The sequence below is a fragment of the Thermobia domestica genome, chromosome 14 (genome assembly GCF_964235325.1).
Source record: "Thermobia domestica chromosome 14, izTheDome1.hap1.1, whole genome shotgun sequence".
NCBI classification, from domain to species: domain Eukaryota; kingdom Metazoa; phylum Arthropoda; class Insecta; order Zygentoma; family Lepismatidae; genus Thermobia; species Thermobia domestica.
In genome coordinates, this window is record NC_137467.1 from 149,957,434 (window position 1) to 150,029,522 (window position 72,089).

Below are 72,089 nucleotides of genomic sequence, written 5' to 3' on the forward strand. Positions count from 1 at the left end.
TCTAATATTATAGCTATTCATGCACAAGTCTGAACTAAAGCATTGCACAGCTTCACTTTTATTTGCTTTCATAGTTTCGGTAACTTGTTTTGGACTGCCACCTATCAACAAGTATATAAAACATTATTCAATACCTCTATGTTCGTGTAAAAGTTGTTTCAAGACCATTCGAGATTCCTGTTCGAGTGTCTTGAACAATACTCCTTTGAACGTGTAAATTTGAGGTGGTGAATGGCCTTGTTCAAGCTTTCTTGGATCGTCTACAAGCAGCATTATAAAACTCTATTAGCGTTGTCTTTCTAATTTCAAACTTCATGATACCTTATCTGCCATCAAGATATTGTCATAAATGTAAAATTTAGCGTAATTTTTACTTCAGTGATGTTTCTTTCCTTGCGTTGGAACTAATGATGGGCAAAATAAATAATTTCCGTAAATCGATTCATTTACCATGATTCACTAGAAAAATTCGATCATTTGATTCGCTTATATAAATCGTTAGAGCTCAGCGTATTCCCTTTACGCAAGTGAGTTAGTTGGGAGTGTCTCGCATATTGAATCAATTAGTTTGCCGCGCATTTATTTTGCACAAATGACTTCCTGGATCACAAGATTGAGTGGGAATTTCGATCATATGAATCGTTATGGATACTGCATTTTTCTGTGCAATTGAATGTATTCTTTGTGACAAAATGCAATCTCATGTATCATCTGTTCCATGTGACACGGACAGCGTTGCATTGGGAAACTGAGTGGCTCAGAAACTCATTGTGAATTTGAAGTTTCAATGCTGTTGCTCTACTCCCAACTTTATTTTTGTATCCTGCTTCGAGCTAGGGCTACAGGCAAATACTAAAACTGTTGCGACCTCCACATTTTATTTCCACCTTTTTTTAAATTTTCTCTCTCTCTTTTTTTTTTTTTTTTTTTTTTGAAGATGATTTTTTTATATACAGGGAGAGAGAGAGAGAGAGAGAGAGAGAGAGAGAGAGAGAGAGAGAGAAATTATTATTATTATTATAAAAAATCTTTCTTTCTTTTTCCTTTTTATTAAAAATAGACAAAATTAAAAAGTATTATTATTATTATTATAAAAATGTTCTTCTTCTTCTTCTTTTCAGTTCTCGAGGAAATACGTTGTTGAAATCTATGCTATCAGGCTTTCATGCAATAAAGTTGTTATAACAACTTATTTCTGATTTCTTTGTCATACATATTAATAGGCTACATTCATGTTCTTTGCTTTAAATAGGGTCTACAAAAAACACTATACAATGAGTCCGTAGTAGTACTATATCCATTTCTGGAGCGTAGGTTCTTACATTTCATTTTCCCAGTTCATACCGACTTTGTAAAGGTCACACCATATTCATGGATTCTTTTTGTTGTAAGTCTTATAGTTATTCCCTGTAGGCTGAAGAAGAGGCTGATGGTTAATAAAAGTGATATTTCTCAGGTTACTTCCGTTCCCTACCACATTCTCATTCCACCAATTTTTCCAACATCATTCACATTTCTCAATGATCCGTTCCCTTTGTCCGACGGCTATAAAAGTGGGGCGTTAAACTGAAAAATTTCTCTTATATACTAAAATATATATTTTATTCTTGACTCAAAAAAATCTTGAATGCCTTTGAGCTACAGAAGAAAGACAGGCAATTGACACGCCGACATGTATTTAATATTCATCTATATTTACTTTTTTTTTTTTAAGGAAGGGAGAGTTTGAATAAACGGGTATTGAAATCTTTCGGTTTCCTGTTCCAGTGTTATGCCGTATAGACTAAAGGAGACGGTAGTCATGAGAATGGATGAAATTGTAAAATAGAAAGAGTAAGATTAAACAAGAGAACGCCGAGATAACCATTTATGCGGTGTTTGTCCGCCACAAAGCGAATTACACGTTCTGGAATCAGACCATGGATCTTACCCACCAAAGGTAAAATTCCACTATAAAACCATCACGGCCCCAATAAGTAGGTAATGAAAGTAGTACTGCGAAAATACTGGTAACTAAAGTTGAACGTGATCAGAGAAATGTCTCAGGGTAACTTTTTAGCTCTGGGATTCCCTCATTGGGCTAAACCTGAAATCATCACTGTTCCCCTATATTCGTAAGAAAAAACTGTTCGTACATTCACGTCTATTTCAAGTACCGAAGAAAAAACTAGGTACTACCAAGCTTTGTTCCACGTGATGAAAAATTAAAATCGAAGTTTTGGCCACTGATATAGTACAATATCACAATTAAATATATAAGTCCTCATCAAGAGTTTGTAGAACCTAAGAATGAAATCCTATTACGCCTAATTGACCAACAAACGAGAGCAACAGAAAAGTTTTCTTTTAAATCCATCTGTTTCTAGCAATACGACTTCTTTTCTTCATTCTCTCTGTATCTTTCTAAGCAGGAAGAAAGGAAGTGTGCCATGTTTTTTTTCTCATTTCCCCACTCCCCGTTAACTTCAAGTGCATCTGCAGAAACAAGACTACTGATTTTCTCACACAAGCTGGCAGTTTGTGATTCACAACTCATTTCGATCATGACAATCAATCCGTGAAAATTAAAAATGATTCATGAGAAGATCCAATTCACTTGTGGAAAGGATCCTAATTCATTAGATTCACACCACGAGTCATTCATGATGATCGAATCGTTCATGATTGACATAACGCAAGATGGTATATACATAGATAGTTCATTTATCCAAAGAGGGCTATGATGGAAACTTCTTAGACTACAGTTCTGAAATGAATTTGAGGAATGTTGCATATTTCTTTATTCTAGCAAGAAGTGTTCCTATCTTAGTATCGTCCGAAGGAAGCTTCTGGTAACTTCGGGGCCTTTGGCCCCATTTTTTTTTAACTGTCTGAACCTTTAAACCTTAGTTTTAGTAAAGAATTATATCATTCATTTATTTTTAATCTGTCTTTTGCAGAGAACTTAAAACATCAATTTACATCTTAAACTCTAATTAACCGTTTTTGATTTTTTGATATGTTTGATATTTCTAAAAGTTCTTCAAACTCCAACTAATGAAGTCATTGTTCTTTGCGTTACATATTCTCCTTAAAAACTCTATGTCACCATTTAATAGTTGAGGTAGTACATTTCAGACCTTGTATTTGTGTAGTGCTGAGAAGATATTTTTGTACTTGTGATTTGAGTATCGAGTTTTCCTTCCGTTTTCGAGTGTTCCTTCTTCTATGCGTAATTCCATTGTATATGTATTGACATTTAATCATAAGATTTAAGACAAAGGGCCTTAAGCAGAGTCTTTCTGACGTATGATTAGAGTCATTCCAAAAGGCTGACTACTGCAGGAAACATATGTTAGTGAAAGTCTTTAGTATGACAGTAATCACGAATCAGAACGACTCTACATAAGGGCCAAAATGTCGCAGATAAACAAAAGACGTGTGAAGGTACTTATTACAACATGAGAAAGTGTAGGTTCAACTTTGAATTGGGAATTTAATGATCAAATATACAAATCGAAGTAGGAATAGTAAAGTGAAGGTGTTACAAAAAAAAAAAAAAATCTACGTCGTCTGTAATGGGATGGATTTCGTCGTATACCAAGAATTGAATCAAAATTTGAATTGTTAGTAAAGGAAAGTTTCTTGGTTGAGTAGAATAAATAAATGTAGTTTATTAAATGGATTTCACTCAGTATTATTATCATTATTTGAAATTATTAAAATCTAGCATAATTTTCTGTTAAGTAGCATAATTCTAAATCACAACTAGCATAATATCCCGTGAATTAGTTGGCAATATTAGTCACAGCGTTGCCATAACTAATATAATGGTGTTGCCATCTAGCATCTTGATATTGACATAATTGAAAAATTTTGCATTTTCTTCCATGATTACTTCCTTTGGAGCGCAGATAGTTGATAAGTCGAGGTGAATTCTTGTCTAAGTTTTCTAGGCGATGACAATTGTCAGTTATCAATTTCTATTCTCATAAAGCAGATGATAATAAATCTATTTATGCGTGGCAGTATTCACAGAAGCACATATTACACTACTAAAGGAATTGTATGTGTTTTTATTCAATAGTTTAACTCTACTTTACCTGTAGGAAAAAGTTTCATCTGTCAATTGGGGTGCGTGCTGTGACAGGAAGACTTTCAAGCTAGAAAAATTATGTTAAAAAAAAACTCTTAAAGGAAAGAACTATTAAACAAACACATTTACGTTATTGTTTATGTGAATAAATGAACTCTTCCGCCATCGGTCGATTCTTTGCTGTCCATTGAAGTTTGAAACAATATATTACACAAGGAAAACTTACTCCGCCTAAGAGGCATCAGATTTGAGGTCAATTTAACAAACGGCAGAAGGAATTCAAATGACATAGCAAGATGTGACGTCATATTATATTCAATGGCACCTGAACAGTAAATCAATTACTAAAAAAATAACCAACTGACCACAAATATTAGCAAATATATACATTTAGAGACATTCAAACATAATAGACTATCAGCTTCAGCATTCATCTTCCCCTTCGACAGAAAGTTTTGGGAAATATTTCCCCCTCTCTCTCCGCCAGAGACGCTCGTGTCACATGCAACTGAAATAAAATAAATTGTGAAACTATGTTTAAATTGCAAAAGCGTCAGATTTCTTTTCTTTTCTCAATGTGTTTATTGTCCAAATGTCTGAGACATTTAATAATAAATAGAGTGACAACTGGAAAGGACTCAATCGTCTTACAATTGACGAAGTCAGTTTATATAAACGCTTTTCACTTTTGTTTTTCTTTCTTTCTTTCTTTCTTTCTCTCTCTTTCTCTTTTTTAAAAAAGAGAAAACCTAACTTAAAGCTTTGTAAAACAACATTTTTCAAAACTACACTTTCCTGTGAATATAGATTATTATTACTGTTATATATCGTGATATCGCTAGCTCCTCAGTCTCATGTATACTGGCAAAGAGGCTAAAACAGATGTTCAAGATTCTATACATATATTTGATATCGAACCTTGGTGTTTATCTTATTTTGATCATGAACCCGGGACTCTGGACTCCAAAGACACGTGCCGTAGCCATAGATCAGCGGGGAGGGCTGCAACTTCATTGTGACGAGCTGTCAGTAGTTCGTTATTGGAGCACAAAAACGAGGATCAACCAACTAAACCTACATCTAACAAATCTCCTGTTCCTGTTTAAAGTAGTTGAGCTTCCCCCTCCATATTTTCTTCGTGTAGGCGCTTATGGGGTAAAGTGTAAAAGTGGAGAGGATAGAGTAACGATAGAGGTGGAGTAGAATATCGAGAAGGAGAGAGATGAAGAACCAAGTAAGTGCCTAGTAGTCAGAAGTAAAAAGTGTTGGGTGTGAAAACTAGAGTGTATGTACGGGAGGCGTATTTTGTTTTTTCACCCGCTACCCTAGCCCACTATTTTAAGTTGGTCACAAGGAAGCGGGTGAGGGTAGATTTACGTCTAAGTTGGACCACCCGAGTGTGACGTAATGCCACGTCGTATTATGGGGGTCAAGGTGACCGTAACCATCGCTTGAAAATGCCCTCGCGTTCCCACTCGTATGCTATTTCTGAGAAAATTATTGATAATTTTAGATTTGAATCATTACCACATTCTATTCTTGCAAAGGGTTTCGCATGCGAAATAGAAGAAACTCTTTTTTTGTGAAATAATGTTTTCCGTGACAGAACAATCCACGATTTGCAGAACAAAATAGGATATTGAAAATCTAATTCGTCGGATATTCATATCGTACAGATTTTTTTTAAAAAAAACTTTTGAATTTGAATATTTTTGGTGAAATCGAGATTGTTTTGTTTCTGGTACAGATTTTGGATAAGAAGATTTTCTAAAGGGGTAAACTCAAGTCGAAAGTCCAAAAAAGATGCTCGAAAGTTTGTTCTTAAAGAAGTCCCTGCTCTTTAACGTGTGCAGACACTTCAAATCTGTGGTTCACGAGGAAGAAAATATTTTTGCATCGTCGACACTGGCGAACTTCAAATACACGTAGCACCAGGTGAAGAGGGCGCCAAATTAGAAAAATTAATTTTGTTTTAAAAGTAAATATTTACTAAAGAAAATGTTATGATGAGAATTTTTTCTAACAGCTTCAAATAAATATTGTTCAGGGGCCGCGGTGGCTCAGTGGTAGAGCGTTCGCCTCTGGTGTTTGGGTTACCGGGTTCAAACCATGCTCAGGCCAAGTGAACTTTGTAGTGGACAAACACCGTGTGCATGGGTTTTCTCGGGGTTCTCCCGTTTCCTCCCACTTTCTTCATTCCACTATTTCATTCATCTCTCATCCTCACCGTCTCCTTTAGCCTAACCTGCATAAACGAGGGACGTAAAACTCAAAAATTTCATTTCATTTTTTAAATATTGTTCAGACTGAGATACAGATAAAATACATCAAAAGGACATATGGTCGAATCTTTGTGTGGTTAGCTGTAAAACACTCCTTTACAATTGAAATGGACTCGTACATCTATTGGTGTTAATGTCACACTCACAAGTGATGCTAGTTTGAGGAAAATTTCCCGCCGCAGGGAGATTTTGGAAATTTTTTTTAGATGAATAAAGGGAGATTTTACACATATGAGATAAAATGTGAAGAAATTTAGCTTTTCAATGTATGTTATATTAACCTCCTGACGCCCAGACGGAATCGCAACATGAAGCTCGGGAAATCTTAACTGCTGTCCAATTGCATAACATAAGGCGCATCTGCTATTGTTCGTCCGACGGAAGCAAAATTTGAACTTTAGAAATTACCCTACAAAAGGTTTCAACTCAGCAAAGCTCGATATTTCCGCAGGAACGAACGGGCAAATGTGGTAATTTTTTGTAGAGCCGGCTCTACGCGGGGTGTTAGGAGGTTAAGCACTACTAAAGACAGAGGCATTCTTTTCACAATCCCACCATATGCACGAAATACAAATATAACAGACTCTTCATTCCTCCCTCAACAATCCTTTCGACACCTTGCTAGAGAATATCATTGCCAAATATGTCCTTAAACTCTGAATGGATCAACAAACAAAAGGAATTCAATTGCTTGTATCGTTTATGGATTGGGTGACATTACCACAGTAGAAGAAAATGTCCCCAAGGGTGCTCCTCCACCCTGTCTTAAACAGTGTCTTTGCATAGTGCTGTTGTTCAATGACCACAGGTAAGGGTTGAGAAAGATCACCGTAAATGAAATGCACATGATCGAGGTTGAAGCAAGCATGGGTTCCCAAAGGGGGGCGACGGGACCGGGTCCCACCTGGCTTACGAAAATGTATAATGTATATGTATAATTGCATAAGATTTTCGTAATACAAATAAAAATACGAAAGGTAATATAGCAACCATTGGGATGACCCCCCTAAAAATTTTCTTCGGGCCCCCATGCAAACAAGTAGAACTTTTTTTGTCAATTCGTCTAAGGAGTGGAGCGAATACTAAGTAAAGACGGGTGGTACAAATGGAATTTTTAAAAATCATTTCTGAGGGAAATTTTAACTTAAGTTCCTAATGGTTCACAATCGCTGTCCACTGTTTAATGCTCACTTTGTTAATATCTATGAGGCCATTTGTCATTCGTCAACATTTTCATTTCTATCCTAAGTCGTATCGTTTTTGTTTTATTTTTTAGTTTATAACGATGACCAACCATATAAAACCAAGTGAGCATTTTATCGGAGAACAAAGCTACAAAACTTGAAAGAAGAGGCAATCGAAGTCCCTAAAAAAAGTTTATTTCGAGTTCTGGACAAAATCATACAAATGTTGAGGTGGGGAGTTGTCAATACCAGTCACTGTTAACGATGTATTTGCAGGTCGACATTCTTTTCAAGCTGTAAGTTTATTTTACCTAATTGCAGTAATTTAACTGTTGAATTAAAATGGTACCAATACGGCCATTTCTGTTACGGGTCTGAATTAGATTTCATGTATTTCGAAATTTGTTTGAATTCAGTAAGTTTTCACGCAGCATATAAGTATATAACTCGAAAGGGTATAATCGAAAGCGACTTTAGGTCATTAGGATGACAAGTATTTTTTTTCAGTAGTCTCACTTTCAATCACAGCAGCGTACACAGATGCTCGTTTTATTATAACAGTATAACAATAATTATTAATCCATCCTCTGGTATTAAATTTAGATGGAGCGATGTTTTAAATTGGTAATAATTCTAATGCAAAGTAGATATTTGATTATTAGTTACTTGTGTTCAGGGATGCACCGACAAACAGTGTTTCTTTCAGAAAAAATCTCCCGGGGGACACACTTAGTATTCAGAGGGCCACTGCTGGTACTGTTTTATTTATTATTATATTATAGACGTATTATTTTGATCTCCTCCCGGAGGAGGGGCAGTAACACGTTAAAAATATGTGTGAAAGAAACACTGCCTAGATAGTCTGAGAGTCTGGATCCCCAATTAGCACAATTTCAGGGGACAAATACACAACATTATTTGCATTTTGTAGGCTATTCCGAAAAATCTTCGGACCCCAAAGGAAAATCTTGGGTGCATAATTGTTTGAGTTTACATTGTGTTACTGCCTGAGTTCGAACGGCTATGTGGGAAAGAGGCATGAAAGAATTGAATTGTTCTATAGGCCTATGGGGCTCTGGAAAGAATTTTTGAGGAGGAACCTGATTTTAAAGTTCTGCCACTGGATCGGAGACAAATTAAAACACACACTTTTTAAAATTTATTGTATATTGAACTAGTTTAACTAAAATTAATAAAGAATTATTTGAAATCAATTATATCTTAAGAACGATTAAATGGACTAGCTTTGATGGCCATTGAAAACGCCATACTGAATGAAATTGATATGGATGCAATAATAAGAGATTTTGCCAAATTGAAAGCAAGAAAAGCGTCTTTAGAACATGAACTTTCTAGTGCAGTAAATGAAGCTCAAATTTTAATGAAGAATGGAACAAATTAGTAACAAGCTAAAATTTGGTACAGATGTTGGGAATGATTGTCTAAACAACATATTAAACGTACCCTGAAATCCCAGGTGACTTTCGCCGCCATTTTGGAAAATGGCGCCGGAAGTGTCAAATGAACAATACCCAGATAAAAATAACAATATATTCGCTATAGTTGAACATAAAGAGATTAACTTAGTGTCGTTTTATAGAACATAGATAACAGAATATTTTAAACAAGGAACAATTTTTCATAAAACGCATACTTTTAAAAATATATAGCTCTAAACTCTAAAATTCCGAAAACTATCGTCAAACTGATTTAAAATTTTATTGAACTTAGGATGCAATTATTAACAAGTTGAAATTTGACATAGATGTTGATGAAGATTATTTAAATGACATACTAAAATCCCACAACTTCTTCGTTCCCCATATTGGAAAATGTACAAATGTCCGAAGTAATTGAAAGATATTTTGTTAAGTGAAAAAGAAAATCTGGACCGGGCTAAATATTTGAGAAACTGTAAATGCAGTCGATCCGAAGGCAATTGGGATCAATGGTAGTGGAAGGGGAAACATTATGATTTGTTTAAGGTTGTCCTCCGCCATTTTGGTGACCGCCATCTTGGAATCAACTTGTTTATTTTAAATGGCAACATGGTGGTGTGACATATTAAACAATATCCACGTTCATAGAGAAAAACAATGGTAAGGTTGTTTTTCCAAATCCTACAACTGTTTCAAAGTTGTGAATAGATTATGATATGTTATATGTGAAATGCTGTGAAATGTGCTGTGCGAAGTTTCGAATTGACGGATAAAGATAAAGTAAAAAGCAAGCTTTGTAACATTTCACATTACGTATTCTTTAATAACCAGGAAAAGAGAGAGCTAACACACATGATACAATTACAATCACATGACATGTTCAGCATGCCCACAGTTCAATTCTATGCATATCCTTAACCTTGAGACACAGTTCTTGTGCACTCTGCGAAGCATAGTTGGTGATATTTGTTCACAGACAGTAACGATTTTCCTCTTTAGGTAGCCAATGTCAATAACCTTACACTGGTAGACAATAACTTTAAAGTGCCCCCAAAGATAGAAATCCAACGGGGGTAGGTCGGGTGACCTTGCTGGCCACTCAACTGGTCCATGCCGACCTATCCAACAACTGGCAAAGTGTTCATTGAACCATCGATTACATTAAGACCATAATGCCGCGATGCCCCATCTTGTTGCCAATATTGATGAAATCACCCTTCCTCGTCCAATAAAAGTTTTTTTATTAAATAAAGATAGGAAACTACTAAGATATATATATCTAAGATGAATATTGACAAATACAGCTGAAACGTAAAAGTCGAAATAGAATAAAACTCATGAGCTTCTAGTCTAACATTAACACACCTTTGATTTTGACAAAGAAATACGCTCTTATGCTTAATAAAAAGCATATTTAAATAGTGTTTTCTAATGATACGATTATGGTAATTAGCTTAATCTCTCGTTTTCTTTGTTACTGAAATAGTGCAGTCAAATTAGCAAAAATGCTTCCAGTAAAAGTTACGTATTTTTGCATGTAGCATCTGAATCTGCATTAAAAACTGGGGAGTCCCATTTAAACTTTACAAATTGCCCCCTTAGGGGCATCCGGGTGAATTCATTGTTCCACCCTGAAATAGAATTAGAAAATATATTTGTCACGTGTTTCTGTATTTCAAGATACGACGTGAATTTCTCGAGATATTCCACCGTCCCGATCTTTCTATGACACCCTCTATACATATCTATATCTATATAATATATATAGATATAATTTGTAGATTATATATATATAGTAAAGGCTTTTCTTGCAACGTCAGTAATTAACATGGCCACAAAAAATGACAATCGACGCGACCTGGACTCAAACCCGGATTTTCTAGCTAGTTCATTACAGCACCACAGCACAGCAGATAATTACCGTGACGTGGTGGTGTAATAGACAGGATATCCAGCCGCCAACTGGCTAGGAGATCCAGGTTCGAGTCCCAAGCACATTTCAATATCTTCCTAACAAGGGCGTTCTGAAAAAGCGACGTAAATCTAAAATTCGTAATTGTTTCTTGTATAAGAACATTTGAAATATAATTGATATTTGAAATAGTGTAGACACAGCGGGTTTAACTAATAAATATGAACAGTGATCATTAAACTTCAGAATTGAAAATTTTAATGTCTTTGATGTTATTAACTTATTGCCACAAATAAAACGTTATTGCACTTCCATTATTGTTATGCACTTTTGTGTAAGTTTTATCAGCATTTAAATTCTTTGCATGGTCGAACATGAAAGCAATACATGCACTTACATTTGAAATTTTTAGGGAATAAAATAGTAGAAGGTTGCATATTTCTATAACGATTTTAAGTTAGAATGTTAATAAAATCAAATGTTTTATATATATCTTCATATATACTTTGATTTCCGGTAAAAGTCACCTGAGAAATTCATTTGTGTTGATGTTTGACTGTGCTTTTTTTCTTTCTTTTTTTTTCTTTTTTTGTTCTAGTCCTCATTGGGGTATTTATAATTATAAGCAAGTTTACAAAATTTGTTTCTGAAATTTATTATTTTTTCTGTGCATATGTGTTCAGTATAATCGAAAGTGACTTTCATAGATGATGTTACAGAGATTTAGATCGAATTCCTGAAAGGTTTAACATCTAGTAAAGCCCTTTAGCACAGATCTGATCGACAACAGATCTGAGCCAAAGGGCTTTACTGGATGTTAAATCTTTTCAGGAGTTCGATCTGGATCCCTGTATCGATACATCCTCTACGAAAGTCACTTTCGATTTTGAAGTTAGAAATCCACGAGGGAGGTGGTGGAGAGATGATAAAATATGACCTAACTTCGACGTCTTAAAAACGTGCCCGCAGGTACCAATAATCGACATAATGTTTTGACCAATTATGCACCTATAATACCACGTTCGAAATTAGTATCCTAGTGGCCTGCTTTGCACGTCAAAACTGACATCCAAAACTACTGTAATTTACGGACATTTGTACGTGTTTCGACACGTCGAAAACAGGTCATTCCTTGACGTGAAGTTGGTCACTTTTCGACCAAAAAGAAAAAAGACGTCCCTAAGCATGTGAGGTGGTTGCTTGGGAAAATGTCTAAGTAATCAAACCACTTAACTCAAATGCACATTAGCATATTTCAGTTTGATTGCTAGTTCTACGGATATAGAATACTACTTTTGTAAAAAAGAAAATAATAATAATGAAATTGAAAATAATAAAAAAGAAAAAAGGTACATTAAAGCGCATGGTTTAAAGTATTAGATGCCATGGTAGATAAATATGTCTCACCTCAACTTGCTGAGGAATAATAGCCGAAAGAAAGAGATAGATACACGAAAATAAAAGTAAAGAGAGAAAATAAAGGCAGAGGCAAAGTTGCGACTGCCCTATAATAAGTCCAAAAGTAATTGGGAACGGCAGGGGAATGTGGAGGCCTTAAAACAAACAAACAAAAAAACAACTTTTGTGAGTGTACATTCTTCGATCTTCATTTCACATTTAGTGAACATTGTGATAATATTACGATTTATTTTATAGAACAATATTCCTTTTCCATAAAGCTCTGTGTATCTTGGTTATCTGGTTGGTTTCATTAAGCCATTGCATCTCAATCCATGTTGAGGAAATTAATTTTCTTTCATGACTAAGATAAATTGCTGTTATCCTGCCTGCTGAAGGTACGTGTCGCCGGCAAGTTGTTGCGGACAGCAATCCGTCGGAACAAGAGACTATCCCAAGAATGACTAACACTTTTCTAACGAAAGTATATACTTTGTAACTGAAACTAAAATGAAGTGTTACAGTTTCGACAATTTAACGTTATCTTCATCAGAAACTAACTGAAAGACACATCTTCAGTTATATAGATATAACCACAGAAATAACAGTAATTACTTAAAAGCACAGGTGCCTTCTGAAACAAACAATGAGTTAAAGGGCTTTCTGTTTTAAGTATATATTTCAATGTTCTGAAGATATTTCCTTCAGTAGTGTCTGATGAAGATAACGCTCAGTAGTCGAAACTATAACATTTTATTTTAGTTGTAATACAAAAGTGTACATACTCTGGTCAGAAAAGTGTTTTAGTTATTCTTGATAGAGCTAGATTATCCCAATAAAATTATTTTCCAATTGTATTATCATTCGGTCAGCATATTGCACAAAGATTGTTTATATATTTTGTGTAGACTTCCAAAACGCTCATGTTTACAAACGGTGCATGACTGGTAGATGCACCTAGTGACTATGTCATTCAGACAGATTATCCAACATATAAAACATTTAGTTCATATGAATTATTGTTGCCTCAATTGTCCTTCATGCTCCACGTGAACGTACCGTTTTTACTACATTTATATGTTTACATTTTCGTGAGATGCGTCCAGTTGACAGCACTCACGTTTAGTACGTGGTATCAAATAGGTTTGTTCCCATGACCCATATCTACAGTTTTTGGGATTAAATGCACCTAAGTCCTGTAATCAAGGACTTTCGTTGGTTCATGATCACAGGAACTGCCCTAGACGGCGGGAAAAATACTTTCTCAGGCTATTCAATTGCACAGTGGAATCGTTTCCGATTTCGAAGAGAAATTAGGCTGGAGAATGACATACTCATAACTTGTGATGCGATTCTTTCATTTGAATGTTTGGTTTCCTGTTCTGGTTTATGATGGAGCCTTTTTTTGCCTTATATCTTATGAAACGAAATTATACATGGTTAAGAAAAATGTAAACAACAGAGATCAAAGATGGATACACTGGCACATGATAAAGTAAAAGACGCAACAATGAGGCCAGGGAGTAATCTACATTCCCCCAACACCCCCCCCCAAATTTATTTACAAACACGCCTGGATGGAAAAGGAATACTCTCCCCAAATCCAATTGTATCAATCAGTATCATATAGGCTATTTATTACATCAAGGTAAAAAAAAAAAAAAAAAAAAACTTTAGGAAAGAAGGCAATATTCTTATTTATTTATTTCACTTCAAAATACGAAGCGACCTCGTTCTCATGTACGGCTTCGAGAACCACATGACCTCATTGTTTCGGGCGGAGTTTCGAACAAAAGAATTGAGAAAACAGACCTTCTCATACCTATCCTTTTGGGCTTTGCGGTCGTTTCCGAGAAAAGAGATTGATGGACACATGCAGATGACCGAAATTATAGATGGGAAATATCATAACTCAAGATCAGGTGAGTCATTTTTTTTTATTGGCTTGTTATTTAGCAGGAGAAAATAACGGATTTAAACTTGGTTTTCTCTTTATAATAAAATGAAATTTTTGAACTCAGTTTCCTATTAGTGTTAATATGAAATTTTATTTTAATGATCCAATGTTCAGAAATTAATCTACTACAAAGTGTATATGTATATTTAGCAGATTGAGCTCCATAAATGAAAGCTGCGAGGGAGGGGGAACGTGGAACCAGTTATTCTTGCTAATAATTGCTTAACAAAATATACTGTTTTCTTTGAGTTTGTTTAAAAATGTTTATCACTATTCTGAGAGCACCCCCCTTTTATTTTGAACACCCTCCTACGTAAAAATTTCTGGCGTACTTACTGAACGGGGCGAGAGAAAACCAGAAAATAAACAATGTGAGCATCACATGTTAGGAGTAATTCATTCTCCACCATAATTTCTCTTTTCTTAAGCGGAACCATTCCATTGTACAATTGAACATACAAAGGAAGTATTTTTTCCCACCATCTCGGGCAGTTATTGCGACCATGGATTAGCCAAAGTCCTTGACTACAAGACCTAGATACGTTTATTCCCAACAACTATCGATATGGTTCATGGTAACAAACCTACTTGATACCGCGCACCAAACATTGAGTGCCAACTGGACGCATTCAGTACCTGCAACTAAGGTGTTCAGTAACTGCAACTATATACATTTGGTTCCTTGGTACCAAACGTATTTGATACCGGGTATTATTATAAGTTCAGTGCGTTAACTGTACACATCCAGTACCAGCAACTAAAGTATTCAGTACCTGCAACTGTATACATTTGGTGCCTGGTACTAATCATATTTGATATCGGGTATTATACGTTCAGTGCCGTCAACTGGAAACGTCCAGTACCAGCAACTAAAGTGTTCACTGACAGCAATTGAACGCATACAGTCGGGAGTGTCCACCACTAAACATTGGGCTGTCCCAACTAAATTTATCCAGTACTTGCAGCATGAGTCCACTACCAGGTACTATAACACTGTTTACTGAACATATTGTTTCCATTTACTACATGCATTTCACTGATTATGTACAGTGCCCCCAGCACATTGTTCGTCAAGTCCATGTGAAACTGATCATTCTAGTGACTACAACTGAACTTTTTTCTTCGTGTAATGTTATTCATTCCATAGGCGTATAACCTCAAGCTCTCCAAAAACTCTAATGATTTCTAAGCAAACGAAGCCTTTCTAAGTGAAGCTCCTCTCAAACTATTTTTCTGGATCCACCACTGTTCATAATTTATTTTCCAACAAGAAATTCATTCTAGCATTTGCCTAAAAAGGAAATTGCCTGAAATTAGAAGGCAGGGGGTAGAAGCAGTAATAAAATCCTAAGGCAGGAGTAAGAGTAAAGGGGAACGCTGGAGGACGTCGCTACCCCACTTCCAAAGAAATATCTATGGCGCTCCCCACTTCCTAAAAAATTACCATGCATAAAGATAGGCACGTAGAACGGTGTGAAATTATCCGTTCCCTTAGCATTTCAAATCCACTTTTACCCTTGATCCAAGGGGTTACTTTGAACCGGTGTAAAGTAATCCTATTAAAAGTTGGAACCACCTTTGTTGACTTTTTCTATGACTTAAAAACGTTTCACATTTAAATTTCAATTATTGGTTCAAAGTTTCATTACACACAATAGTATTCTACGAAACTGACTTAGATTTGTGATATCTTTCAAATTTTCAGGGCCTTTAAAGCGACTGCTTTCCACACGTCTACAACAAAAAACCCTCCAGGCGATGGGTTAATCGATGACTGATGTTAATCGTCAACATTATAGAAAAAAATAAGTTAGGTATTATACCTTACGGTGGAAGTTGAAACTTTCTCTTTACAATTTTATCGTTTTTCCGACGGAAGACAGTTCCCCTGAAGTACGGTACAGAAAGTATTACACAATTGCATTCAAATTTTCCCTTTTTTAACTGTGTGTTGAGACATTTTCCCTTCGATTTCGTAACACGTTCACTTGTTTATATATATATATATATATATATATATATATATATATATATATATATATATATATAGGGTGTCTCAAAAGTCCTCTGACATTGAGTAACTCTGTTATTATCAGAGTTCCAACAAAATGTAAAAGGGGAAACCGTCTCCAAATATGATGGTTTCAATCTAAATTGAAGGATTTTTTTTAATCGGATGAGCCGTTTGGGCTGTAAACTCCATTTAACCCCAATGTTAAATGAAAATGCAACGTTGCTATTTACCTGGACTCATAACATAAATGAATGAAGTTACTGTCTTTTACGGAACCTGTCGATGGCAGCCCCCGTTCACCATACTCTTACTTAGCGTAAACACAATAACTTCATCAGTTACGTTGTGGGTCCACTTAAGTGCTAACGTTGCATTTTCATTTAACATTTGGTGCATAAAGAGTGTACAGCCCAAACGGCTCGTCCGATTTAAAAAAAAAAATTCCTTCACTTTATATTGAAAATAGATCTATTATATTTGGAGACGGTTTCACCTCTTACATTTTGTTGTAACTCTAATAATAATGGAGTTACTCTGTCACGGAACTTTTGAGACACTCTGTATATATATATATATATATATATATATATATATATATATATATATATATATATATATATATATATAATTTTTACATTTCATGTTCAGTCCCTTTTGTGAATCCTTGCTGCACCATTTCCAATATTACACAATATGGCGAATTGACAACGGAACATTTGACTATGGATAATTTTTGGTGCCCCACTCCTTTGGTGCTCTAAGCACAAGATTCTTTAGTTTAATTATTAATTCTGCCCTAACGCCAGTGTCTAGCAGTAAAATCTGTTCGTGTTATTGTCGTTGGTTTACAATCTGCACTTTGATATATTGAAAAATACAGCACCCTGCATCATTATATGCTCCCAATTGATATCATGTACTCAGTCAAAAGTAATCTTCCTTCTGGTCATTTACTAACTATGGGAAAACTACAAATTACCTAAATATTTCCCGAGAGAATCCAAATATTTCATCATCTTTTACTTCGTTAAAACTAGGAATTCACAATGCTTTGAAATTGTTCATTTAATATAAAAATTGTCAATAGATGAAAGGATGTGTTAAGACCTTATATATTTAAGAATAGTATTACATTTTATCAAATACTTTTTAAACCTACTACGTATATGGATTTCTAGGAAAATTCTAATGTAAATGTTGTTCTACAAAATCAAATAATTGGCTGTTCGTCTCTAGTTGAAACAATATATTTTAAACACTCATTGTGTAAATGAGTGTATTAAAATGTATATGAAAACAACACTTTACCGCAAAATTATTAAAGATCACTTACCTAAAGTAATTTTTAAAGAAGCAGCAATGGGTGATATATGCCCTTGCTTCAAAGTTTATACTTCCTATAAGTCTACTTTACCGTTGTCTTTCTAATTGTAAACATGATGATATTGTCATAAATGAAAAAAATTAGCGTAATTTTTGCTTCACTGATGTTTGTTTCCTTGCGTTGGAACTAATGATGGGCCAAATAAATAATTTCTGTAAATCAATTCATTTACTATGATTCGGTCATTTGATTCACTTAAATGAATCATTCAGACCTCAGCGTATTCCTTTCACGGAAGTGAATTAGTTGGGAGTGACTCGCATATTGAATCAATTAGTTTTCAGCGCTTCTATTTTGCTCAAATGACTTTCGGGATCGCAAGAATTGAGTGGGAATTTTCGATCATATGAATCGTTATGGCTACTGCACTTTTCTGTGCAATTGAATGAATTCGTTGTGACGAAATGCAGTCTCATGTATCATCTTCTCCATGTGACACGGACAGCGTTGATTGGGAATTCGAGTGGCTTAGAAACTCTGAATTTGAAGTTTCAATGCTGTTGCTTTACTTCCAACGTTATTTTTGCATCCTGCTTCGTGCTAGGGCTTCAGACAATACTAAAACTGCTGCGACCTCCACGTTTTATTTCCAATTTCAGTTTTCGAGGAAATAAATTATTGAAAAACATGCTATTAGGTTTTCATGAAATAGAGTTGTTATAACTATTTATTTCTGATTTCTTTGTCATACATATTAATATGGATAAAAATATAGAACTATAAGCTCGATTTATAGACTACATTCATGTTCTTTGTTTTAAATACAGAAAGCACTATACAATGAATCCGTAGTAGTATATTCGTTTCTAGTGCGTAGGTTTTTACGTTTTATTTTCCCAGATTATATTAACTTTGTAAATGTCACACCGTGTTCATGGATTGTTTTTGTTGTAGATCTTACAGTTATTCCCTGTAGTCTAAAGAAGAGGCAGATGGTTCATAAAACTGATATTTCTCAGGTTACTTCCGTTTCCTTCCACATTCTCATTCCACCAATTTTTCCAACATCATTCACATTTCTCAATGATTCGTTTCCCTTTGTCTAACGGGTATAAACGTGTGGCGTTAAACTGAAAAATTTCTATTATATATTATTTTATTCTTGACTCAAAGGAAAAACATTCTTGAATGTCTTTGAGCTGCAGAAGAAAGACAAGGAGTTGACATGTCGACATATATTTAATATTCATCTATATTTATTTTTTATTTATTATTATTATTATTATTATTATTATTATTATTATTATTATTATTATTATTCGTAAGGGAGAGTTTGAAAAAACGGGTATTGAAATCTTTCGGTTTCCTGTTCCAGTGTTATGCCGTATAAACTAAAGGAGACGGTAGTGATGAGAATGAATGAAATTGTAAAATAAAAAAGTAACAGAAAACAAAAGAACGCCGAGATAACCATTTATGAGGTGTTTGTCCGCCACAAAACTAACTACGCGTTCTGGAATCAGACCATGGATCCTATCCACCAAAGGTGAAATTCTACCATTAAACCACCACGGCCCAAATAAATAAGTAATGAAAGTAGTACTGCGAATATAATGGTAACTAAAGTTGAACGTGATCGGAGAAATGTCCCAGGGAAAATTCTTAGCTCTGGGGATTTCTTCATTGCGCTAAACCTGAAATCATCACTGCTCCCCTATATTCGTAAGAGAAAACTGTTCTTATATTCACGTCTATTTCAAGTACCGAAGAAAAAACTAGGTACTACCAAGCTTTGTTCCATATATATTTGTGTGTATGTGTGAAACCCACTATATTTAGTGTAAATACTTTACATTGGACAGTATAGCTACTACTTATGTACTATATTCAATTTGAGTATAATGTAGTTTTTTGAGTAGATTATTAAAACTGAAAATCGAAGTTTTTGCTTGTGATATAGTACAATATCACAATTAAATATATAAGAGCTCATGAAGAGTTTGTATAGCCTAAGAATGAAATCCTATTACGCCTAATAGACCAACAAGCGAGAGCAAGCAACAGAAAGTTTTCCTTTAAATCCATCTGTTTCTAGCAACACGACTTGTTTTCTTCATTCTCTCTATATCTTGGAAAGCAGGATGAAAGGAAGTGTGCCATGTTTTTTTTGTTTTTTTTTTTTCTAATTTTTCCACTTTCCCTTAACTTCAAGTGCAACTGTAGAAACAACAATACTGATTTTCTCACACAAGCTGGCAGTTTGTGATTCACAATTCATTTCGATCGTGGCAATCAATTCAGTGAAAAGTACAAATGATTCATGAGAAGAATCGATTCATTTGTGTAAAGGATCATAATTCATTTCATTCACGCCATGAGTCATTCATAATGATCGAATCGTTCATGATTGACAGAATACAAGATGGAACATAGATAGTTGATTTACATAAAGGGGGTTAAAATAGAAGCTTCTTAGACTTAAAGTTCTGAAATGAATTTGAGGAATGGTGGATACTGCTTTAATCTAACAAGAAGTACATCTATCCTAGTATCGTTCGAAGGAAGCTTCTGGCAACTTCGGGGCCTTTGGTCACAGTTTTTAAACTCTCTGACACCTTTAAACCGTAGTTTTTTGTAAAAATTTATATCATTCATTTATTTTTTTAATCTGTCGTTTGCAGTGAACTTAAAACATCAATTTAGTCTTAAACTCTAATTAACCGTTTTTGATTTTTTGATATGTTTGATATTTCTAAAAGTTCTTCAAACTCCAACTAATGAAGTCATTGTTCTTTGCGTTACATATTCTCCTTAAAAACTCTATGTCACCATTTAATAGTTGAGATAGTACATTTCAGACCTTGTACTTGTGTAGTGCTGAGAAGATATTTTTGTGGTTGTGATTTGAGTATCGAGTTTTCCTTTCGTTTTCGAGTGTTCCTTCTTCTATGCGTAATTCCATTGTATATGTATTGACATTTAATCATAAGATTTAAGACAAAGGGCCTTATGCAGAGTCTTTTTAACGTATGATTAGAGTCATTCAAAAGGGCTGACTACTGCACAAAACATATGTTAGTGAAAGTCTTTAGTATGACTCTAATCACGAATCAGAACGACTTTACATAAGGGCCAAAGCGTAGCACATAAACAAAAGACGTGTGATGGTACTCATTAGAACATGAGAAAAAAAGTATAGATTCAACTTTGAATTGGGAATTTTAAGATCAAATATATTAATCGAAGCAGAGAAGGAAAGAAATATTAAAGTCAAAGGGTTACCAAAAAAAAAAAAATGCATTCTACTTCGTCTGTAATGGGATGGATTTCGTCGCATACCAAGAATTGAATCAAAATTTGAATTGTTAGTAAAGGAAAGTTTCTTGCTTGAGTAGAATAAATAAATGTAGTTTATTAAATGGATTTCACTCAGCATTATTATCATTATTTGAAATTATTAAAATCTAGCATAATTTTCTGTTAAGTAGCATAATTGTAAGTCAAAACTAGCATAATATCCCGTGAATTAGTTGGCAATATTAGTCACAGCGTTGCCATAACTAATATAATGGTGTTGCCATCTAGCATCTTGATATTGACATAATTGAAAAATTTTGCATTTTCTTCCATGATTACTTCCTTTGGAGCGCAGATAGTTGATGAGTCGAGGTGAATTCATGTCTATGTTTTCTATGCGATGACAATTGTCAGTTGTCAATTTCTATTCTCATAAAGCAGATGATAATATATCTATTTATTCGTGACAGTATTGACAGAAGCACATATTATGTTACTAAGGAATAGTTTACTTTACCTGTAGGAAAAAACTTCATCTGTCAATTGGGGTGTGTACTGTAACAGGAAGACTTTCAAGCTAGAAAAATTATGTAGAAAAAAAAAAGAACTCTTAAAGGAAAGAACTATAAAGCAAACACATTCATTTTACTGCTTATGTGAATATCTGAACTTTTCAGCCATCGGTCGATTCTTTGTTGTCCACTGAATTTTGAAACAATATATTACACAAGGAAAACGCACTCCGTCTGAGGCATCAAATTTGAAGTCAATTTAATAAACGGCAGAAGGAATTCAAATCATACAGCAAGATGTGACGTCATATTGTATTCAAGGGCACCTGAGCAGTAAACCAATTAAAAAAGATAACCAACTGAACACAGATATTAGCAAATATATACATTTAGAGACATTCAAACATAATACACTATCAGCCTCAGTATTCATCTTTCACTTCTACAGAAAGTTTTGGGAAATATTTCCCCCTGTTTCTCCGCCAGAGACGCTTGTGGGGACATGCAACTGAAACAAAATAAATTTGAAGCTATTTTTAAACTACAAAAGCGTCAGATTTCTTTTCTTTTCTCAATGTGCTTATTATCCAAATGTCTGAGACATTTAATAATAATTTGAGTGAAAACTGGAAAGGACTTAATCATCTTGTAATTGACAAAGTCAGTTGATATAAACGCTTCTCAATCTTGTATTTCTTTCTTTCTTTCTCTCTCTCTCTTTCTCTGTTTTTTTAAAAGAAGATCTAACTTAAAGCTTTGAAAGACATAATTTTTCAAAACTACACTTTCCTGTGAATATAGATTATTATTACTGTTATGTATCGTGATATCGCTAGCTCCTCAGTCTGATGTATACTGGCAAAGAGGCTAAAACAGATGTTCAAGATTATATACATATATTTGATATCGAACCTTGGTTTTCATCTTATTTTGATCATGAACTCTGGACTCTGTGCTCCAAAGACACGTGCTCTAGCCATAGATAAACAAGGAGAGCTGCAACTTCATTGCGACGAGCTGTCAGTAGTTCGTTATTGGAGCGCAAAAACGAGGAACGTTAATTTGGGAAAAACGAAAGGAAACTTAACCAGAAGAGGGGGAGGAGTTGAGGTTGCAAGGTGTCTAAATCCACCACTGGTTAAAATCAATTGTTGTTCAACCAACTAAACCTACATCTAACAAATTTCTCGTTCCTGTTTACAGTAGTTGAGATTCCGCCTTCATGTTGTCTTCTTGTAGGTCATCTTTCAGACACTACTCCTGTGTTTCGTACTGTTAAACGTTATGATAAAGCTGATTGGAATAGTTATAGAACAACCATTGAAAGAGACATTAGACATGACACAGCACCAACCACCGAGTCTGAAATGTATTACACTATATCCCAGCTTACAGATACCTTAACTACAAATGCTCAGACATCCATTTCTGAGGACGAAATCTGCCCACACAGACCAAATTTACTGCCTCAATATCTGGCCATTGTAAAGCGTACACGGCAGCAGATTCGAGAGTATCATCGTACTTGGAACGAGGCATATCTTCATTGTGACAGACAATGGGAATGGGCAGTTAAAAAGTACCTCATTGCATATAAACGGAGGCACTGGATTGGTGCTTGCAATAAGCTGAGAGACGAAGCACATCCTACCCGCTACTGGAAGAAATTTCCTCAATTAACGGGAAAAAACACTTCTACAACATATCCGCTCCATGTCAATAATTTTCCACTTCTTTCAGACGCAACTAAAGCGAATGCTTTTGCAGACCAACTACAGACAGTATTCAGTCCAACTGAGTCTCCATGCTAGAGCGAACGCATTGATATTTCCAGAATATATTCTTTACAACCTTCTACATCACATCAAACTGACATCAATTATTCTCTTAGCAGACCAATCACTGCCCCTGAATTACATACGCTCTTCGACGGAAACGTAACACATCACCAGGAATAGATAGTATCTCGTACAGGATGCTGAAAGAATCTCCACTTCTGTTTATTTCTTTGCTAGGATCTATTTATAATTTCATACTCAACACTGGTTATTATCCGCTACAGTGGAAAGTCTCAAAAGTGTTTATTTATTTATTTATTTATTTATTTATTTATTTATTTATTGTTTATTGCCAACACAACAGGCTATAGCCCATTTACAGTGTTGTAAATTACGCAATTACATGTTCATAATTCTTGATAACATAACTTGAGTTCATAACTCTTGATAACTCATGATAATGGCATTTCGAAATTTTTTAGGAGACATATTACATATATCAAATTTATTGTTATTTGAACATTTTCTATTATACAAAGCTGATGTCCTCCAGATTGGTGATTTCATCATTATATTAGTTGTTGATTTTTTGCAGTAATAAAGGCCAGTGTTTCTACGTACTTTTAATGTGGGGACATGAAAATTCAATAAAGAAACTAAATCAGTATAATCCAAAATATTTTGCGTTACTTTTTGAATGAATAATAAATCAATCATACGTCGCCTTTGTTTTAGTGTAGGAAGGTGAAAGTTAGCAAGTATGGTTTTAGCAGGTATGTCATAAGTAGGATAAATGTGAGTTTCTTTATATGTTAGAAATTTAAAAAAAAAAATGTCTCTATCCTTTCTAATTGCTTACGATGATTTATGTGAGTCGGATTCCAAATAGTAGAAGCATACTCTAACTTTGAGCGAACATATGCATTGCATATACAACTTCTGTAATGTTGAACAGTTCTTAAATTCTTTTCCCGTTTTAATTATGAATCCTAATAGCTTGAACGCTTCACTTGTTATATTTACAATGTGATTGTCAAACGTTAACTTAGAATCAAACGTAACACCAAGATCTTTAACTGAATCATACTTATTAGTGTATATTTATTAATTTCATAATTAAAGTGACGAGGTAATTTGATCCTAGTGAATGATAATACTTTGCACTTGCTTGCATTGACCCCAAGTTGATTCGAAGAGCACCAGTTACCAATATAATCTAAACCTTGCTGCAGCTTTATGTTGTCGTCCATAGAATTGATTTTAACATATATTTTTAGATCATCGGCATATAGTAATTTTTCATGGTCAGGAATACAGTCAGGTAAGTCATTAATAAACAAGAGAAATAACAATAGTCCTAAATTTGAACCCTGAGGGACTCCTGAGGATGCAATATATTCTTTAGATTTGTATGCCTTAAACAGAACGGATTGTTTACGATTAGATAGGTGTGATGAGAAGAAATTAATCAGGGACGGAGAAAAGTGGAAAAGCTTTAGTTTTTCCAGTAATATGTTATGATTAAGTTCAAAGTCAATAAAAATCACACCTACTTGACTGCCTACATCTAATAAATTCGCTATAAAGTCTGTAATAATTGCAAGATTCGTTATTGTGGATCTTTGTGAAATGAAGCCATGTTGTTGACCGGTTTGACATGATTAAAGATTCATCGATACAAGATATGCTCAAATATTTGGCAAAAGCAGGTAATATTGCTATGGGTCGAAAGTTGGTAATATCTTGACTATTGTTGGACTTCGGAATTGGACAAATTAAAGCTGTTTTCCATTTGTCTGGGAAAGTGCTTGTTCTTAGTGAGAAACTGAATGCAATTAATAGGGGATATTTAAATACATCAGCGCAATCCTTTACAATGTAGGAGGGAAGTCCGTTAGAACCAACTGCCGGTTTGGATCTAAGGTTCTTAATAGCCATTTCTATTTTCTTCAAATCTATCTGGCAAATATTTAGTGATCCTATGCTACTATATCTGTTATCTACCAGATCTATGTTGGGATCAAGTATCGCTTCTGAAGAGGGAACATACACTGATCTAAAATACTTCGCAAAATTATTGGCTATTTTTTTCGTTACTACACAGATTATGACCCTGAAACTTTAATGATTTCGACGGTAGATGTCTTTTCCTATTTTAAATAAAATTCCACAATTCACTTGAAATCTTAGTAATAATATTTTTAGTATTATGTAAGAATGTTTCATAGGCTAATTTGATGTCATTTTTAACTTCTTTTCTCAAATGAGCAAATTCCATGTAATAGGAGGTACTATTGCTAGTTTTTAGTTGAAATTTCCTACGATAACTTGCCTTAGCCTTCAGTTTATTAATTACGTCCTTAGTGAACCAGCACGGAAATTTCCAGGCAGAATTGTTCCTGCGAGGGGTGCAAGTATCGAACACTGCATAGATAATATCGTATAGCCTACTCACTAGGTCATTAACATTATTGTATTCCGATAGGCCTTCCCAACCGACCCACATTAAACTAGTATATAATTTCATAAAATTCGCCTTTCTAAAATTGTAGCCAAAAATGTTAGAATTATGACCTACTTTTGAACGACTTTCATGATGTACATTTATTACTACAGCGGAATGATGTTGATCTTCTGGCACTAATGGGAGTAATTCCCTGATAATTTCAACAGATTCTAGTGTAGATAAAACTAGATCTAGAGTACGATTATTATTATTTTGTATTTGATTAAAAGATTTCATATTATAAAAAACCATGAAATTATGTAAATTTTGACATTTTACGGTACTATTTTCCAGATTGAATTCATTGTTTTCTATCTCTTTAATGTTAAAATCACCAACCAGGAGAACAGAACAGCCTTCGGGACATTTACTTTCAATACGTTCAAAAAATATTATACACATCTATACTTGAATTTGGTTGGAAATAAACTACACATATGTAAATTGTTTTAAACCCCAGTCGTGATTTTGACAATAACACAATCAAATTCATCATTATACCTGTCTATTATACTGAGATTGTATTTCTGCAAAGCTGCGACAAGAACTCCACCCCCCTAGGTTTGCCTAGGTTATCAACATTAACGTTCATTCTTAAAAAAAAATAGGTTTCTCATTTTCCTATCAACATTTCTGAGAATTCACTACTGAAAATAAGCGTAATATTTTATTTTTTATTTCGGTTTAAATCTGATTTTTATGCTCCAAGGCTAAGAGAGGCGGTGATGAGGACAATGAACGAAACTGGTGGGATGAAGAAAGTGGAAGGAAACGCATGAAGCCCAAAAGAACCCTTGCACAAGATTTGTAACGTGCACTTGAGCATGGTATTTCATTCGATTCAAACATATCTGATATTTGTGTAATTATTTAGTCATATAATGTTCCGTTATAGTTTTCTTTGTAGCAAGTGAATTACACATGATACTGGAATGTTTCCCAGTATTTGCTCAAATCTTGGAAATTCAAATGCAGGAAATGACTACAAAGCTCTTCCACTACTTTCAACATTTGTATTTGTTATTGCAAAATGTTCTGAAGTACATTAAGGTCAAATGTACAAGAACACATCTGAAAGAAGCTCAAGATTGTAACGACCAGTATATTTCTCTTGTACATATTTTAGGGTTACACTTTAGTCCATAGTCCGAATATTTATAATCTAGTCTACTACTTTACCAAAATCCGCTTAAACACTCCATCTTGATATTATCTTTTATTATAATATGTAATGAAGTAAACATTGACACCCCTTAAATAACACACATGTTGATTCTACAAGATGGATCCTGTATTATATTTTTTGGTTTTCGTTTCTATGACGACAAATAACACATATCGTCAGATTACCATGTTAACATAACATCAATAATAATATCAGAAAAAAATTAATTCTATTTCTTTTTATATGTTCTTCTTATTCTTTTAACTAGCTTGTGCATATTTGAATAGCACATATTGCCCATAAATACAAGAGATTAGGGATGCGCTCGAGTCGAGTCGAGACAGAATTTTCCTAACAAAATTCGAGTCGAGACACAGCTCTTCCAATAAAAAAGATATATTTTTCGAGTCGAGACATCATTTTTACAGCACATTTTCGAGACAAGACAGTCTCAAATCTTGTCTCGCGCGCATCCCTACAAGAGATAATGTTTAAGATTACATAAAAAATACACAATATCGTTATAAGATAAACAAGTATTCTTTACACTAGCAGTTTTTGTACGTCTCTGCTTCTTTTATAGTTTTGTCGTACCAATACATTACAATTTGAATTTTCTCAAAGCACTTAATCAACTAGTTTTTATTTACAATGGTGAAATTATAACTTTTGAATTCAAATTCTACTCGTTTGACATACTACCGGCACGTTCATAGCATTAGTCTCTGATTAAGATTGCTATGTCTCGGAGATGATGTAAAAATTGAACAAATTTGAATGGTACTAGTTAAGGATAATTCGGAGTTGAAGACACGCATGATACAATCAAATTTAACTGGTGTGCATAATAGTGAATTTAACATCCTTATAGGGGAGCGCGGTGGCTCAGTGGTAGAGCGTTCACCTCCGGTGCTTGGGGTACCTGGTTCGATCCCAGCTCGCGCCGTGTGGACTTTGTTGTGGACAAATATCGTACTCGAGGGTTTTCGCGGGGTTCTTCCGTTTCTTCCCATTTTCTTCATTCCACCATTTCATTTATTTCTCATCTTCGCTGTCTCCTTTAGCCTAACCGGCATAACTGTGTGACGTAAAACTTAAAGATTTCATTTCATTTCATTTTCCAACATCCTTATTGCATAGTAGTGATTTTTTGTCTCCCGGGCGAACTCACTCTCTCTCTTATACACATATACACACACACATTATATATATGGACATGGTAAATACATAAATTAGTTTTGCTAATCCTAACTGCTTGAAAATATTGTCCGCAGGTTAATATAATATCAATATTAATAATACATTTTGCATTTCTTTCTAGGGAATTTTCTCTTGTAATTTCCCTCCACTTGAATTTCCGTGATTTTTTTATTGTCCGCCATTTTAGGCGTAGCGAGGATAAGTCCAAATGAGGATCCTCTTTCCGCCTAAAATGGCGGACTGAAATCTTATCATTTATCTGTCATAAAAGTGTCAGATAATTGGTTAGGCGAAACGAGGATTAGGCAAAATGTGGCCACACGATTTCACTATTAGATTCTACATACACTTTATGAACATATATCTCTTATATTTAGATTCTGTGATATACGTACGTTGGATAGAAGTACAAGTATTTTTGTCATTTACCAAAGATTATAAATTTGGTGGTTTTTCACCTATTTTATCCTCTTTGATGATTCTTATTACTTTACATGTATGTATGATTGAGTACAATGGTCCAATGCGTTTCACAACACATGGGTACACTGATGTCCTTTTAAATTTTGGAGTATATAAGACCATTCCTTAGATTTAGGAATTTTGAAAAACCAAAAATTGATAAATGTTCTCTAGGACTAAAATATATACCCTTAATTTGGGTACTCTATCATCTTCCCTTTCATGGGTAAAAAAATGTCGAAAATTAGTATTGCCATGTGGTCGGTTATTGACCTAAGTTTTCTTCTATGATAATCTTTTAACATGTTATATCATTACAAAATTAAGTATAAGGGTCCATTCACTTTTATAGACATGGGAACATAGATATGCTTCTTTCTTTACATTTCGAAAGACCATCCCTTAAATTTGGAAATTGTCAAAAAAACACAATTTGATAAACGTTCTCAAAAATTCAAATATATAATTTGTAAATTCGGGGGTCCCCTTCTGTTGGTAAATATTTACAAAATATTCATATTATTATGTTGTCGATTATTATCCTAATTAAGCTTTAAATGAGGCTTGACTACAATACATGTTTCAAATAGTGAGTATAGGAGTGAATTAACATCTTTTAACACCTTATATGATTAGAAAATTATATGGAAATTTGGGTAATGCTGGTAGTTCACTTTTATGGATGAAAATTTCGAAAACTGGACATTTGGGAGGTTTTTCACCTATTATATCTTTAATGCAGCGTTATGGTATTATATGTTTATATACAGGGTTATTATAAATGATTCAGCGATTCCATAAATTCGCTGTAGCTCTAGAAATTGAGATATTGTAACCAAAGTCAAGAGTAATGTAGTAAAACTCAAAAAGTTTTGTTTTTTTGCAGATGTACTTCAGATTTCCCCCACGAGATCGCAGCAGCGAGCAGTGAAGCAAGATGGCGACAAGCGTGGAGAAAGCGTTTGCTGTGCTTGAAATGCTAACCCTGACATAACCCCATGCGATTTTTTGTGTGGGGTTATGTGAAAGATTCAGTGTTCACACCTTCTTTACCAGCAAACCTGTTAGAATGAGAGCCCGCATCAACAATGCTTTTGAACTCATTGATAGAGACATGCTGCGCCGCGTGTGGGAAGAACTTGATTTTTGGCTTGATGTCTGTCGAATCACTAACGAGATACATATCGAACATTTGTAATTGTTAAATAAAATCTTTTTGAATTTTTAAGTGTATGTATGTGAAAAAATTATCGCAATATATATAGTAATACAGTTATTATAGAGATGTGAAATCGCTCCTATCATTTATAATAACCTGTGGATGAATACAGAGTCCAAATCTCTTTCATAGAATATGGGTATATTGATTCCTTACTTTCTAAACTTGAGAGTAGTGTATTAGGCTACGTTTTAAAACTGGAAATTGTCTATATATAATATACTGTAAATGTTCTCTAGACCTTGAATATATACATTTGTGCATTTTCTTGGTCTTGTTTATTTCGTTTTTATGAGTACAAAAATGTCAAATATATCTTGTTAAAAGTAGAATTTAATATTTAGCGGGAAATAAATTAACGCCAGGTGAAAATTTTGTACGTTCAGCTTAATTTTCACGAAAATAGACTGTAATATATATTCATTTGGATTAATACAAGATCTCGTTATCTTTCATTAAAAGAGCTCCCGGTGTCTAAGTGGTTAGCATACGCACCTCTGATACGGGTGAATAATGATAAAATGTTTCAAAAGTCCTGTGACATAGGGTAACTCTGTTATTATCAGAGTTCCAACAAAATGTACGGTGGGAAACCGTTCCCAAATATGATGTTTTCAATCTAAAGTGATGATTTTTTTAAAATCGGATGAGCCGTTTGTGCTATACCCTTCTTTTGACCCCAATGTTAAATGAAAATGCAACGTTGTCATTTATTTGACTCACAATATAAATGAATGAAGTTACTGTCTTTTACGCTAACCTGTCGATGGCCAGCCCCCATTCACCATACTCTTACTTAGCGTAAAAGACAATAACTCAGTCACTTATGTTCAGCATTGGACTGACTTGTCGGCCCACCGGCCGGTACGTCCTCCTTAATGAATGGTTTACGCCCTCTACCATCAACGACGTTTAGGCCGAAGATAGTAAAGTGCCAATTGATCGTTTTTCTGAACATTGAATTCACAGAGAAGAAGTAGCCTTTCTCTCTGATTGTATCATATTCAAATATTGATTTTGGATTCGAGGCCCAAATTTGTGTATTTTTACATACTTGGATCCAATAGCGATGTTCTCCCGAAGTTAAGTACATTTTCAGTTAGTAGCACTGTTGTCTCGGATGCGTAGGCCTAAATCAAAAGTATTAGTTAGAACATGTATTTAATACGAAGGACCAAAACCTGTAGTATGTGTCTCGCACTTAGTGACGGATCGCCTGCATTTTGCCAAGACTTTCCAGTTAAGCTTGTTCGGAAAAACAATGGATAGCGATTAGAGATCACATGATTGCGGAATTTCGTGTGATGGAAATTAAGAGTCTTCATCCCGGCGAAATTAAAATACCGCTAATTTTACAGTAATTTTGCGATATCTTGAAATAAATAAAAGATAATTGAAATATGGAACAAGAGCGCCCTAGACAATATTATTTTGCGTGAGGTACCGTTATCACAAGTCACCTAGTGGCTTTCCGTTTTCAGCTGTTTAGAAACGCGAAAAAAATGCCAAATTTCAAAATTGCTCGAAATCGAAAGCAGATAAGCGAGTCGTGATAACGGTTTCTCATGTAAAACAATATTGTCTAGGGTGCTCTTGTTCCACATTTCGATTATCTTTTATATATTTGAAGATATCACATAATTACTGTAAAATTAGCGGTATTTTAATTTCGCCGGGATGAAGACTCTTAAGGACAGGTTCTGTTGTATGCGGTTTAGCTCCAACCTGCTGGAATCATTGCCGACGAAGTGGGCTCCTTTTACGATGAAGACTAGGATAGCAGTAATGTTCAAGCATTTCCAAATAATTTTGTGATGTGACATAGCCATCAAAGAAGAAAGGTCCAATTATGCCACGTTTTGTTACAGCGCAACAAACCAAAACCTTTCCGGATGCAGAGATGAGTCTACCACTTCATGCGGATTATCTGCTGCTCAAAATCTTACATTTTCTTTGTTTACTTCACCTGACTGTCAAAATTAAGCTTCGTCTGTACACCGCAAGTTTTCAATAATGTCTGGGTAATCAGCAATTAATGCACTGAACTGATTTGCAAAATGCAGACGCCTTCTGTTTGCAATGTCTGTTAATTTTTGAAGCATCTTCATTTTGTAGGGGAACATTTGCAGATTTTTCGGCAGAATACGCCAACATGATATTAAGGATATTGCATTTTCTCCTGACAAACGTTGCAGAGATTTTTTTACTCAGGCTATTCACAACAGATGCTCGCACTACTGCAATACGCTGTTCTGTACGCACAGTTGTCCTGTATCTCCTTCTTAATAATATTTTTTTCTATTGTACTCTTGCTTAAAAATGTTAATTGTTTTCCTTTTCCACTTCCTTTCCCATTCTCTTTTATTCTAGATTAATGGAAATATTTGCTTTGCTCGACAAGTTTCTTCAGATGATTGCTGAAAGTATGATTGCAGTCACTAAGAAGAATACTGATTTCTTGAAAGTTCCAATGGTTGACATTTGGATCATCTAAGCTGTATGCACCCTCTTTCTTTCAAGCATACAAAGAGCAAGGTCTTCTTTTCCTATTAATTTAATCACATTAATTACCCATGAAAACACTTTCCTTCTTTCCATAACTTCCTTCCTGCCTTCGCTTCTCAATTTACTTTTCAAATAACACGTGCTCAATTGTATGACTATGATTGTAAGAAATCTATCTTTTCAATGATCCTAAATGTACGTTTGACTTTTCGAGTTAGCCAACTGTCAGTCTAATATGCCTAAGGTTCCATAGTCCAGTATAATAATGGCGAACCGTAAACTTAAGTTGCAGCAGAAGATCTCATTGGTGCGTTGGTTCATTGAATCACGCTCCCTTGTTGGTCTCCAACGAAGGTTCCGACTGCAGAATGATTGTGCATGGGCCCATCCATCAAGTCCATATGGCGTTATGTTGATTAGTTGAATAAGACTGCTAATGTTACAGGGCTTCGAAGAGGGGGGGAATCCAGATCAACTGTGCGTACAGAACAGCGTATTGCAGTAGTGCGAGCATCTGTTGTGAATAGCCTGACTAAAAAAATCTCTGCAACGTTTGTCAGGAGAAAATGCAATATCCTTAATATCATGTTGGCGTATTCTGCCGAAAAATCTGCAAATGTTCCCCTACAAAATGAAGATGCTTCAAAAATTAACAGACATTGCAAACAGAAGGCGTCTGCATTTTGCAAATCAGTTCAGTGCATTAATTGTTGATTACCCAGACATTATTGAAAACTTGCGGTGTACAGACGAAGCTTAATTTTGACAGTCAGGTGAAGTAAACAAAGAAAATGTAAGATTTTGAGCAGCAGAAAATCCGCATGAAGTGGTAGACTCATCTCTGCATCCGGAAAGGTTTTGGTTTGTTGCGCTGTAACAAAACGTGGCATAATTGGACCTTTCTTCTTTGATGGCTATGTCACATCACAAAATTATTTGGAAATGCTTGAACATTACTGCTATCCTAGTCTTCATCGTAAAAGGAGCCCACTTCGTCGGCAATGATTCCAGCAGGTTGGAGCTAAACCGCATACAACAGAACCTGTCCTTAAGAGTCTTCATCCCGGCGAAATTAAAATACCGCTAATTTTACAGTAACTATGTGATATCTTCAAATATATAAAAGATAATCGAAATGTGGAACAAGAGCACCCTAGACAATATTGTTTTACATGAGAAACCGTTATCACGACTAGCTTATCTGCTTTCGATTTCGAGCAATTTTGAAATTTGGCATTTTTTTCGCGTTTCTAAACAGCTGAAAACGGAAAGCCATTAGGTGACTTGTGATAACGGTACCTCACGCAAAATAATATTGTCTAGGGCGCTCTTGTTCCATATTTCAAATGTTAAGTACATTTATTTCAAGATATCACAAAATTACTGTAAAATTAGCGGTATTTTAATTTCGCCGGGATGAAGACTCTTAATTTCCATCACACGAAATTCCGCAATCATGTGATCTCTAATCGCTATCCATTGTTTTTCCGAACAGGCTTAACTGGAAAGTCTTGGCAAAATGCAGGCGATCCGTCACTAAGTGCGAGACACATACTACAGGTTTTGGTCCTTCGTATTAAATACATGTTCTAACTAATACTTTTGATTTAGGCCTACGCATCCGAGACAACAGTGCTACTAACTGAAAATGTACTTAACTTCGGGAGAACATCGCTATTGGATCCAAGTATGTAAAAATACACAAATTTGGGCCTCGAATCCAAAATCAATATTTGAATATGATACAATCAGAGAGAAAGGCTACTTCTTCTCTGTGAATTCAATGTTCAGAAAAACGATCAATTGGCACTTTACTATCTTCGGCCTAAACGTCGTTGATGGTAGAGGGCGTAAACCATTCATTAAGGAGGACGTACCGGCCGGTGGGCCGACAAGTCAGTCCAATGCTGAACATAAGTGACTGAGTTATTGTCTTTTACGCTAAGTAAGAGTATGGTGAATGGGGGCTGGCCATCGACAGGTTAGCGTAAAAGACAGTAACTTCATTCATTTATATTGTGAGTCAAATAAATGACAACGTTGCATTTTCATTTAACATTGGGGTCAAAAGAAGGGTATAGCACAAACGGCTCATCCGATTTTAAAAAAATCATCACTTTAGATTGAAAACATCATATTTGGGAACGGTTTCCCACCGTACATTTTGTTGGAACTCTGATAATAACAGAGTTACCCTATGTCACAGGACTTTTGAAACATTTTATCATTATTCACCCGTATCAGAGGTGCGTATGCTAACCACTTAGACACCGGGAGCTCTTTTAATGAAAGATAACGAGATCTTGTATTAATCCAAATGAATATATATTACAGTCTATTTTCGTGAAAATTAAGCTGAACGTACAAAATTTTCACCTGGCGTTAATTTATTTCCCGCTAAATATTAAATTCTACTTTTAACAAGATATATTTGACACTTTTGTACTCATAAAAACGAAATAAACAAGACCAAGAAAATGCACAAATGTATATATTCAAGGTCTAGAGAACATTTACAGTATATTATATATAGACAATTTCCAGTTTTAAAACGTAGCCTAATACACTACTCTCAAGTTTAGAAAGTAAGGAATCAATATACCCATATTCTATGAAAGAGATTTGGACTCTGTATTCATCCACAGGTTATTATAAATGATAGGAGCGATTTCACATCTCTATAATAACTGTATTACTATATATATTAGTAGTAGGCCCCCCCGTATGTCCAGCCGAGTCAGCAAAAAATTTTGTGACGTCATAGGTCAAAGGTCAATGACCTTGGCCCGGGGTCAATGACCTAGGGGTACATAGGACCACCCCCTCTAAATTTTGGCAGGGGTACCATGGCCCACCCCCTAAATTTTGGCAGGGGTACATAGGACCACCCCCCTTAAATTTTGGAAATTGCCAAATCTAAAAATTTGGTGTGGTAGCCTAGGACCATAGTATGTACCTCTATCAGTATTGGGTGTCTATGTCGTTCCCTTTCATGGGTAAAAAATTGCCAAAAACTCTAATTTCGGGGGTTTTTGACCTAATTTATCCCCTTTGATGAGGTATTATTACCCTATATAGTGATATGGGCGTATACAGGGGTCCATTACCTTTCATAACATATGGGTATATTAATGCACCCCTTGAAAAATTTGGGAGGGGTACCTTGGCCCACCCCTTAAATTTTGAAAATTGACAAATTTAAACATTGGGTATTATAGTACAGGACCCTAATATGTATCATGATAAATTTGGGCGGTCCACCTCGTTTCCTTCTAGGGGTACAAAATTGCCAAAAATATAAACGTAAGCAATACGTTATACCATGTGTTTGGTCTTTGGCCCAATTTATCCTCTTGGATGAGGTCCTATTACCTTATATAATTATATGGTCATGTATAGTGGTCCATTATCTATCATAAGACATGGGTACATTGGTGCACCCCTTTAAATTTTTGGGAAGGGTACCTTGGCCCACCCCTTAAATTTTGGAAAATGTCAAATTTAAACATTTGGTATTATAGTACAGGATCTCAATATGTATCATGATAAATTTGGGTGGACCACCTCGTTCCCTTTTAGGGGTACAAAATTGCCAAAATATAAACGTAAGCAATACGTTATACCACGTGTTTGGTTTTTGGTCGATTTTATCCCCTTTGATGAGGTGTTATTATCCTATATAGTTATATGGTCATGTATAGGGGTCCATTACCTTTCATAAGATATGGGTATATTTGTGCACCCCGGGAGGGGTACTTTGGCCCACCCCTTAAATTTTGGAAATTGCCCAATTTAAATATTTGGTATTATAGTACCGGACCCTAACATGTATTATGATAAATTTGGGTGGTCCACCTCGTTCCCTTTTAGGGGTACAAAATTGTCAAAATATAAACGTAAGCAATACGTTATACCATGTGTTTGGTCTTTGGCCCAATTTATCCTCTTGGATGAGGTTCTATTACCTTATATGGTTATATGGTTATGTATAGGGGTCTATTCCCAATCATAAGACTTAGGTACATTTGTGCACTCCTTTTAAAATTTGGGAGGGGTACCTTGGCCCACCCCTTAAATTTTAGAAATCGCTCATTTTATATATTTGGTATTATAGTACTGGACCCTAACATGTATTATGATAAATTTGGGTGGTCCACCTCGTTCCCTTTTAGGGGTACGAAATTGCCAAATTTTAGTACAACCACGTGTTTCGTTTTTGACCTAATTTATTCCCTTGGATGAGGTCCTATTACCTAATATGATTATATGGTCATGTATAGGGTCCATTTTCTATCATAAGACATAGGTAGATTGATACACACCGGAAGGGGTACCATAGCCAATCCCTTAAATTTTGGAAAATTTTCCAATTTAAGCATTCGCTATCATAGTACATGACCTCAATATGTATCATGATAAATTTGGGTGGTCAACCTTGTTCTCTTTCATGAGTAAAAAAAATGCCAAAATATAAACATAAGCAATATGTTGTATCACGTGTTTGGTTTTTGGCCCAATTTATCCCGTTTGATGCGGAATTTTTTTTCGTTTCAAAATTTTGTTTGAATTTTTCGTTTCCAAATTTTTTCGTTTCAAAAATTTTGTTTCAAAGTTTGGTTTGACATTTTTAAAAGTTAGAACCGGAACTGTTTAGAACTAAAACCTCTGGCAACATTGTGGTGCATTAGTACACGTCAGAAGATGATAATGCAACGTCATCAGTTTTGCATCATATATAAGCATCGTTCGAGGTAGTATTCATAATAACATCATCATGGCTACTTGTCTGCAGTTTCTAAACACACGTGATGTGATGAAATCATTTACCAAGATTACTGATTTACAACAAAATATACCTTATAGAATCTTAGCTAGCCAAAAAATCCCTACAAAGTTTGGATTAAGAATCGTAGTGAAGCTTGAAAATGATAAGAATATAATTTTACCAACAAGATATTTACCCCTGGAAGCATCAAAACAAGAAGAACTGCTGCGTTTTTTAAATACTGGATCTGTATCTTTATGTTACAAAGGATTCTTGTGTCGAAGTCATCAATTTGAATTTAGTACACAGCCGGTTTCGCCAGTAATTGTGATGAAATCATGAATTCAAACGTCGGCATATTTCTTTGACGTCAGACTTAGTTGTATGAATTTGGTTGGTCAGGATGACGTCAGCAACTGTGATGAAATCATGAATTCAAACGTCAGCACATTTCTTTCCAATGACGTCAGCCGTAGTTCTATAAATCAACCAATACACTGTCATCCCACGAAATCATTTGAGCAAGTGCTTTTCAGGAGGAAAGATGTGTACTTCTAACGATAAAGAGTTCATCTTCGCAAGCTATTATCCAATAAATATATTTCAAACAAAACATGTGATGATTGGTATCAGTGCTAAAACATTTGAACCAGTAATTCGATTGGGCAAAGCAGAACAATTTGGTGTACAACTGACCTTTGAAGAATGGCAAATATTATGTTCACGAATCGACCAAATGAACGATTATTTTCATGATGAGCTAAATGTGACCATAGTCAAATCATTAGGCTCAAATCATGAAGTGGTGCTGCGTACAGTCCTCAAAGAGAAGATGGTGCTGTTACGTAAAAATAGTACATTCCATGTCCCTCGCAACATGGTGTATCTAACGGAAACAGAATGGAACAAATTCATCAGCGTATTTCGGTGTGTGAAACATGCAGTGGAAGTGTGCAACAAAACAAGTATATTTCTAAAAAAGTACTATTTTGAAAAATGTGTTATGCATATTGTTCAACATGTATCTAGATATTGTGATGGTTGTCAACATCGTTCGTGGGTGCATACCTGTATTGATAAACAGTTTATTTGTGATCAAATGGACATTGAGTTTCCACCAATTGATATTGCAATAGAAATTAAAAGACTTCAATTGGAATTAAAATTATATGCTAAAGACAAACTAGTGCAAGAAGTTCAAAATACATTGTATCGACAATATCCAGAACCACTATCTGGTATGGATGTATGTGGAGTGTAATAAAATGATCCATTTCAATGAATTGTGTTTTTTCATTTCAAGTAGAACCCCATATTCTGACGTGTACTATTGCACCACAATGTTGCCAGAGGTTTTAGTTCTAAACAGTTCCGGTTCTAACTTTTAAAAATGTTAAACCAAACTTTGAAACAAAATTTTTGAAACGAAAAAAATTTGGAAACGAAAAATTCAAACAAAATTTTAAAACGAAAAAAATTTTCAAACAAAATTTAAAAAAAATTCGAAACAAAAAAATTTGGAAACGAAAAATTTTAAACAAAAAATTTTCAAACAAAATTTTGTAACAAAAAAATTAAAAATTTTCAAACAAAAAATTTTGAAACAAAATTCAAACAAAATTCTGAAACAAAAAATCCAAACACAAATTTGAAACAAAAGTTTTCAAACAAAAACTTTCAAACAAAAAATTTTCAAACTAAAAAAAATTTACGTTTCACGGTTAACCGTCAAACGTTATCCGGTTTTTAACTATTCGATTAACAAATAAACGGTTTTGATCATATTTATCAGTGAGTGCAAAATGTTGAACGAAACCAAGATTTTTAAATGTTAAACAAAACTTAAAACTGAATGCAGCAAAGATTTGAAAATCAGCAACCAATCAGATTGCACGAAAAATAGTGATCAGCCAATGAGATTGCACGAAAGATAGTGATCAACCAATCAAATTGCATCAACAATAACTTTTTCTAGTGTTGTAGCATGTATGCCCTTAAGACTATGAGTCATAAGATTCAATAAGGTTAGCTATGTATCCCTGTACACTACCTCATCAAGGTCAATCACGTGGTACATCGTATTGCTTACGTTTATATTTGGCTGTAATAATCAATACCAATGACTCAATTTCATTTGACAATTCTCAAATTATCCTACAAAGTTTAAATGTACCAATGTCCTGGACTCCTAATCCCATCATAGGTCAATAACTGATCACGTGATCATAATGATTTACCCAATGAATGAGATACTATCCAATTTTAAGAACAATTACCAATTATTGATATGACAATAAGAAATGTACCCCTCCCAAAATTTAAGATTGGTACACAAATACACCTGTGTCTTATGAAAAAGTAATAAATCATGTACTCATTTAATAATAAAGCCGGTTAATAACCTTTAAATTTTGAATATTTGGCCATAAGAGGAACACCAATGGGTCCTAGAAAACGTTTACCAAATTATGTTATTTTATAATTCCCAAATTTAAAAGAGAACATAAACATATAAAGGTAATAAACCATATAACGTGCTAAATACTTATCAAAGGGTCAATAACCTCCAAAATTTGATTTTTGGTAGTTCTTTACCCATGAAAGGGAACGATGTGGACCATCCAAATTTATAGTGGTACATATTGAAGACCTGTACGAAGATACCAAATGCTTATATTAAACAATTTCTAAAACTGAGTGGACGAGTCAAGATACCCCTCCCAAATTTTTAAAGGGTGCATCAATGTACTCATGTCTTATGATAGGAAATGAACCTATATACATGACCATATAACCATATACGGTAATAAGACCGCATCAAACGGGATAAATTGGGCCAAAAACCAAACACGTGATACATCATATTGCTTATGTTTATATTTTGGCATTTTTTTTACTCATGAAAGGGAACAAGGTTGACCACCCAAATTTATCATGATACATATTGAGGTCATGTACTATGATAGCGAATGCTTAAATTGGAAAATTTTCCAAAATTTAAGGGATTGGCTATGGTACCCCTTCCGGTGTGTATCAATCTACCTATGTCTTATGATAGAAAATGGACCCTATACATGACCATATAATCATATTAGGTAATAGGACCTCATCCAAGGGAATAAATTAGGTCAAAAACGAAACACGTGGTTGTACTAAAATTTGGCAATTTCGTACCCATGAAAGGGAACGAGGTGGACCACCCAAATTTATAGTAATATATATATATATATATTAGGGTCTTATACTATTATACCAAATGTTTAAATTGGACAATTTCCAAAATAAAGAGGTGGGCCAAGGTACCCCTCCCAAATTTTTAAAGGGTGCATCAATATACCCATGTCTTATAATAGGGAATGGACCAATATACATAACCATATAATCATATAAGGTAATAGGACCTCATCCAAGGGGATAAATTGAGCCAAAACAAACACGTGGTTGTACTAAAATTTGGCAATTTCGTACCCCTAAAAGGCAACGAGGTGAACCACCCAAATTTATCATAATACATGTTAGGGTCCAGTACTATAATACCAAATATATAAAATGAGCGATTTCTAAAATTTAAGGGGTGGGCCAAGGTACCCCTCCCAAATTTTAAAAGGAGTGCACAAATGTACCCATGTCTTATGATAGGAAATGAACCTATATACATAACCATATAACCATATAAGGTAATAGGACCTCATCCAAGGGGATAACTTAGGTCAAAACCAAACACGTGGTACAACGTATTGCTTACGTTTATATTTTGGCAATTTCGTACCCCTAAAAGGGAACGAGGTGAACCACTCAAATTTATCATAATACATGTTAGGGTCCAGTATTATAATACCAAATATATAAAATGAGCAATTTCTAAAATTTAAGGGGTGGGCCAAAGTACCCCTCCCAAATTTTTAAAGGAGTGCACAAATGTACCTAAGTCTTATGATTGGGAATAGACCCCTATACATAACCATATAACCATATAAGGTAATAGAACCTCATCCAAGAGGATAAATTGGGCCAAAGACCAAACACATGGTATAACGTATTGCTTACGTTTATATTTTGACAATTTTGTACCCCTAAAAGGGAACGAGGTGGACCACCCAAATTTATCATAATACATGTTAGGGTCCGGTACTATAATACCAAATATTTAAATTGGGCAATTTCCAAAATTTAAGGGGTGGGCCAAAGTACCCCTCCCGGGGTGCACAAATATACCCATATCTTATGAAAGGTAATGGACCCCTATACATGACCATATAACTATATAGGATAATAACACCTCATCAAAGGGGATAAAATCGACCAAAAACCAAACACGTGGTATAACGTATTGCTTACGTTTATATTTTGGCAATTTTGTACCCCTAAAAGGGAACGAGGTGGTCCACCCAAATTTATCATGATACATATTGAGATCCTGTACTATAATACCAAATGTTTAAATTTGACATTTTCCAAAATTTAAGGGGTGGGCCAAGGTACCCTTCCCAAAAATTTAAAGGGGTGCACCAATGTACCCATGTCTTATGATAGATAATGGACCACTATACATGACCATATAATTATATAAGGTAATAGGACCTCATCCAAGAGGATAAATTGGGCCAAAGACCAAACACATGGTATAACGTATTGCTTACGTTTATATTTTTGGCAATTTTGTACCCCTAGAAGGAAACGAGGTGGACCGCCCAAATTTATCATGATACATATTAGGGTCCTGTACTATAATACCCAATGTTTAAATTTGTCAATTTTCAAAATTTAAGGGGTGGGCCAAGGTACCCCTCCCAAATTTTTCAAGGGGTGCATTAATATACCCATATGTTATGAAAGGTAATGGACCCCTGTATACGCCCATATAACTATATAGGGTAATAATACCTCATCAAAGGGGATAAATTAGGTCAAAAACCCCCGAAATTAGAGTTTTTGGCAATTTTTTACCCATGAAAGGGAACGACATAGACACCCAATACTGATAGAGGTACATACTATGGTCCTAGGCTACCACACCAAATTTTTAGATTTGGCAATTTCCAAAATTTAAGGGGGGTGGTCCTATGTACCCCTGCCAAAATTTAGGGGGTGGGCCATGGTACCCCTGCCAAAATTTAGAGGGGTGGTCCTATGTACCCCTAGGTCATTGACCCCGGGCCAAGGTCATTGACCTTTGACCTATGACGTCACAAAATTTTTTGCTGACTCGGCTGGACATACGGGGGGGCCTACTACTATATTGCGATAATTTTTTCACATACATACACTTAAAAATTCAAAAAGATTTTATTTAACAATTACAAATGTTCGATATGTATCTCGTTAGTGATTCGACAGACATCAAGCCAAAAATCAAGTTCTTCCCACACGCGGCGCAGCATGTCTCTATCAATGAGTTCAAAAGCATTGTTGATGCGGGCTCTCATTCTAACAGGTTTGCTGGTAAAGAAGGTGTGAACACTGAATCTTTCACATAACCCCACACAAAAAATCGCATGGGGTTATGTCAGGGTTAGCATTTCAAGCACAGCAAACGCTTTCTCCACGCTTGTCGCCATCTTGCTTCACTGCTCGCTGCTGCGATCTCGTGGGGGAAATCTGAAGTACATCTGCAAAAAAACAAAACTTTTTGAGTTTTACTACATTACTCTTGACTTTGGTTACAATATCTCAATTTCTAGAGCTACAGCGAATTTATGGAATCGCTGAATCATTTATAATAACCCTGTATATAAACATATAATACCATAACGCTGCATTAAAGATATAATAGGTCAAAAACCTCCCAAATGTCCAGTTTTCGAAATTTTCATCCATAAAAGTGAACTACCAGCATTACCCAAATTTCCATATAATTTTCTAATCATATAAGGTGTTAAGAGATGTTAATTCACTCCTATACTCACTATTTGAAACATGTATTGTAGTCAAGCCTCATTTAAAGCTTAATTAGGATAATAATCGACAACATAATAATATGAATATTTTGTAAATATTTACCAACAGAAGGGGACCCCCGAATTTACAAATTATATATTTGAATTTTTGAGAACGTTTATCAAATTGTGTTTTTTTGACAATTTCCAAATTTAAGGGATGGTCTTTCGAAATGTAAAGAAAGAAGCATATCTATGTTCCCATGTCTATAAAAGTGAATGGACCTTTATACTTAATTTTGTAATGATAGAACATGTTAAAAGATCGTCATAGAAGAAAACCTAGGTCAATAACCGACCACATGGCAATACTAATTTTCGACATTTTTTTACCCATGAAAGGGAAGATGATAGAGTACCCAAATTAAGGGTATATATTTTAGTCCTAGAGAACATTTATCAATTTTTGGTTTTTCAAAATTCCTAAATCTAAGGAATGGTCTTATATACTCCAAAATTTAAAAGGACATCAGTGTACCCATGTGTTGTGAAACGCATTGGACCATTGTACTCAATCATACATACATGTAAAGTAATAAGAATCATCAAAGAGGATAAAATAGGTGAAAAACCACCAAATTTATAATCTTTGGTAAATGACAAAAATACTTGTACTTCTATCCAACGTACTACCATGAGCAAAATAAATGACGCGTCTCTTTATTTTGAAGTTTTTTGAAAATATCTCCGTTTTCTTTATATGTTCGAAATTTCGGAAGGTTTCCCCAGCAGGACAGGTTAATAACAAACCCGTTTTTAATATTTGTGTTAGATATTAGCTTAAAGTAAAGAAATTAGAAGCAAAAAACATTAAATCGACAGAAATCTCGAGAATTACCAACTCTGCTATAGTGGGAAATTTTCAAGAACACGAGGGAATTCTGCATTTCAACACGAAGCCGCGACATCTATGTCATTGAGAGAAATGAGGATTAAATCTACAAACTAAACTTTTAACGAATATTTCTAGTATGTCTTATTATATGCATTATCTGCAAACTCCAAATATATGAATATATGCTAAGTATTAACATAAAGATAGAGAAAAAATTGGAAATTATCTATGGAAAAGGACGAGCTGGTAGGACGATCGTAATGAAATATCGTCTTTACCGGAACAGGCTCAGTTCACGTAAAAAAAAACAAATAGCTCAGTTAATTAAAGCAACGAGTCTGTATGCTGAAGGTAGTTGGTTCGATCCCGTAGAAGTGCCGTTATCATTTTTATCACTACACTACAGTTATTTTTTTTATTTTTTATTTGGGAAAGAATCAAATTGTAACGTATGTGTAAAACTCATGACGATACCAAAAAAAGAAAAACTGCTGCTGTCGCACTTGCATTAGCGTCCCTAATTTTGTTTGCAAACAGTTTCGTAATTATTTCCCCTGTGCTCATGGCTCACCATATGCTCGCTGGTGCATAACGAATGTTCCCCAGTAAATGTTAATTCTAATTTGGAGAATTTTATAAAGTTTCACAATATTTCTCACTAGATAGTCTTCTATCTACGTGTTTGGATATTTTGATAACATATTTCCCTATTAAATGTTTAATTTTCCCTAGATGTTTAATTACGGAAAAGTTTTACAATGTATTTGTATTGAATTGAAATTGTTTTGAATTTACTACATAAGGTAAGTAGACCGAAGGAGGAGAACTCAAGTAATTGATATTCTACGTAAAAGCAACCTATTGTAGAATGATGATGCTTCTTACCTTCAGCACATAATCTTTACGTTAGAGAGTCAGACAGAGAAAAATCCTGGTTTTTCCTCCTCTATGACCACCCATCTTAAACCTCTACATATCATTGTTCGTCTCACAAAATTTCGGTGCTCCAAAAACATTCAAATAATAATAATAATAATAATAATAATAATAATAATAATAATAATAATAATAATAATAATAATAATAATAATAATAATAATAATAATGATAATAATAATAATAATAATAATAATCCTGAATATGCCATCCTTACATAATGTAGGATATCTTAGTTTCCTAGTTTAAATCTTAAATATCTTAGTTTAAAATGCTTTCTTTAGTACTTATTTGAGCAACCATGTAGGAGGGGGTACGACTTTTTATTTTGCCCCTCTCATTTCAGTAGCCTTCCAACAGAAAGTAATTTTTGATAAGCAGGACAGACAAAATGAATAAGAAATATATTTACAGCATCCTCTCCCCTTTCTTGATTGGAATATCACATAATATTTTTTATTCTACGAAAGATGGCCCTGTGCGGTTAGGGGTAGGTAACTTAAAAAATACCTAATATATAGCGCCCCTTGATTGTAATATTACCGCTTCTTTATTTGTACGAGGGAGCCCCTACACAATCAAGGGTGACAAAAAGAATAGGAAGAGTGTCTATTGATTCCAGTGGTGGATCCAGCACGAACTCCTGGGGTTGGGAGGGGAAGTGAAACATTCTTTTGATGATGTGAAGCTGTCACAAATTACCACTTAACTAAACTAAACAATAGTGGGGGGAACCGGAACCCAGTCAGTTTAAATTGATGTAAAAGTTTAATTTTTGGATTCATATTAAAGTTTTGGTTTCAAATGAGAATTTCAGTCCAAGTGGTCAATGATCAAATCTCGTGGGGCTCTTCAGTGTAGGCTAATACGGCCCCCTTATGAGAAAAGGCAAAATTATTAACATGTTTATAACTTTCGAATTTTTCGTCTATTTTAAAGAAATATTTTGCTTCGTATTAAAGTATTGGTTCAAAATGACAAACTCAGTCCGAGTGGACAATGATCAAATCTCCGGGGGGGTCTTCAGTATAGGGGGCTACGGCTCCCTTATGGGAAAAGGCAAAAATATGAAAATGCTTATAACTTCCGAATTTTCCGTCTATTTTAAAGAAATTATTGGCTTCATATTAAAGTCTTGGCTTCAAATGACAATTTCAGTCCGTGTGGACAATGATCAAATCTCGGAGGGCTCTTCGGTGTAGGGGTTTCGGCTTCTTTATGGGACAAGATTCACGTAGTTGATATTGCAAAATTGTTTTGTATATATAAGTGGAAACTTGCACCATTTGGTTAATTTTACCTCCTATGGTTTGCAGATTCATATTCCAAGCAATAGTTACCTCGCAGAGCTAAAAGAAGGCACTTACTAGTTTCATTAAAATGAAATGTCTTTTATGAGAGGAGCAGACGAACGAACAGGCACCCAAACGTTGGTTGAGTCGTACGGTTGAAACTCGTTAAGCTCGCTTCAATTATTATTATTATTATTATTAATAATAATAATAATAATAATAATAATAATAATAATAATAATAATAATAATAATAATAATAATAATAATAATAATAATAATAAAGCATTGCAGGGACCTTTGGTGCAGGGGGTCCGTGGCTCGATTCCACTTCGTGCCAAGTGAAATTTGAGGTGGACAAATACCGTGTGCATGGGTATGTGTTTTCTTGAGAACATTTTTTCCATTTTCCTCCCACTTTCTTCATTTCACCATTTCATTCATCATCATTCTCCCTTAGCGTAGGTGCATAATCGTCCAACGTTAAACTAGATATTGCAATTTCAATAATAATAATAATAAAAATTAATTCAACTGAAAGGACTGTAATTTATGTGGACAGCAATTATCATAAATATGCAACCATTATAAAAACAATGCTTTGAGTAGAAAGATAATCCTTCCCAAGTGTTAACGAATGCGCACGAGATAAGACATGTCTCGAGAAAGAGACAAGACGCGCTTTGTGACATCCAAGATAATACGAGGCAAATGGTTTGGACACGAGATAGCTTGTAAAATGTCTCGTCTTGTCTGGAATGTCTCGAAAACAAAAGTCTAAGTTTTAAAATTATTTTTCAAGGTCTATTCTCTCAGAAGTAGTTCTCTGCCTTAAAATTAATAACGACATTTGTGATTTAAAAAAAGATAAACAATGCCTAAAGTTAATAGTTAACTTTTCGAAAAGAAGCTTCATTAAGGGTGAACCTGAAAGATGTCCACAAACTTCGGGAGGTGATTCGTGACATCAAAAGGAAACAAATGGTCCTCTTGCAGTTTTCGATTTCAGCTTCGTTGTCGAGATACAGTTTTGCCAACTGGTCGTGTTTGAGAAACTCACTGGGAATAAATTCAAGTCCAAGAATAAACTACTACTCATATATTTTTCAGGTCAATTGACTTATACCATGTTGTAAGGTCAAATATTTATTTATGAAGTGTAAGAATACTAAGTAAACCCTAAGTTTAAAATTTGGTGTAGATAAGTTGAACGGTATGGCCTCTAGGCGAGTGCATATAAAAGTGTGCCGAACGGACGGACCGGAAGGACGGGTGTCGAAAAGTCACATTTTCGGTATGTAGACGCCATGAAACATGTAAATCAGTTGAAATCTGAATTTGATATTATTTTCACAATCACTATATTTTCTTCTCTCTTTTGTCGCTCGAAAAAGAAAAGCCTGAGTTTACCACAAAAAGCTAGGGAGTTTCTCAAAAAATATTCAATTACAGGGCCACCGCACTAAACTTTTTCAATTCAATTTCTTAACTGTGTTAGGCCGCAGTTGTTACTGAAGTGTGTATTTGGATAATACGAATAAAATTATCGTATTATTCAAATACATCGAATGTCAGATTATCGAATAAAAAACTTCGATTGAAGAAAATCCATACTACAAAACTAACTCACACTTTGAGCACATTTTCATTAGACATATAATAGACCAATTAATGCAATCATTGTTTATGAAATATGAAAAAAATCAAATGAGTCACTTTGGGAAAGTCGTTCAAAAAGAACACGTCAGGAGTAACCTACCTCTTGTGAATTGTTTCGAACAATGAGTTAAGATATACTTTTGGTTATTAATGAAATATTTATTTGCGAAATTTGAACAAAATCGCCTGTCGTTCGAGAAAATTGTCGGGGGAAAAACCTTGACCCCAAAAATAAACTATCCGTTGTAATTGTTTTTCATAGAAATGACTTATACTAAAATATAGGGTTATTAATGAAATACTTATTTATGAATTATCAATAAAATTGTCCGAGTAATTTTTGAGAAAATCGTGAGGGAAAAATAACTCCCCGAATAAACTATCTCTTGAGGATTCTTTCAGGGTAAGCGAGTTATTCCATATTACTAGGTTTTTAATGAAATATTTATTTCTGAGTACGAACAAAATTGCTTGACTCATTTTTGAGAAAACCGTGGAGGAAAAACACTCCCAAGAGTAAACTACCCCTCGCATATTTTTTCAGGACAAACGAGTTTTGCCATATTTTTCGGTTATTAACGAAATATTTATTTTTGAAATATGAATAATCTCTTTTGAGTCGTTTTTGAGAAAATCGCCCAGACAACACTCCACCAAGAATAAACTACCCCTCGCGTTTTTTTTTAGGACAAACGAGTTATGCCATATTGATACGTTATTAATGAAATCTTTATTTATGAAATATGAACGGAAACATTTGAGTCCATTTTGAGAAAATCACTGAGAAAAACTCACCCCCTTAGTATAAACTACCCCTTGTAGATTTTTCTCAGATAAATGCCTTATACCACAAAATAGGGTTGCTAATTAAATATTGATTTATAAAAAAAGAAAGAAAACAAGATCGTTAGAGCCAGTTATGAGAAAATATCTTTTTTTTATTTTCATCGTACAGGAAACTACCCTTGTTTTGGGAGTAGGAGGGAAATAAAAAAAACTATAGGAAATACTATGAAAATCTTAAACTAAAATTTGGTGGAGATAAGTTGAACATACCGTAAATTTTTCAACTAATTTATGGTATGTTCAAGTATGGCTTCTAGGTGAGGTATGGCTTCAGGTATGGCTTCTAGGCGAGTGCACAGAAAAGTGTAGCGAACGGACGGACGAACTGATGGACATGTATCGAAGAATAACTTTTTCGGTGTTAGGGGCTGTAATACGTGTAAATTCGTTGAAATCTCAAATTTGATTTTTTTTTCGAACACCATACTTTCTTCTCTCACTTGTCACTTCAAAGTAAAAGGAACTCAGAACTACAGATAAAAGACACCTACTTTTACACATAGACATTTATTGATTTAAAACTGTTTTAGTTTATGTCATTTCACTTCCAATTGAAAGGTTTTACAATGATTAACGGCATACCAATGACGAGACGGAAGTTTTCAGGAAGTAAATGCATTCAGAAGTCTAGACTGCATTACAGCCTGTTTTTATTTCTGCAATTGTTAACAGCTGTAATTTCGTCCAAACGCTACATGAAATAATTTTTGGTTGACGTCATTGTATTACTATTTTAGTATTGTTCTCTTCAGACTTGGTTGAAGTTTTGTCTTAACGGTTATACATTTTTTCTTTCTTATTTCATCGTTACACATAAGAACAAAATGTTATGGTGAGTGGATAGATTCGAACCTACGAACATTGAGTTTATATTCTTCCAACACTTTACCAATGGACCAAGCTTTGTCTTCACGTTAACGCCCGGTTACAGGGTTTACTACGATTTAAATAAAATGGCTGGCTGTTAGAATTCCCTGCTCACATATTTCGATAAATAATTTTCATTGCTTCGTAGATACGTAGAGCAATGTTTAGATACACATTTTAGGAGAGTGAATTTTGGTGTATATAATAATTTCATGCAAGGTAAAAGTAGATAAGTTTTGATAAAATGTTTCATATGTAGTTCTCAATAATAAGCTTGCTGTTCGGAGTGAAGTTCCAAGGTTCAGCATTGCCTAGCAGTTTTTGCTATTAATATCCCTTCTAACAATATTGGCAGTGGACAAAAGTTAGCCCGTGTTGAAGCTTTTTGCTCCTAATTTAGTTATTTTACTTATTTAAGGAATATATTGAAAATTGTCAGCAGGCACGTATGCAGTAATTTATTTCGGGAGAAGTCCGACTTCTATATTAGAATAAAAAATAATAAAAAAATTAAAAGATAATCCTTAAATTTAGGCTAAATTTACAGAGAAGTTGGGATTTCAGAGGGGAGTCCGGACCACCTGGACTCACCCCTAAATGGGTCCTTGTTTGTCAGTAACGTTTCCTCATTTTGAAACCCTCAAAAACTTCGGATATATAAAGGAAAACGAGTTATTTTCGATAAAATATCACTTCAGAAGACGCGACAGTTTTATTGCACATGGTGGTATCCCAAGTTCACAAGGGCAAGAATTCATTAATTTTGATTCTCTGTCATTGTGCTCTATCGAAAGGTTAGGTTTGTAACATATTTCTCCTATGAACAAGCATGACTGGCAGATAGGAATACTGAACACAACTCCAGAGAAATGCTTGCTAAACTTACGTTTATAGCTACGATTTGGTGATTTGCCCTCAAGGTCAATCGAGTGGTAATTCAGTTCCGTCTCTGTTCTTAAGCCATGTTCGTATTACTTCGAGCAGTTTTGATAATAAAAAGCATGCCTCTTAATATAACAGACTTCTTTCGCGTAAGAAATCGAAACTCGGTTGGTCAGAGCAACTAGTCTGTAAGAATTAGGTTGTTAGTTAGTTAGGAGCCCAGTACGAGTAAGGGTTTTTATTACTATTGTTTTTATCTTTTTTATGTGAGGAAAAATCAAATTGTGACATCGCGATATCAAATGTATTTGATTAGGTAGCTTTGTCTTAGCTAAACTTTAAACATCAGTAACCGTCGAAATTATTTCACCAACTGATCATTTACTGAACATTTCAAACACGTCAAACCAGTGGCGTAACATGAAGGTTAACCTCTCCTCCGCAGTCCTTAGTTATGCGTCCGTACTTACCAAGGGCGGACTAAGGGCCGGGCGACTGCCCGGGGCGCCAGAGAAAGAGGGGCACCAAAACGAGCCTCAAAAAGTAAATTTTATAATGTGCTTTCTACTGACGTTTTTGGTTTATATTCTTGTAAAGTAGTGGCAATTATATGATCTTTTTCCATTTCACTGTGGAAGAAGAGAGTTTCATAGTACTAAGGGGGCTGTATCGAAAAATTGAGAGATGGCATGTAGAATAAAGAGTGCCGGGAATTAAGTATTGTGTGTTTGTTTGCTTGAGTTTAGCGTTCCACGGTTATGCCTTAATGGGCAAGGGAGATGTGGATACTAATTATAGTGGAATCCGACCACTTTTATCGTTCAACAGTAATCCACCGGGAATTGGACCCGGTACCACAGAAGGCAGGTGTGCTAGCCACTAGACCAGGGGGGGTGGAATTGGTATTGTTTATAGCGGGCCATATTCTTTATGAACTTTTCCTAGGTAATGGATTTCTTTTTGAAAATGGGTTTAAAACAGGGGCGTCATTTAGGGAGGGCAGGGAGGGGCATTTGCCCAACGTGAGTTTGAGATGTATATAGATTTTATCATTAGAATAGTAGTAAATCAGTGAAAAACGCGAACTTTTACTTATATCAAGAGGTCTTGCCCCCCCCCCCAAAGCAAAATCTGAAATGACGCTCCTGGTTTAAACTATTAAAAACACTATGATAAAATGTAAAATATAGGCTACTACTAGGAGAAGGGCGCCAAAAAGTCACTTTGCCCGTGTGAAAATTTGGCCTGCTCCGCCCCTGCGCACTTTCTGTATATTTTTTGGCCTTGCAGCTTGTGCGGTCCCCACGCCACATTGTTGCGGGGGCGCTATTTACGCCTACCCTTCGAACGTAATTCAATAACTGTTTAAGAAATTCTACCATCAGCGTGAAAACGGGAATATATTTTTCTAATAGTCCCATAGAACTTTCACTCAGAATGCCAGATGCAATTTTTCAGAGTGGGCTCTGGCTAAGTAGAAGGAAGATCTGTTTCCTAAGTAAGTTCCTTTCAGAAAGTTTGCTATTTCTTTAACAGTGATGTAAATAAATATACTTATTGTTATTAGCTCGACACCAAACCATCCTGGACAAATCCCTCTAGAACAATGATAGGCAAAAGTTATTCTGCCTAATTTTATAAGCGACTCAAGGGTGAAACACTTGTTAACGAAAGCAATGTTGTGTATATACTGCCTTGTTTCTGACAAAATATAAAGTCTTTGTCACCCTTGGTTGTGTAGGGAAGCCTCGAACAAATAAAGAAGAGGTAATATTACAGTTAAGGGGCGCTATAAATATATTAGGTATTTCTTTTGTTACCTAACCATAACGGCCTAGGGTCATCTTCAGTAGAATAAAAAATGCTACGTGATATTACATTCACGAAGGAGGAAAGGATGCTCTAAATATATTTCTTATTCATTTTGTCGGCCCTGCTTCTCAGAAATTATATACCTTCTGTTGGAGGGTGCTGAAAAGAGAGGAGGGGAAATAAAACGTCGTGCCCCCTCATACATTTTAAATTTTGTGACGTGGTTGCTCAAATTATTACTAAAGAAAGCACTTTAAACTAAGATGTGTAAAGTTACAACATTATGTAAGGGTGGCATATTCATTAATAATAATAATAATAATAATAATAATAATAATAATAATAATAATAATAATAATAATAATAATAATAATAATAATAATAATAATAAATATGAATGTCTTTGGAGAGCCGAAATTATGTGAGACGAACAATGATATGTAGAGGTTTAAGATGGGTGGTCATAGAGGAGGAAAAACCAGAATTTTTCTCTCTCTGACTCTCTAACGTTAAGATTGTCTGCTGAAGGTAAGAAGCATCATCATTCTACAATAGGTTGCTTTTACGTAGAATATCTATTACTTGAGCTCCCCTCCTTCGGGCAACTTTGCTTATGTAGTAAATTGAAAACAATTTCAATTTAAGACAAATATTTATAGAGAAAATTAAACATTTAATAGGGAAATCTGTTATCAAAATATCCAAACACGTAGATAGAAGACTATGTAGTGAGAAACATTGTGAAACTATAAAATTCTCCAAATTAGAATTAACATTTACTGGAAAACATTCGTTATGCATCAGTGAGCACAGGGGAAATAATTACGAATCTGTTTGCAAACAAAAATTAGAGACACTAATGCAAATGCGACGATATTTTCTCTCTCTTTTTTTTTTTTTTTTTGGTATCCTCATGAGTTTTACACATATGTTACAATTTGATTCTTTCCCAAAGAAAAAATAAATAAAATAACCTTAGTGATAAAAATAACAACAGTACTTCCACGGGATTCGAACCGTCTACCTTCGGTATACAAACTCGTTGCTTTACCTAACTGAGCTATTTGCTCTCTTACGTAAACTGAACCTGTTCTACAGTAAAGACAATTTTTCATTACGCTTGAGCTAACAATTCGTCTTTTTCCATAGGTAATTTCCACTATTTGCACTATCTATACGTTAATACTTAGCATAGATTCATATATTTGGAGTTCGCTGATAATGCATATAATAAGACATACTAGAAACATTTCGTTAAAATTTTCGTTTATAGATCTAATCCACGCTTCTCTCAATGACATAGATGTCGCTGCTTCGTGTTGAACTGCAGAATTCCCTCGCGTTCTTGAAAATTTTCCACTTTAGCAGAGTTGGTAATTCTCGAGATTTCTGTCGATTTAAAGTTTTTTGCTTCTAATTTCTTTATTTTAAGCTAATATCTAACACAAATATTAAAAACGGGTTTGTTATTAACCTGTCCTGCTGGGGAAACCTTCTGAAATTTCGAACATATAAAGAAAACGGAGATATTTACAAAAAAATTCAAAATAAAGAGACGCGTCATTTATTTTGCTCATGGTAGTACGTATATCACAGAATCTAAATATAAGAGATATATGTTCATAAAGTGTATGTAGAATCTAATAGTGAAATCGTGTGGCCACATTTTGCCTAATCCTCGTTTCGCCTAACCAATTATCTGACACTTTTATGACAGATAAATGATAAGATTTCAGTCCGCCATTTTAGGCGGAAAGAGGATCCTCATTTGGCCTTATCCTCGCTACGCCTAAAATGGCGGACAATAAAAAAATCACGGAAATTCAAGTGGAGGGAAATTACAAGAGAAAATTCCCTAGAAAGAAATGCAAAATGTATTATTAATATTGATATTATATTAACCTGCGAGCAATACTTTCAAGCAGTTAGGATTAGCAAAACTAATTTATGTATTTACCATGTCCATATATATAATGTGTGTGTGTATATGTGTATAAGAGAGAGAGTGAGTTCGCCCGGGAGACAAAAAATCACTACTATGCAATAAGGATGTTGGAAAATGAAATGAAATGAAATCTTTAAGTTTTACGTCTCACAGTTATGCCGGTTAGGCTAAAGGAGACAGCGAAGATGAGAAATAAATGAAATGGTGGAATGAAGAAAGTGGGAAGAAACGGAAGAACCCCGAGAAAACCCTCGAGTACGATATTTGTCCACAACAAAGTCCACACGGCGCGAGCTGGGATCGAACCAGGTACCCCAAGCACCGGAGGTGAACGCTCTACCACTGAGCCACCGCGCTCCCCTATAAGGATGTTAAATTCACTATTATGCAGACCAGTTAAATTTGATTGTATCATGCGTGTCTTCAACTCCGAATTATCCTTAACTAGTACCATTCAAATTTGTTCAATTTTTACATCATCTCCGAGACATAGCAATCTTAATCAGAGACTAATGCTATGAACGTGCCGGTAGTATGTCAAACGAGTAAAATTTGAATTCAAAAGTTATAATTTCACCAATGTAAATAAAAACTAGTTGATTAAGTGCTTTGAGAAAATTCAAATTGTAATGTATTGGTACGACAAAACTATAAAAGAAGCAGAGACGTACAAAAACTGCTAGTGTAAAGAATACTTGTTTATCTTATAACTATATTGTGTATTTTTTATGTAATCTTAAACATTATCTCTTGTAGAGATGCGCGCGTGACAAGATTTGAGACTGTCTTGTCTCGAAAATGTGCTGTAAAAATGATGTCTCGACTCGAAAAATATATCTTTTTTATTGGAAGAGCTGTGTCTCGACTCGAATTTTGTTAGGAAAAATCTGTCTCGACTCGACTCGAGCGCATCCCTAATCTCTTGTATTTATGGGCAATATGTGCTATTCAAATATGCACAAGCTAGTTAAAAGAATAAGAAGAACATATAAAAAGAAATAGAATTAATTTTTTTCTGATATTATTATTGATGTTATGTTAACATGGTAATCTGACGATATGTGTTATTTGTCGTCATAGAAACGAAAACCAAAAAATATAATACAGGATCCATCTTGTAGAATCAACATGTGTGTTATTTAAGGGGTGTCAATGTTTACTTCATTACATATTATAATAAAAGATAATATCAAGATGGAGTGTTTAAGCGGATTTTGGTAAAGTAGTAGACTAGATTATAAATATTCGGACTATGGACTAAAGTGTAACCCTAAAATATGTACAAGAGAAATATACTGGTCGTTACAATCTTGAGCTTCTTTCAGATGTGTTCTTGTACATTTGACCTTAATGTACTTCAGAACATTTTGCAATAACAAATACAAATGTTGAAAGTAGTGGAAGAGCTTTGTAGTCATTTCCTGCATTTGAATTTCCAAGATTTGAGCAAATACTGGGAAACATTCCAGTATCATGTGTAATTCACTTGCTACAAAGAAAACTATAACGGAACATTATATGACTAAATAATTACACAAATATCAGATATGTTTGAATCGAATGAAATACCATGCTCAAGTGCACGTTACAAATCTTGTGCAAGGGTTCTTTTGGGCTTCATGCGTTTCCTTCCACTTTCTTCATCCCACCAGTTTCGTTCATTGTCCTCATCACCGCCTCTCTTAGCCTTGGAGCATAAAAATCAGATTTAAACCGAAATAAAAAATAAAATATTACGCTTATTTTCAGTAGTGAATTCTCAGAAATGTTGATAGGAAAATGAGAAACCTATTTTTTTTTAAGAATGAACGTTAATGTTGATAACCTAGGCAAACCTAGGGGGGTGGAGTTCTTGTCGCAGCTTTGCAGAAATACAATCTCAGTATAATAGACAGGTATAATGATGAATTTGATTGTGTTATTGTCAAAATCACGACTGGGGTTTAAAACAATTTACATATGTGTAGTTTATTTCCAACCAAATTCAAGTATAGATGTGTATAATATTTTTTGAACGTATTGAAAGTAAATGTCCCGAAGGCTGTTCTGTTCTCCTGGTTGGTGATTTTAACATTAAAGAGATAGAAAACAATGAATTCAATCTGGAAAATAGTACCGTAAAATGTCAAAATTTACATAATTTCATGGTTTTTTATAATATGAAATCTTTTAATCAAATACAAAATAATAATAATCGTACTCTAGATCTAGTTTTATCTACACTAGAATCTGTTGAAATTATCAGGGAATTACTCCCATTAGTGCCAGAAGATCAACATCATTCCGCTGTAGTAATAAATGTACATCATGAAAGTCGTTCAAAAGTAGGTCATAATTCTAACATTTTTGGCTACAATTTTAGAAAGGCGAATTTTATGAAATTATATACTAGTTTAATGTGGGTCGGTTGGGAAGGCCTATCGGAATACAATAATGTTAATGACCTAGTGAGTAGGCTATACGATATTATCTATGCAGTGTTCGATACTTGCACCCCTCGCAGGAACAATTCTGCCTGGAAATTTCCGTGCTGGTTCACTAAGGACGTAATTAATAAACTGAAGGCTAAGGCAAGTTATCGTAGGAAATTTCAACTAAAAACTAGCAATAGTACCTCCTATTACATGGAATTTGCTCATTTGAGAAAAGAAGTTAAAAATGACATCAAATTAGCCTATGAAACATTCTTACATAATACTAAAAATATTATTACTAAGATTTCAAGTGAATTGTGGAATTTTATTTAAAATAGGAAAAGACATCTACCGTCGAAATCATTAAAGTTTCAGGGTCATAATCTGTGTAGTAACGAAAAAAATAGCCAATAATTTTGCGAAGTATTTTAGATCAGTGTATGTTCCCTCTTCAGAAGCGATACTTGATCCCAACATAGATCTGGTAGATAACAGATATAGTAGCATAGGATCACTAAATATTTGCCAGATAGATTTGAAGAAAATAGAAATGGCTATTAAGAACCTTAGGTCCAAACCGGCAGTTGGTTCTAACGGACTTCCCTCCTACATTGTAAAGGATTGCGCTGATGTATTTAAATATCCCCTATTAATTGCATTCAGTTTCTCACTAAGAACAAGCACTTTCCCAGACAAATGGAAAACAGCTTTAATTTGTCCAATTCCGAAGTCCAACAATAGTCAAGATATTACCAACTTTCGACCCATAGCAATATTACCTGCTTTTGCCAAATATTTGAGCATATCTTGTATCGATGAATCTTTAATCATGTCAAACCGGTCAACAACATGGCTTCATTTCACAAAGATCCACAATAACGAATCTTGCAATTATTACAGACTTTATAGCGAATTTATTAGATGTAGGCAGTCAAGTAGGTGTGATTTTTATTGACTTTGAACTTAATCATAACATATTACTGGAAAAACTAAAGCTTTTCCACTTTTCTCCGTCCCTGATTAATTTCTTCTCATCACACCTATCTAATCGTAAACAATCCGTTCTGTTTAAGGCATACAAATCTAAAGAATATATTGCATCCTCAGGAGTCCCTCAGGGTTCAAATTTAGGACTATTGTTATTTCTCTTGTTTATTAATGACTTACCTGACTGTATTCCTGACCATGAAAAATTACTATATGCCGATGATCTAGAAATATATGTTAAAATCAATTCTATGGACGACAACATAAAGCTGCAGCAAGGTTTAGATTATATTGGTAACTGGTGCTCTTCGAATCAACTTGGGGTCGATGCAAGCAAGTGCAAAGTATTATCATTCACTAGGATCAAATTACCTCGTCACTTTAATTATGAAATTAATAAATATACACTAATAAGTATGATTCAGTTAAAGATCTTGGTGTTACGTTTGATTCTAAGTTAACGTTTGACAATCACATTGTAAATATAACAAGTGAAGCGTTCAAGCTATTAGGATTCATAATTAAAACGGGAAAAGAATTTAAGAACTGTTCAACATTACAGAAGTTGTATATGCAATGCATATGTTCGCTCAAAGTTAGAGTATGCTTCTACTATTTGGAATCCGACTCACATAAAACATCGTAAGCAATTAGAAAGGATAGAGACATTTTTTTTTTAATTTCTAACATATAAAGAAACTCACATTTATCCTACTTATGACATACCTGCTAAAACCATACTTCTAACTTTCACCTTCCTACACTAAAACAAAGGCGACGTATGATTGATTTATTATTCATTCAAAAAGTAACGCAAAATATTTTGGATTATACTGATTTAGTTTCTTTATTGAATTTTTATGTCCCCACATTAAAAGTACGTAGAAACACTGGCCTTTATTACTGCAAAAAATCAACAACTAACATAATGATGAAATCACCAATCTGGAGGACATCAGCTTTGTATAATAGAATGTGTTCAAATAACAATAAATTTGATATATGTAATATGTCACCTAAAAAATTTCGAAATGCCATTATCATGAGTTATCAAGAGTTATGAACTCAAGTTATGTTATCAAGAATTATGAACATGTAATTGCGTAATTTACAACACTGTAAATGGGCTATAGCCTGTTGTGTTGGCAATAAACAATAAATAAATAAATAAATAAATAAATAAACACTTTTGAGACTTTCCACTGTAGCGGATAATAACCAGTGTTGAGTATGAAATTATAAATAGATCCTAGCAAAGAAATAAACAGAAGTGGAGATTCTTTCAGCATCCTGTACGAGATACTATCTATTCCTGGTGATGTGTTACGTTTCCGTCGAAGAGCGTATGTAATTCAGGGGCAGTGATTGGTCTGCTAAGAGAATAATTGATGTCAGTTTGATGTGATGTAGAAGGTTGTAAAGAATATATTCTGGAAATATCAATGCGTTCGCTCTAGCATGGAGACTCAGTTGGAGTGAATACTGTCTGTAGTTGGTCTGCAAAAGCATTCGCTTTAGTTGCGTCTGAAAGAAGTGGAAAATTATTGACATGGAGCGGATATGTTGTAGAAGTGTTTTTTCCCGTTAATTGAGGAAATTTCTTCCAGTAGCGGGTAGGATGTGCTTCGTCTCTCAGCTTATTGCAAGCACCAATCCAGTGCCTCCGTTTATATGCAATGAGGTACTTTTTAACTGCCCATTCCCATTGTCTGTCACAATGAAGATATGCCTCGTTCCAAGTACGATGATACTCTCGAATCTGCTGCCGTGTACGCTTTACAATGGCCAGATATTGAGGCAGTAAATTTGGTCTGTGTGGGCAGATTTTGTCCTCAGAAATGGATGTCTGAGCATTTGTAGTTAAGGTATCTGTAAGCTGGGAAATAGTGTAATACATTTCAGACTCGGTGGTTGGTGCTGTGTCATGTCTAATGTCTCTTTCAATGGTTGTTCTATAACTATTCCAATCAGCTTTATCATAACGTTTAACAGTACGAAACACAGGAGTAGTGTCTGAAAGATGACCTACAAGAAGACAACATGAAGGCGGAATCTCAACTACTGTAAACAGGAACGAGAAATTTGTTAGATGTAGGTTTAGTTGGTTGAACAACAATTGATTTTAACCAGTGGTGGATTTAGACACCTTGCAACCTCAACTCCTCCCCCTCTTCTGGTTAAGTTTCCTTTCGTTTTTCCCAAATTAACGTTACTCGTTTTTGCGCTCCAATAACGAACTACTGACAGCTCGTCGCAATGAAGTTGCAGCTCTCCTTGCTTATCTATGGCTAGAGCACGTGTCTTTGGAGCACAGAGTCCAGGGTTCATGATCAAAATAAGATGAAAACCAAGGTTCGATATCAAATATATGTATATAATCTTGAACATCTGTTTTAGCCTCTTTGCCAGTATACATCAAACTGAGGAGCTAGCGATATCACGATACATAACAGTAATAATAATCTATATTCACAGGAAAGTGTAGTTTTGAAAAATTATGTCTTTCAAAGCTTTAAGTTAGATCTTCTTTTAAAAAAACAGAGAAAGAGAGAGAGAGAAAGAAAGAAAGAAATACAAGATTGAGAAGCGTTTATATCAACTGACTTTGTCAATTACAAGATGATTAAGTCCTTTCCAGTTTTCACTCAAATTATTATTAAATGTCTCAGACATTTGGACAATAAGCACATTGAGAAAAGAAAAGAAATCTGACGCTTTTGTAGTTTAAAAATAGCTTCAAATTTATTTTGTTTCAGTTGCATGTCCCCACAAGCGTCTCTGGCGGAGAAACAGGGGGAAATATTTCCCAAAACTTTCTGTAGAAGTGAAAGATGAATACTGAGGCTGATAGTGTATTATGTTTGAATGTCTCTAAATGTATATATTTGCTAATATCTGTGTTCAGTTGGTTATCTTTTTTAATTGGTTTACTGCTCAGGTGCCCTTGAATACAATATGACGTCACATCTTGCTGTATGATTTGAATTCCTTCTGCCGTTTATTAAATTGACTTCAAATTTGATGCCTCTTAGGCGGAGTGCGTTTTCCTTGTGTAATATATTGTTTCAAAATTCAATGGACAACAAAGAATCGACCGATGGCTGAAGAGTTCAGATATTCACATAAGCAGTAACATGAATGTGTTTGTTTTATAGTTCTTTCCTTTAAGAGTTCTTTTTTTTTCTACATAATTTTTCTAGCTTGAAAGTCTTCCTGTTACAGTACACAATTGACAGATAAAGTTTTTTCCTACAGGTAAAGTAAACTATTCCTTAGTAACATAATATGTGCTTCTGTCAATACTGTCACGAATAAATAGATATATTATCATCTGCTTTATGAGAATAGAAATTGACAACTGACAATTGTCATCGCATAGAAAAATTACACAAGAATTCACCTCGACTTATCAACTATCTGCGCTTCAGCGCAAAGGAAGTAATCATGGAAGAAAATGCAAAATTTTTCAATTATGTCAATATCAAGATGCTAGATGGCAACACCATTATATTAGTTATGGCAACGCTGTGACTAATATTGCCAACTAATTCACGGGATATTATGCTAGTTTTGACTTACAATTATGCTACTTAACAGAAAATTATGCTAGATTTTAATAATTTCAAATAATGATAATAATACTGAGTGAAACTCATTTAATAAACTACATTTATTTATTCTACTCAAGCAAGAAACTTTCCTTTACTAACAATTCAAATTTTGATTCAATTCTTGGTATGCGACGAAATCCATCCCATTACAGACGAAGTAGAATGCATTTTTTTTTTTTTTTGGTAACCCTTTGACTTTAATATTTCTTTCCTTCTCTGCTTCGATTTATATATTTGATCTTAAAATTCCCAATTCAAAGTTGAATCTATACTTTTTTCTCATATTCTAATCAGTACCATCACACGTCTTTTGTTTATGTGCTACGCTTTGGCCCTTATGTAAAGTCGTTCTGATTCGTGATTAGAGTCATACTAAAGACTTTCACTAACATATGTTTTGTGCAGTAGTCAGCCCTTTTGAATGACTAATCATACGTTAAAAAGACTCTGCATAAGGCCCTTTGTCTTAAATCTTATGATTAAATGTCAATACATATACAATGGAATTACGCATAGAAGAAGGAACACTCGAAAACGAAAGGAAAACTCGATACTCAAATCACAACCACAAAAATATCTTCTCAGCACTACACAAACACAAAGTCTGAAATGTAGTATCTCAACTATTAAATGGTGACATAGAGTTTTTAAGGAGAATATGTAACGCAAAGAACAATGACTTCATTAGTTGGAGTTTGAAGAACTTTTAGAAATATCAAACATATCAAAAAATCAAAAACGGTTAATTAGAGTTTAAGATGTAAATTGATGTTTTAAGTTCACTGCAAACGACAGATTAAACAAAATTAATGAATGATATAATTCTTTACAAAAACTACGGTTTAAAGGTGTCAAAGAGTTTAAAAACTGTGACCAAAGGCCCCGAAGTTGCCAGAAGCTTCCTTCGAACGATACTAGGATAGATGTACTTCTTGTTAGATTAAAGCAGTATTCACCATTCCTCAAATTCATTTCAGAACTTTAAGTCTAAGAAGCTTCCATTTTAACCCCCTTTGGGTAAATCAACTATCTATGTTCCATCTTGTATTCTGTCAATCATGAACGATTCGATCATAATGAATGACTCATGGCGTGAATCAAATGAATTATGATCCTTTACACAAATGAATCGATTCTTCTCATGAATCATTTGTACTTCTCACTGAATTGATTGCCACGATCAAAATGAATTGAGTTGAGTTGATTTTAGTTTAGCGTCCCTTTCAGCAACGAGGCTATATGAGACGTGGACCTACTGATTAACGTGGAATCCGAACCACATGAGCTCCCGCCGGGAATCGAACCCGGGTCTCCCACGCCAAAGGCGCGTACGCTAACCGCTTAGCCACGGAGGAGCTCCACGATCAAAATGAATTGTGAATCACAAACTGCCAGCTTCTGTGAGAAAATCAGTAGTGTTGTTTCTACAGTTGCACTTGAGGTTAAGGGAAAGTGGAAAAATTAGAAAAAAAAACAAAAAAAACATGGCACACTTCCTTTCATCCTGCTTTCGAAGATATAGAGAGAATGAAGAAACCAAGTCGTGTTGCTAGAAACAGATGGATTTAAAGGAAAACTTTTTGTTGCTTGCTCTCGCTTGTTGGTCAATTAGGCGTAATAGGATTCCATTGTTAGGCTATACGAACTCTTCATGAGCACTTATATATTTAATTGTGATATTGTACTATATCACAAGCAAAAACTTCGATTTTCAGTTTTAATAATCTACTCAAAAAACTACATTATACTCAAATTGAATATAGTACATAAGTAGTAGCTATACTGTCCAATGTAAAGTATTTACACTGTATATAATGGGTTTCACACATACACACAAATATATATGGAACAAAGCTTGGTAGTACCTAGTTTTTTCTTCGGTACTTGAAATAGACTTGAATATACAAACAGTTTTCTCTTACAAATATAGGGGAGCAGTGATGATTTCAGGTTTAGCCCAATGAGGAAATCCCCAGAGCTAAGAATTTTCCCTGGGACATTTCTCCTATCACGTTCAACTTTAGTTACCATTATTTTCGCACTACTACTTTCATTACTTATTTATTTGGGCCGTGGTGGTTTAATGGTAGAATTTCACGTTTGGTGGGTAGGATCCATGGTCTGATTCCAGAACGCGTAGTTAGCTTTGTGGCGGACAAACACTGCATAAATGGTTATCTCGGCGTTCTCTTTTTCCTGTTACTTTTTTTATTTTACAATTTCATTCATTCTCATCAGTACCGTCTCCTTTAGTCTATACGGCATAACACTGGAACAGGAAACCGAAAGATTTCAATACCCGTTTATTCAAACTCTCCCTTACTAGAAAAAAAAGTAAATATAGATGAATATTAAATATATGTGTCAACTCCCTGTCTTTCTTGTGTAGCTCAAAGACATTCAAGAATGTTTTTCTTTTGAGTCAAGAATAAAATAATATATAATAGAAATCTTTCAGTTTAACGCCCCACGTTTATACCCGTTAGACAAAGGGAAACGGATCATTGAGAAATGTGAATGATGTTGGAAAAATTGGTGGAATGAGAATGTGGTAGGAAACTGAAGTAACCTAAGAAATATCACTTTTATTAACCATCCGCCTCTTCTTTAGCCAACAGGGAATAACTATAAGACCTACAACAAAAACAATCCATGAACACGGTGTGAACTTTACAAAGTTAATATAATCTGGGAAAATAAAACGTAAGAACCTACGCACTAGAAACGCATATACTACTACGGATTCATTGTATAGCGCTTTCTGCATTTAAAACAAAGGACAAGAATGTAGTCTATAAATCGAGCTTATAGTTCTATGTTTTTATCCATATTAATATGTATGACAAAGAAATCAGAAATAAATAGTTATTACAACTGTATTCCGTGAAAACTTAATAGCATATTTTTCAACAACTTATTTCCTCGAAAACTGAAATTGGCAATAAAACGTGGAGGTCGCAACAGCTTTAGTATTTGTCTGAAACCCTAGCACGAAGCAGGATGTAAAAATAACGTTGGAAGTAAAGCAACAGCATTGAAATTTCAAACTCAAAGTTTCTAAGCCATTCAATTTCCCAATGCAACCCTGTCCGTGTCACAAGGAAAAGATGATACATGAGATTGAGTAGTAGGCCCCCGCGTATGGCGAACTGAGTCAGCAAAAATTTTAGTGACGTCATAGGTCAAAGGTCAATGACCTTGGCTCGGGGTCAATGACCTAGGGGTACCTAGGACCACCCCCTCTAAATTTTGGCAGGGGTACCTTGGCCCACCCCCTAAATTTTGGCAGGGGTACATAGGACCACCCCCCTTAAATTTTGGAAATTGCCAAATCTAAAAATTGGGTGTGGTAGCCTAGGACCACAGTATGTACCTCTATCAGTATTGGGGGTCTATGTCGTTCCCTTTCATGGGTAAAAAATTGCCAAAAATTCAAATTTCGGGGGTTTTTGACCTAATTTATCCCCTTGGATGAGGTGTTTTTACCCTATATGGTTATATGGGCGTATACAGGGGTCCATTACCTTTCATAAGACATAGGTATATTAATGCACCCCTTGAAAAATTTGGGAAGGGTACCTTGGCCCACCCCTTAAATTTTGGAAATTGACCAATTTAAACATTGGGTATTATAATACAGGACCCTAATATGTATTATGATAAATTTGGATGGTCCACCTCGTTCCCTTTTAGGGGTACCAAATTGCCAAAAATTCAAATTTCGGGGGTTTTTGACCTAATTTATCCCCTTAGATGAGGTGTTTTTACCCTATATGGTTATATGGGCGTATACAGGGGTCCATTACCTTTCATAAGACATAGGTATATTAATGCACCCCTTGAAAAATTTGGGAAGGGTACCTTGGCCCACCCCTTAAATTTTGGAAATTGACCAATTTCAACATTGGGTATTATAGTACAGGACCCTAATATGTATTATAATAAATTTGGGTGGTTCACCTCAATTCCTTCTAGGGGTACAAAATTGCCAAAAATATAAACGTAAGCAATACGTTATACCACGTGTTTGGTTTTTGACTCAATTTATCCCCTTTGATGAGGTGTTATTACCCTATATGGTTATATGGACGTATACAGGGGTCCATTACCTTTCATAAGACATGGGTATATTAATGCACCCCTTGAAAAATTTGGGAGGGGTACCATGGCCCACCCCTTAAATTTTGGAAATTGACCAATTTAAACATTGGGTATTATAGTACTGCACCCTAACATGTATTATGATAAATTTGGGTGGTCCACCTTGTTCCCTTCTAGGGGTACAAATTTGCCAAAATATAAATGTAAGCAATACGTTGTACCATGTGTTTGGTATTTTGGCCCAATTTATTTCCTTGGATGAAGTCCTATTACCTTATATGGTTATGTATAGGGGTCTATTCCATATCATAAGACATAGGTACATTTGTGCACCCCTTTAAAAATTTGGGAGGGGTACCTTGGCCCACCCAAATTGATCATTTTATATATTTGGTATTATAGTACTGGACTCTAACATGTATTATGATAAATTTGGGTGGTCCACCTCGTTTCCTTCTAGGGGTACAAAATTGCCAAAATATAAACGTAAGCAATACGTTATACCGTGTGTTTGGTTTTTGGTCGATTTTATCCCCTTTGATGAGGTGTTATTATCCTATTTAGTTATATGGTCATGTATAGGGTCCATTACCTTTCATAAGATATGGGTATATTTGTGCACTCCTTTAAAAATTTGGGAGGGGTACTTTGGCCCACCCCTTAAATTTTGGAAATTGCCCAATTTAAACATTTGGTATTATAGTACAAGACCCTAATATGTATTATGATAAATTTGGGTGGTCCACCTCGTTCCCTTTTAGGGGTACAAAATTGACAAAATATAAACGTAAGCATTACGTTGTACCACGTGTTTGGTTTTTGACCTAATTTATTCCTTTGGATGAGGTCCTATTACCTTATATGGTAATGTATAGGTGTTCATTCCCTATCATAAGACATAGGTACATTGATGCACCCCGGGAGGGGATTCGGTATCATAGTACATGCCTCAACATGTATCATGATAAATTTGGGTGGTCCATCTTGTTCCCTTTCATGGGTAAAAATTGCTAAATATAAACATAAGCAATATGTTGTACCATGTGTTTGGTTTTTGGCCCAATTTCTCCCCTTTGATGAGGTTCTATTACCTTATATGGTTATATGGTCATGTATATAGGTTCATTTCCTATCATAAGGTATGGGTACATTGATGCATCCTTTAAAAAATTGGGAGGGGTATTTTGGCTCATCCACTCGGTTTTAGAAATTGTTTAATATAAGCATTTGGTATGATAGTACAGGTCTCCAATATGTACCACTATAAATTTGGATGGTCCACATCGTTCCCTTTTCATAGGTAAAGAACTACCAAAAATCAAATTTCGGAGGTTATTGACCCCTATTTAGCATGTTATATGGGTATGTACAGAGGTTTATTACCTTTATATGTTTATGTTCCCTTTTAAATTTGGGAATTATCAAATAACAAAATTCGGTAAACGTTTTCTAGGACCCGTTGGTATTCCTCTTATGGTCAAATATTCAAAATTTAAATGTTATTGACCGGCTTTATTATTGAATAAGTACAGGATTTCTTACTTTTTTTCATAAGACACAGGTGTATTTGTGTACCAATCTTAAATTTTGGAAGGGGTACATTTCTTATTGTCGTATCAATAATTGGTAATTGTTCTTAAAATTGGATAGTATCTCATTCATTGGGTAAATCATTATGATCACGTAATCAGTTATTGACCTATGATGGAATTAGGAGTCCAGGACATTGGTACATTGAAACTTTGTAGGATAATTTGAGAATTGCGTTATTGGTTTTGATTATTCCCGCCAAATATAAACGTAAGCAATACAATGTACCACGTGATTGTCCTTGATGAGGTAGTGTACAGGGATTCATTTCCTTTGTTGTGGTACTTCTTAAGTTTGAGTACACACACACTTCTAGAAAACAGTTGGTTCTACTCAGGTAAACAATTGACGGCCATTATTGACCTTATTGAACATATAATGATATGATTAACTCTAAGACTTAGGTATATCAAGAGAAGTATTCTTTAAATTTGGGAATGGTGATAAACAGAATTTTAACATAAGGTGCGAAATTTGAAACAATACATTGAACTTTAGTCACAGCTCATAGTCTAAGATCATTGGTGGTGATTGATTTGACCTTGAGCTTTAGAAATCTGATAGCTAACCTTATTGAATCTTATGACTCATAGACGAAAGGCAATACATGCTACAACAGTTTAAAATTTAATCATAAGGTGATGTAATCTGACACTAGCAAAGTTAATGCAATTTGATTGGATGATCACTATCTTTCCTGCAATCTGATTGGTTGATCACTATCTTTCGTGCAATCTGATTGGTTGATGATTTTCAAATCTTTGCCGTATTCAGTTTTAAGTTTTGTTTAACATTTAAAAATCATGGTTTCGTTCAACATTTTGCACTCACTGATAAATATGATCAAAACCGTTTATTTGTTAATCGAATAGTTAAAAACCGGATAAAGTTTGACGGTTAACCGTGAAACGTAAAAATTTTTTAGTTTGAAATTTTTTTTGCTTGAAATTTTTTTTTTTGAAAATTTTTTCGTTTCCAAATTTTTTTGTTTCAAATTTTTTTTTCGTTTGAAATTTTTGTTTGAAAAATTTTTCGTTTGAAATTTTTAAAAATTTTTTCGTTTCAAAATTGTGTTTAAAATTTTTGTTTGAAATTTTTCGTTTCCAAATTTTTTCGTTTGAAATTTTTTGTTTTGAAATTTTTCGTTTCCAAATTTTTTCGTTTGAAATTTTTTGTTTGAAAATTTTTGTTCGAAAATTTTGTTTAAAATTTTTTGTTTGAAATTTTTCGTTTCCAAATTTTTTGTTTGAAATTTTTTGTTTCAAAATTTTTTCGTTTGAAATTTTTTGTTTGAATTTTTTTTTCGTTTCAAAATTTTGTTTCAAAGATTTTTGTTTGAAATTTTTTGTTTCAAAGTTTGGTTTGACATTTTTAAAGTTTGTGCACTTATTAGTAAAGAACCGGAACTGTTTAGAACAAAAACCTCTGGCAACATTGTGGTGCAATAGTACACATCAGAACCTGGGGTTGTACTTGAAATGAAAAAACACAATTCATTGAAATGGATCATTTTATTACACTCCACATACATCCATACCAGATAGTGGTTCTGGATATTGTCTATACAATGTATTTTGAACTTCTTGCACTAGTTTGTCTTTAGCATATAATTTTAATTCCAATTGAAGTCTTTTAAGATCTAATGCAATATCAATTGGTGGAAACTCAATGTCCATTTGATCACAAATAAACTGTTTATCAATACAGGTATGCACTAGCCGGAACTGTTTAGAACAAAAACATCTGGCAACATTGTGGTGCACGTCAGAACATGATAATGCAACGTCATCAGTTTTGCATCATATATAAGTATCGTTCGAGTTAGTATTCATGATAACGTCATCATGGCTACTTGTCTGCAGTTTCTAAACACACGTGATGTGATGAAATCATTTACCAAGATTACAGATTTACAACAGAATGTACCTTATAGAATCTTAGCTAGCCAAATGATCCCTACAAAGTTTGGATTAAGAATCGTAGTGAAGCTTGAAAATGATAAGAATATAATTTTACCAGCAAGATATTTACCCATGGAACCATCAAAACAAGAAGAACTGTTACGTTTCTTAAATACTGGATCTGTATCTTTATGTTATAAAAGACTCTTGGGTCGAAGTCATCAACTTGAATTTAGTACACAGCCAGATTCGTCAGCCATTGTGATGAAATCATGAATCAGCACTTTTCTTTCCAATGACGTCAGCTGTAGTTGTATGAATTTGGTTGGTCGGCATGACGTCAGCAACTGTGATGAAATCATGAATTCAAACGTCAGCATATTCCTTTCCAATGACGTCAGCAATAACTATAAACCAGCAAATACAGTGTCATCCCACGAAATCATTTGAGCAAGTGCTTTTCAGGAGGAAAGATGTGTACTTCTAACGATAAAGAGATCATCTTCGCAAGCTATTATCCAATAAATATATTTCAAACAAAACATGTGATGATTGGTATCAGTGCTAGAACATTTGAACCTGTGATTCGATTGGGCAAAGCAGAACAATTTGGTGTACAACTGACCTGTGAAGAATGGCAAATATTATGTTCACGAATCGACCAAATGAACGATTATTTTCATGATGAGCTAAATGTGACCATAGTCAAATCATTAGGCTCAAATCATGAAGTGGTGCTGCGTACAGTCCTCGAAGAGAAGATGGTGCTGTTACGTAAAAAGAGTACATTCCATGTCTCTCGCAACATGGTGTATCTAACACAAACGGAATGGAACAAATTCATCAGCGTATTTCAGTGTGTGAAACATGCAGTGGAAGTGTGCAACAAAACTAGTATATTCCTGAAAAAGTACTATTTTGAAAAATGTGTTATACATATTGTACAACATGTATCTAGATATTGTGATGGTTGTCAACATCGTTCGTGGGTGCATACCTGTATTGATAAACAGTTTATTTGTGATCAAATGGACATTGAGTTTCCACCAATTGATATTGCATTAGATCTTAAAAGACTTCAATTGGAATTAAAATTATATGCTAAAGACAAACTAGTGCAAGAAGTTCAAAATACATTGTATAGACAATATCCAGAACCACTATCTGGTATGAATGTATGTGGAGTGTAATAAAATGATCCATTTCAATGAATTGTGTTTTTTCATTTCAAGTACAACCCCAGGTTCTGATGTGTACTATTGCACCACAATGTTGCCAGAGGTTTTTGTTCTAAACAGTTCCGGTTCTTTACTAATAAGTGCACAAACTTTAAAAATGTCAAACCAAACTTTAAAACAAAAAATTTCAAACAAAAATCTTTGAAACAAAATTTTGAAACGAAAAGAAAATTCAAACAAAAAATTTCAAACGAAAAAATTTTGAAACAAAAAATTTCAAACAAAAAATTTGGAAACGAAAAATTTCAAACAAAAAATTTTAAACAAAATTTTCGAACAAAAATTTTCAAACAAAAAATTTCAAACGAAAAAATTTGGAAACGAAAAATTTCAAAACAAAAAATTTCAAACGAAAAAATTTGGAAACGAAAAATTTCAAACAAAAATTTTAAACACAATTTTGAAACGAAAAAATTTTTAAAAATTTCAAACGAAAAATTTTTCAAACAAAAATTTCAAACGAAAAAAAAATTTTGAAACAAAAAAATTTGGAAACGAAAAAATTTTCAAAACAAAAAAAATTTCAAGCAAAAAAAAATTTCAAACTAAAAAATTTTTACGTTTCACGGTTAACCGTCAAACTTTATAAGGTTTTTAACTATTCGATTAACAAATAAACGGTTTTGATCATATTTATCAGTGAGTGCAAAATGTTGAACGAAACCATGATTTTTAAATGTTAAACAAAACTTAAAACTGAATACAGCAAAGATTTGAAAATCATCAACCAATCAGATTGCACGAAAGATAGTGATCAACCAATCAGATTGCAGGAAAGATAGTGATCATCCAATCAAATTGCATTAACTTTGCTAGTGTCAGATTACATCACCTTATGATTAAATTTTAAACTGTTGTAGCATGTATTGCCTTTCGTCTATGAGTCATAAGATTCAATAAGGTTAGCTATCAGATTTCTAAAGCTCAAGGTCAAATCAATCACCACCAATGATCTTAGACTATGAGCTGTGACTAAAGTTCAATGTATTGTTTCAAATTTCGCACCTTATGTTAAAATTCTGTTTATCACCATTCCCAAATTTAAAGAATACTTCTCTTGATATACCTAAGTCTTAGAGTTAATCATATCATTATATGTTCAATAAGGTCAATAATGGCCGTCAATTGTTTACCTGAGTAGAACCAACTGTTTTCTAGAAGTGTGTGTGTACTCAAACTTAAGAAGTACCACAACAAAGGAAATGAATCCCTGTACACTACCTCATCAAGGACAATCACGTGGTACATTGTATTGCTTACGTTTATATTTGGCGGGAATAATCAAAACCAATAACGCAATTCTCAAATTATCCTACAAAGTTTCAATGTACCAATGTCCTGGACTCCTAATTCCATCATAGGTCAATAACTGATTACGTGATCATAATGATTTACCCAATGAATGAGATACTATCCAATTTTAAGAACAATTACCAATTATTGATACGACAATAAGAAATGTACCCCTTCCAAAATTTAAGATTGGTACACAAATACACCTGTGTCTTATGAAAAAAAAGTAATAAATCCTGTACTTATTCAATAATAAAGCCGGTCAATAACATTTAAATTTTGAATATTTGACCATAAGAGGAATACCAACGGGTCCTAGAAAACGTTTACCGAATTTTGTTATTTGATAATTCCCAAATTTAAAAGGGAACATAAACATATAAAGGTAATAAACCTCTGTACATACCCATATAACATGCTAAATAGGGGTCAATAACCTCCGAAATTTGATTTTTGGTAGTTCTTTACCTATGAAAAGGGAACGATGTGGACCATCCAAATTTATAGTGGTACATATTGGAGACCTGTACTATCATACCAAATGCTTATATTAAACAATTTCTAAAACCGAGTGGATGAGCCAAAATACCCCTCCCAATTTTTTAAAGGATGCATCAATGTACCCATACCTTATGATAGGAAATGAACCTATATACATGACCATATAACCATATAAGGTAATAGAACCTCATCAAAGGGGAGAAATTGGGCCAAAAACCAAACACATGGTACAACATATTGCTTATGTTTATATTTAGCAATTTTTACCCATGAAAGGGAACAAGATGGACCACCCAAATTTATCATGATACATGTTGAGGCATGTACTATGATACCGAATCCCCTCCCGGGGTGCATCAATGTACCTATGTCTTATGATAGGGAATGAACACCTATACATTACCATATAAGGTAATAGGACCTCATCCAAAGGAATAAATTAGGTCAAAA